The following is a 72089-nucleotide window of genomic DNA, read 5'->3' as shown; positions in this document are numbered from 1 at the left end:
TTAGTTTAAATATAGAAAATAATTATAAATTAGAAAAAATGTTAATTAAAACTAGGGTTATAATATAATTGATTCAATATTTAATAAATTATTAAAAATAAAATAAAATTATAAATCAGAAATTAATTCTAGATAAAAAAAAAAATGGAGACCTTGCAAGAGTAGGCTCAAAATTTAAAGAGTAGATCGATGAATGCAAAGAGAACTATGCCTTTTTAGGTTGAGAAGCTAAAAGCCATAAACCTTTACAAACAAATAAATTTTTTATAGAAGCATAGGAGGATGTAGGGATGCTCCAAGAACTAGTAGTAATTTATTGATTTATTGGTCCTATGGTTGATAGAAAATTCATTACCGCATGGATCGAGGAGAATTGGAAAATAGAGGAGATTATTAAATTTCTCCCAAATAGATTTTTTCGTTGTTGTTTTTATGTCGTTGGAAGATAGAGATCATATTATACATGGGGGTTTTTCTTGGTAATATGTGTTGTTGTTGATGTCAAATTGATGTTTGACAATATTTGTTGTCCTTCATGGCATGTTCTTGATGATGATCAGTTGTTATGTGGTTGTTGATGTCAATGGGGAGAGTGTTGATAGTATTGTCAACGTATAGTTTGTATTGAGATGTCAGAGATGTTTTGATAAAATATGAGGAGACAATTATTACTGATTGCAGTTGCTTTGGGTTGTGGACGCCCACCTTCTTGGTGTTTGATGTTTGCATTCAATATGAGGTGTTGGTTGTAATGATGGTAGTCTAATGTTGTAGATTTTATATCATGATGATGATGATGACGACTAGGATGTTCTTTCCTTGGCCCTAGCACTCTCGATTAGGTTAATATTGTTTCTAGAATGTTTGCACTATGAGCAGATGTGATACGCAAGAAAGAGTATTTAAAGTCTGGCTAGAATAATGCTTTGCATTCCTCTGCATTTGAGAATTTGGTCTTATGAATTTGGACATGATATTTATTCTCTATGGACATTTTACTGCTATATTTTTAGGTTCTTGGTGTTGTAGCTAATGTGGTTAGTGATTGTTGTTTGCTGACAGTCTAGTTGTCTATCAAAAGTGGATTTGATTGGTCTAAAAAATTCTCTGCACTGATGTTTTAGGTGTTGCGACTTGGAAGACATTCTTGTAATGCGTGTTGTATCAGTTCCTATTTCAAGTGCTGAGGTGTTATTCAAGAAGCTTTATTGATGTTCTATTAAAGATTGTGTTTCATGGTATTTTGGTAATATAGTGATTTGTATTTGTTTGTGTTGCGTCAACATGTATAAACATGAAAATGAGAAATAAGTATTAAAGGAATGTTGTTGGATGTTATAGGAATGTCTTTGTGTGCTTCACATGGTGTTAAATGTTCGGGTTGGTACTACATAGTGTTTGATGTTGTCTTTCTGGGTAATTGTTATGGTTTGACTAGAAGAGTTTTATTTTCTAGCTTGTGTTATGATCTTAATGGTATATGCTGACTTTGGAGAGTGCACATGTTAAGTTATATTTGGGTCCTACCTTTGGCATGTAGTGATCCTCATTGAGTTAATTCATTGGGATGCTATGGTTTTGGGTCGACTGGTTATGTGCTACATTATTCACCTACATGTTACCTAGTTGTCATCCTTGGACGATGTGTGCCAATGTGTGTATTTTTTGGATATACTTAGAGAAGTATAATATGATTTTGTATATCCTCTCTATCTCTTGGATTGGATTGCATTCACCTCAATTATTTTTTGTGATTGACTTAATAGGACCTATGCTTATCCTTTTTTTGGCTGACCTAATTGATGTTTACAATGAATAAGATGGTAAATATAGAAAATTAATTTGGAGTTATGATGTGTGGTTGTTGTGATGTAAGTGTTTAAATTATAATATGTGTGAGTGTACTTTCATGATCATATCATTTTCAATTTTTTGTAATATGAAGACAGTGACAGTATGGTGGTGATTATTGTTGGAGTTGACTACTTGTGACAGTGGTTCAAGTGCAACTCCATATTTGGATAAGAATTTATCTTGATGATTCAAACATTGTGATATTGTATCTTAACCAAGAGAAGTGATCTTTTGTCTGTAATTCTTTCGATCTTTCCTTGGAGCAATGAGCTTCAGCCTACAAGTCCTGATGTATCTTGCCCTAAACCATTGAGATTCGGCCTCAAGTCCTTGTGTATCTTGCCTTGGGATAATGCATCTCATCCTGCAAGTCTTTTAGGTGGTTGTGAGCCTAAAATAAATTTATAATCATTTCATATATTGCAAGTTGATTCTCACTATGGTTTTTTCATGTTTGGGTTTTCCACATAAGTCTAGTGTTCTCTTGTGCATTGTGTTTCATTGTTCTATTTTTTGTTGTTGTTAATAAGGTTAAAGATAAGTTAACAGTGTTTTGGAAAGATAAAGTTTAAGGTTAAATTTTTTAAGATCTGGACAAAATCATCCCCCATCTTTTTCATAAGGTGTGTTTAACAGTTTATGGAAGATGAGAAACCATCTATTGTACATGCAAAGGTGTTTCCCAAATTTCAACTCAGTCTCACTAGCTTCCTATAATCAACATGTTTAGATTTTCCTATATAATCTACCTATGGAGTATTAGTCTGAAGAGTGAATTAAAAAAAATTGATAGATCACTCGAGACTTTTATGGATATATATGCCACTATAGTTGAGGGAGACTCATACCTGTATGCTTAGATGCAGATCATCATAGTTAGAGAGTTTCTGAAACAAATAAGATTAAAGGGGGATCATTGGATTCAATTAGTTGAAGTTGAGGAGGAAAAATGGTTTTGCATTAGGTGCAGTAAAAGGGATCATCATGAGGAAAATTGCAAGATGAAATTGAAAATAATAGTGATTTGAAAACTTAGAAAATAGTTTGAAAAGAACACTACAAACACAAATTTCAAAGGATCTAAGGATTGGATGGAAGGGCAATCAGTTTTAAAGCCACCAAGGTTGAATACAATGGCATCAGATCCACACCATAACACACAAAGTGTGGATTACTCCCCCTCAAACCATCCAAATATTCATAAAAATCAAAATTATGATTCAAAGGTGAACAAAGTTAGGCTTTGAGTGATCCTATTAAATGAAATAAGGACAACCTTGAATACAATGATCTAGGTTTACAAAATAATAAAGAAATTAATGATGGCACAAGTGGCCAAAAGTTTGTAGGTATGAGTGGCCTCAAAAAATATTTGAAGGAAATCTTAAGGGATCAAATCATGGCTAGTGAGGATGGTGTATTCTCAAAGGATGACAATAACTTAGAAGACTATGGACAAGGTGACATATCAAAAGTTGAGGAGCTTGGGATAATCGAACAATGGTGTATAAGCCAATTTTCCACTATGATGCTTGGAACTTCAAAATAGAAGAAGAGGTAGGAAGTCTAGGAAAACAAAAGCGAGAGGAAGAAGCTATGGAGAGAGAATGGTCTTGTCAATATTAAGGAGTTTATGTCTAAATCCAAGTGAGAAAACCCCTCCCTTGGAGGGAAATGAAGATTATTACCTAGAATGTTAGAGGATTGAATGCCCTACACACGAGTCATGATCAAACATCATTTAAATATAGTGTCTATCGATATCATTTTTTTGCAAGAGACAAAAACTTTCTCTAGTGAGGTGAAAAACTTGTCAAATTTTGCAAGTCATGGTCTAGTTCTTTTCACGATGCTGTTGACACTACTAGTGGGATTAGAATATTATATAATTGGAATAAAGTTACCCTTCTAGTGAAAGATCTCCAACCTAATTGAACATAATAACAACCCAATGTTGTTAATTTGAATTTGGAATTTACTCTATTTAATGTATATGGCCCAACAAAAATAGATGAGAAAAGAGCTTCTTAGGCTTCGATAAGTAATAAAGTAAAATCATTAGGAGATGGGCATTTCATCACTGGTGATGATTTCAACACGATCCTTGAATTAAAGAAAAAAAGAGGTCTTAATAAAGCTAGTAGATCAATGATAGATTTCAAGGATTTCATTGATGGTATTGGTGTCATTTATTGTCCCACAAACAATGGTGTGTATACTTGGATCGATAGGTGACTAGGTATCACAAACATTTCATAACGGTTGGATAGGTTTGTTCTCTTCATGATTTGGCTAGATGAATTGATGCATACCAAGGCTAGGATTCTTCCTATCTTGGCCTTTGATCATTTCCTTTTTAATTTAAAAATCAAACTTGAGGTGAAACAAGTGAATTCCTCCTTAAAGTTCCAAACTATATGGTGGAGGGATGAGGGATTGCTAGTTATTCTCAAGATTTGAATAAGAACGAATGTTGAATCATAGGAACTCCCACATGGGCTTCACTAGCTAGGCAATATTATATCACATTCATTCATATTGGGGGATTTAATATCCTAAAAATTGAAAACAATATATTGCCTATCTGGTGAAAATAGGGGGTTTTTCAATTCAGACTATGAAAAATACAATATATGGTGAAAATAAGGGAGTTTTTAATTCGGGCTATGTATTGGAAGTGAATGACAAAAAAGGAGTTTAGGGCAATATTTTTTGAAAATAGGGGGATTCTTTAGTATGCCATGAACGCATGTGATATAACCCAAGTAAAGTAAGTGAGGCCCCCTTGGGAACTCCAATCTATGTTCCCTCCAAGAAACTACAGTTTCTAAAATCTAAGCTCAAAACCTGGCATAAAGAAACATTTAAAAATATTTCCATGCAAAGGAGAGATTGAGAATGAATTAGAAAGTTTGAATGAGAGAGTAATTCATTAGGGAATGTTTAAGGAGGACTATGAATTAGAATTATAATTAAAATATGAGCATATTGAATTGTTGACGTGGAAATAAATGTATTGGAAGGACAAAGCAATTGATTCTGAATAAGGTCAGATCCCTTGTGAAAGATAGTAGGGAAATAAAATGCATGATGGTTTCATTCTTCAAAATGCTTCTTAGTTTCAAATAGAGGCAATGAGCTAGTGACTTTGAGTCTTTCTTGGACTACATTTTGGAGTGCATAACTGATGCAAACAATAAAATTATTAATAAAAAAACATTATTTGAAGAGGTCAAGATTGAAGTGTTTCAACTACACCTTGATAAGTCACCCATGTTGAATGGCTTCCCTATGTTCTTTCATAAGTTTTAGAATTTCATTGGGATGGATGTTTCGAGGATGGTTGAAGATTTTATGCTAAAATGAAAATTTGTGAAAGATATCAATAACATAGTTATCACCTTGATTCCAAAGAAAGAGGTTTGCAATTTTATTAGCGACTATGGGCCTATTTCTCTTTGCAATTCAATTTTCAAAATACTCACTAAGGTATTGGAAAACTATAAAAAGGATTCTTAATGCTGTAATTTCATGAGAAGATAACGGTTTCAACCTAGGAAGGGAAATAATTGATAGTATTATTGCCTCCAATGATGTGATACATAGTATAGTCACTCAAAAATTAAATGGATGGTGATTATATTCTATGTGAGTAATGCTCATAATTTTTTGGATTGAGAGTTCTTAACAATTGTTATGAAGAAGTTTGGGTTTAGTAGAACATGGATAGAAATGATAGACCATTGCATATCTTCTACAAGATATTCAATTAACGTTAATAGTTCTCACATTGGATTCTTCAAGGCTACAAATAATCTCTTTCAAGGTGACCCAATTTTACCATTCTTGTTTGTAATAGTGGTAGAAGCAATTGGTAGATATTTTAAGCAATAGAATGAGCATAATTATTGGAAATACATTAAAGTGGCTAATAATTTGAAATCCATCACACATGCCCATTTGTGTATGACATAGTCTTGTTTGGTGAGCTCAATCTGAGAGAAGTTGGAGAAGTCAAAATGCCCTCAAAGAATACTCGTGATTGTCCGAGTAATTGATGAACAAAGACAAATCCTAAATTATATTTTTTAATACAAAGATCACTCAAAAGAAAATTGCTATTCTCCTTGGTTTCCTAATTGCTACTCTCCCCTCAAAGCACCTTGGGGCTGCTTTGATTTCAAGCACATGTAGATCAAGGCATTGATAAGGAATCATTAATAACTATAGGATCAAGGTTTTAGTATGGAAAACAAATTCTTAACATTGGCAGGAAGGATAATCATGATCAAATTAGTTATCTGCTATTCATATATATGTGATGTCATGCTTTCAAATCACAAATGAAATCGAGATTAATTTGGAAATTTTTCTCAAAAAATTCTTACGGGAAGGCATGAAAGAAGAAAAGTGAATTTCATTAATACAATGGGAAAAGGCTTGTCTACCAAATATAGTAGGGGGAGATGGTTTAAGGAGAATGAGATCTCAAAATTTGGTTCTCAGAGCAAATATTTCTTGGAAAATGTACAGAGATCCATATAGGTTATGGTAAGGATTTTTTGAAACAAATACCTCGATAACAATGATCCTGGTAGAATAATCACAATTGGGAACTTGATTGGTGGATCAACAATATGGAAAATTATTTGGGAAAGTAGGATATTGATTATAGATCATCTAAAAAAAGATAAATAATGGTAAGTTTGCATATTTCTGGGTAGATATATGGAATGGTGGTGCTCCTCTTATGTATATAGATGGTATCATGAGTTATATCAATATTATTAAAGAAAAAGAAGGCTCCAAGGTGATTGAGTACCTCAATAAATGTAAACATAAAGTTGGACAAAATTACAGGTGGATTGATTTTAATTCTTTTCCTATTCCGAACAAGATTAAGGAGAAAATTAACTTAGTACTTTGTTAGAGGAAGGATAGAATATCAAGATAGAATATTGAACCTATCTGTAAACATAATTAATCCAACCACGAGTCTAAGATCTATAAAAATCATTCAACAACACCAATGGAGTATTAAATCATGAAATGTAAATAAAATAAACCAAATTATACCTCACATCCATGAAATGCTTAACTCCATTGTTCTCCTTTCCTTTACGATCTTGTGAATTTGGTATATTTGCTCTTAGTATTAGCACTAGCACATGATGACAATAAAGAAACAAATTATGGTTGATTGATGATGTAAACTATGATGCAATGATAATAAAATCTCTAAAAAAAATATGGTATAATAGATGTAGACTCGAATTGTGGATGCATAAATGAGAGAGAAAAGCCTCTTTTATAGAAACCCTCAAGAGAATCAACAGTTGGGATGAAGAGGTCAATTGATGAATGAAGAGTTGTGATTAAGAGGTGGGAGAAATTTTTGATGCAAAGAAGAGTTAATTGAGAAGATTACAAAGTTAATTGATTGCATATTTGAGATAGATAGAATTGATTGATTAGTTGAAATTAGAGTGAGTGAGAGTTGAATAGATTGAAGTGAAGACTTAATTGACATTAAATAATAAAAAAATATTTATTTGAGTACATGAAAGGGTAAAATAAATAAAATAATTTATTTATTTATTTTTAGGAGAGATGTGTTTAGAAAAGTGAATAATTATATGAATTGAAGAATTCATTCAATTACAAAAGACTACAAGAGAAAGGGCTTGTTAATGGGCCTTCATGGGCTAATCCATATCCTAACTAGATAGAGAGAACATAATGGAACTGAAACCTTATTTCAGGTGGATTGCATTAATTTTGAAGGGGCCTCAGAAGGAAACCCTTGTCTCCCAGGAGTAGGTTGTATGGCCAGGGATGACAAGGGGAAAATTCAAGTGATTGTTGGCAATTGACACTCATCCGGCGGCTACTGATGCTTGATTAATGTCTTAGGGTTTTCATTGATGGAAACTCTTCATGAGAATCCTATCCAGTAATTACACACTTTGATATCTGAAAGTGGATGTGAATTGGTAACCAGTTAATCGATATTTCAAGTTGGGCAAAGCAATTTTGGTTTGGAAGCTTTCTAGTGATTGTGGTGTTATGAATCATGCATGGGTTGATGGGGCCAACATAGAGACATCATTTTATCATCAATTTGGTGATCCACATTTATCTTTGGTGATCTGGTCAAGCTGACTTAATTCTACATGTTACACTTTTGGTCGACTTGGTGAATGATCTATAATGTGATTGTGGATATATAAGGCCGATGGAGAACATATTTTTGGTGTGTGATATGATTGTATGCGAGCGAGTGGTGATCAAGAATCCATTTTGGCATAGTTTCACATGCACATTCTTGATCTGGTAGCTGACTAGGACAGAGAACAGGGTAGAGCAGTAGAGGTGATATAGTCAAAGTATTTGGTACTTAACTGGAACTCATTCGGGCATTGATAGATGTTCTTTTGGAGTTCATTCATTGTAATCCATCTCTGTAGATAATTTGTAAGGTAGCGAACCTTTTGGGGTTTGTAGTCCTTATTGTAATTGAGTTGTAAGCTCTAGGCAGTGTGCTTGAATGTAAGTGCATCCCCCATTTTGTAATATTGTTTTGATAGTGGCCATAGTGGAATAATATTGTGGGTTCAAATCCCACCATGGTTTTTCCCATTTGGGTTTCCACATCAAAATCCTAGTGCTATGATTTTGTGGTTGGTTATTTTGTGTTTCTATATTTCAGTTCCATGCTTATGCTTTCGATGGTTTAAAGTTAAGTTAGAAAATTTAATAACCGGTAGATCTCTAATTCACCCCTCCCTCTCAGTGATCCCTGATTTCAACAATTGGTATAAGTGGGTTTTAGATAGATTCAATGAAGTAAGAATGCAAACATTACAGAAAATGATAGAGAATGATAGAGTAAGATTGAATAAAGGTTTGCAGACTATTTTAGAGGCATTGATAAAAGGTGGTAAAATATACAAGTCTTGTCTTATTTTGCCAAAGTTCAAAGTAGATATAGACAAGAAGATTAATATTTGTCATGGTAAACTAGCTGGTATCTCACAATCTTTTGATTCTAATGTATCCCTAACCAGTAGTGTAGAAGGGTGGGTAATGGCTCTCAATGATCAAATCTCAAGCCTCAATGCAAATAAGGATAGAATTTTGAGGAGAGTTGGTGAACTCCGGAATTTGATTGCCCTCCAACTGGACACCATGTTGAGTAATAAGTTTGATTGTATGAAGGCTATGGGAAAACCTGCTCTATCTGAATTGAAGAGTGTAGAGATTCATGCATATGTTTTTAGTGCATTTATTATAGTTTTGGATAACTTGAAGAGTGGGTGGGACACTCACCTAGGATTTTTGAAGACTATTTTTTTTGATATCTTTAAGTATATGTAAAGTCTCTGTTAGATATCCTTGTATATAAGTTTTGGACAACATCCCATCTTTGGCATTGTTGTCAAAGGAAGAGAGTGAAGGTGAAAAATGTATAGTAGAAGAGTGCAATGTACAGAGCATGTTATAGGTTTCAAAATTCTTTGTCTAAGGGGGAGCCTTAGAAATTTTTTATAGAAATTTTGATCCGGTGTACAAGTTTCAACACTTAGCCATTTTTCATGAGTGTTGCCATCAATGCCAAAGGGGGAGATTGTTGGTAATTGGCACTCATCCGATGGCTAATGATGCTTGATTAATGGTCTAGGTTTTCATTGATGGCAACTCTTCATGAGAATCCTATCCAGTAATTACACACTTTGATATCCAGAAGTGGATGTGAATCGATAACCAGTTAACCAACATTTTAGGTTGGGCAGAGCAGTTTTGGTCCGTAAGCTTTTCAGTGATTGTGACATTATGAATTGTGCATGGGATGATAGGCTCAACATAGAGACATCATTTTATCATCGACGTGGTGATCCACATTTATCTTTGGTGATCTGGTCAAGCTGATTCAATTCTACATGTTACACTTCAGACCAACTTGGTGAATGATCTATTTTGTGATTATGGATATATAACGCCAATGGAGAAGATATTTTTGGTGTGTGGTATGATTGTATGCAAGTGAGTGGTGATCGATAATCCGTTCTGGCACAGTTTCACGTGCATATTCTTGATCCAGTAGTTGACTGAGACAAAGAAATGACAAAGAAGCAGAGGTGATACAATCAAAGTATTTGGTACTTAACCATAACTCATCCAGGCATGGATAGATTCTATTTTGGAGTTCATTCATTGTAATCCATCTCTGTAGATGATCTGTAAGGGAGTGAGCCTTTTGGGGTTGTAGCCCTTATTGTAATTGAGCTATAAACTCTTGGTAGTGTGCTTGAATGCAAGTGCATTCCCCATTTTGTAATATTGTTTTGCTATCGGCCATATTGGAATAATATTGTGGGTTCAAATCCTATCGTGGTTTTTCCCATTTGGCTTTCCACATAAAAATATCGGTATTGTGATTTTGTGGTTGGTTATTTTGTGTTTCTGTATTTCAATTTTATACTTATGCTTCCGGTGGCTTAAAGTTAAGTCAAAAAATTTAATAATTGGTAGATCACTGATTCACCCCCCCTCTCAGTGATCCCTGATTTTAACAATGATTGCTGCTAAAAAACTATCGTAGGGAACAAATAATGAAGCTAAAGCTAGTGCAGTGCTATTGGAAACCAATATGGCCTAAAAAATGGTGATCCCTCAAGTACACCTGAAAGAGGATTCACAAATAATTTCCAATGCTATAATAAAAGGGGAAGCCCAAAATTGAAAAAAATAATAAATTTATTAATATGATTAGGGATAAATTAAATCTTTTTGAAAACTTTAAAATATCTCATGTCAAAAGGGATAACAATAGGGTGGTAGACTTATTATCAAACTAGACGTGCACATTAAATGACAATAATCATTAATTTTGGTGGATCGACTTTTAGGAATCACAAATGGGAGGATTGGATGCATGGACAATGATTTGAAGTGAGGTGAATGCACTAAAGTTTAATTGTGCCAACCAATGCATGCTAGATGATACATGTTCAAACAACCTTAAAAAAAAGATGAACGAAGGAATGCCCATTTTGAGTGGTGGTGTTTGACGAGTTTGTAGGTAGTATTGCAAAGTTTGGTGATGGTTTTTTTTTAGTGTTTGGAAGGGATAACAGAGGCTAATTTTTCTTTGAGAACAGTGAAGCAACAACTTGCATTCATAGAGAAAATCACAAATGATAGTTTGAGACATTTTCTCATTCGATGACCCCATGTTTCAAATGATTTAGATGGTTTTGGGAGATGAATATATGGTTTCAAAATACTGTTATCGCACAAATGTTGACATTGCTTCTCTATTCATGGTGTGGTGTATGGAATTCAGGGACAAAGAGACCATGAGGTGGATCATGTTGGCTTTGGTGGAGAATGAATGGTGTCTGGGTCTAGAAGGAATGTTGGAAATGGTGGTCTTGGGAGATGGGTTTAAAACCCTGTTTGGAGAATGGTGACACTTTTTTGAATTCGTTCCTCTCAAGAGTCTGTTCATTATATGGAAGGAGGGTAGTGATAGAGAAGAAAGGAGAGAATAAGTGCACACTAGGTGGGAATTCATCAAGCAACACATTACTGATTAGGAGTAGGAAAGGGCTTTGGCAGGTGAAACGAGCTAGGTGTTAGTGAGGAAGTGACTTAGGTTCAAGGCAGAGAATTAGTGGGATGAACATGTGAGTAAGAGGTCACAAAGAGGTTAAAAAGCCAAATTTTGTGTAGATTTTGTTAATTTTGTCAAATTTTTTTTGGTTCCATAGTTCACTTTTTTGGTAGATGATATAAATTCGAATGTAGATACTTAATAAGGTTGGTGATATATATATGTATGTATGGCCACTCTGTTCATGGCTAGATATGTAACTACTAGGGCAAATATTCCATAAATATGTGGGGTTGTTGTTTGGTAGGGTAGTGTTTTAGGCTAGGACATCTTTAGTATTTAACTAATATATGATATTTAGATTGTAAGTTTTTTCCTATATCAATAAAATATCTTTAATCGATAAAAAAAAAGAAGACTACAAAAAAAAGTAAATTAAATAATTAAAAAACATTTAATTAATGTACATGATAAAATAATTAGAAAAAAAATTAAAAAAATAAATTATTTAATTCATGTGCATGAGAAAAATAAATAAATAAAATTATTTTCAAAGAATTTAATTTCAAAAAGTGAGTAATCAAATAAATAAAATAATTTATTTAATTGTAGAAGACTTAGTCAACTAATTAAATAATTAAAATTATTTAACTGATATTAGAAGAAAAATAATTAAATAATGAAAAATTATTTAATCATGTGCATAAGGAAATAACTAGAAAAAAGAATTAAATAGATAAATTAGAAAAAAGAATTAAATAGATAAATTATTTAATTCTCATGTGCAAGTGGGAAAAATAATTAAATAAATAAATTATTTAATTCATGTGCAAGTGAAAAGAATTAGAAACACAATAGGTATCCCCGTGACCCAAGCCCAGGAGATTCCCTTTATGGGGCGAGCTTGAGGCGAGACTAATCCCTGCGGCCATGGGGTAACCAACACAACCCCTAAGTGTCTGTAGTAGAATTAAATAATTAAATAATTAAATTCATGTGCAAGTGGAAAATAAACAAAATATCAATTTTATTTATTATTTGAAGAATTATATTTAGGAAAAGAATAATTAAAATTTATTAAAATAATTTATTTAATTATAAAAGAGAATGTTAGCTAATTAAATAATTAAAATGATTATTTAATTATAAGAAAAGTAGAAGAAAATGATTTAATTAAATAATTAAAATTATTTAATTAATTTGCATGGTGGAAGAAAATTAGAATAATTAAATAATAAAGATTATTTATTTCTATTGCAATAAAAAACTAATTAAATAATAAAAAATATTTAATTATCACACAAGAAATAATTAATTAAATAATAAAAAATACTTTATTAATATTGGTAGGAATTGAGAAAATCAAATAACTGAAATTTATTTAATTTATGATGAAGGGAGGGAAATTTGAAATGTGAAATCGAAATGGAAGAATATTCTTATCTTAATTAAATGATAAAATTATTTAATTAATTAGAGGAATAATTAATGATGAAAGTTTTAGGTGTCTACAATTTGGTTTTGACCCATGGCTTAGTTGTTGGATCACATGTGTTTTGCCTCTCCTTTGTTTGATTGGTGGTTGCGACTACTTTTTCCCTTATAGAGATACCAAAGCGAAAAAATATCTTCATCTTACTTAACCTTGGTCAGTTGCAAGCACTTTGGGCTTAAGCACAACTATGAGGATGACGATGTGGAGCACTAGTTAAGAAGGATTTTCAAACTCAAGGATGGTGAGATCAAAGGCATTGTCAAACAATTTATTGGAAATGCTCATTTATAGGGAGATCACAAGCATGATGGAGTGTTGATGAAATTTTTTTGCAGCAATGTCACTGAAGCCACTGGGTTTATGCATTAGAATTCAATTTTTGCTCATTTTGTGGTTAATAAAGGTATTGTTCATGAAGTATTAAAGGCCATCATGTCCATAAAAATCAATCCAAAAAGAGGTTTCATTGCTAGTGTATTCGATACTTGGAACCTATTAAAAAGAAACAAATTCTAGCTAAAGCCCTTGAGATATTTAGGGAAATTTTAGAAAATTATGATATGACTCCCTTTGCTAATTATGTTAGAATTTTTGAAGATCTTTTCTCTACTCAACAAATTGAGTGAATCAACGAATTGACAATGAGATAAATACCATCATCCATATTATGTAGTCGCATTTTGATATTAATGAAGAGAGCTACCCCTTTGGTGGTACCCCCCCAAAAAAATAAAATTAAAAAATGATTAAAATATTTATTATATTATTATTATTTAAATGCTAAAATAATAACTAATAAGTTAAAAAATATTTTATATTTGTTATAACCCAAAATAATTATAAACCTTAATCATAATTACAATATTTCTAGGATTTAAATAATTACTAATAATTAGAATTAGAATGATCTTTTAATTCTTATATAAGATTAGGATTAACATTAAGTATTTTGATTATAATATCCTTACATAATAATTATTTACTTAAAATTTAAAATAATTATAAATTAGAAAAGACATATTAATTAAGACTAGAGTTATGATATAATTGATTAACCCTAACATTAACTTTCACACTAATCCTAATTCTATCTTAAATACTATTTTATTCCAAATACTTGATGTTGTTTAATAATTATTTTAACTTTTAAAATAATAATATGTTAGAATAGATTTTATATATCTTGTAACTCTAAAATTATATAATTATAAAATTAGTATAATCTATATAGTTCTACATCTAATTCTAGCCTGCAATTATTTTGTATCCTATCTTAACATTAACTCTAAGTGTAAAAATATCTTACTCAAATGCATTAAATATATATTGATTAAAATATAAAATGTAAAACATAATATTATTAACATTATTAGTACTATGGAGGAGACCCTCAGGGCCGTTGACACTATTTCTGCCCTCCATATTGCTAAATATGAACAGATAACCCCTGGTAAAGTTACTCCTTCTCCTGGTCCTCACCCCGAGGCCTTGAAGGGTTTTATGAAAACCATTGAATGGCTTATTGATGGGAATAAGAATACTATGGATGAATACAAAAAACTCTGCAACAGAGTCATGATCTTGGAGACTGGATTAACATTGGAGAGGGGAACACTATGGCCAATTATATTGAAGATTTGAAGAACATAATTGCCAAAGCGGAAGACATCAGAGATGCCTTTAATCCCCGATTTGAGAAAATTGAAAAGGAGATACAGGATAGAAAAACCCTGGAGGAAACTAACGAAAAAACGCTCTCGGATACAATTGCCAAAGTGGACAAGATAGAGGAGTGCCTCAAGAACATTGCGGAGCAGAGTCTCAGCATTCTGAAAATCTCAGCCAACAACACCCATACCCTCATTAGCAAGCTCGATGATGAAAAGGAAACCTAGGAAATTGACCTAGATGCAAAAGGAATCAGGGAAGCCCAAGGTCCCAGAACTCGCACCCGTGGAAAGAGGAAGGAAAAGAAAGTGAATAAGGACCCGAAGGAGCTAAAAACAGTTGGGGCGACCTATGATGAGCTGGTGACTAAGGCAGAGGATCTGCTAAAGAAATTACTATGTAGTGTCTCCTTGGGTTCTTTGCTGTTTTTTGTTGTTTAGGTGTTTTTTCTGTTCGCTGGTTTTTTGGACCAGTCGCTTTGTATGAGGACTCTATTTTCTCAGCTTTTTATTTTAACTATGTTGTAATGGTTTCGGGTCCTTAAAACCTGTTTTTCATTCAATCAGAACATTATTAGTATTATCATATAATAATTATATATAATGATGTAAAAATTGTAATAAAATGTTACAATACATTCTAATAATTAAAATATAAACATTATAGATCCAAAAAAATGTCTAAATAATTGATTGATGGTAGTGGATATGTGAAATTTGTGTATTAGAGCTAAATTGTTTTGACCAATTTTAATATACAATTTGAGTGTTTCAAACTTTTTCACTGTAATTAAATGATTTCAATAATTAATTAATGAATTCTTCCTTTTCTCTATAATTAATTAAATTTTATTCCAATTATTCTTCATTAAAGACAAATGCCACTTTTCATTTGACTTTATGTGGGGCCACTTTCCTCTTCCCAATAACATCCAATATTAAAAATTCCCACCATCAACAAAAAGTCAAACCTTGTCTCTTTTGGAAAGCCTACCATAAGCCGCCTTTATTCGAAGATTATCCTTATCATTATGACAACAATTTAAGTAAATATTTTTCCTACCAATTGTACTTTTCCTCTTGCTTGAAATAATACCTATAATATTTATACCTCATGGGACACTTGTCATATGGGTACATCTTTAAATCCGAGCCCTAATCCTCATTTAATCCTAACCATCCATTTAACCTCTTCATGTTAGCCCTTGTTTTTGCCTCTTTAAACTCCTATCTATAGAAAAATTCATTCGAGTAATTGCTATTGAGTTCATACTATTATTTTGTTTCCAAAGCTTCCATTGCAATTAGATTATGTTGAAATTTCACTAGAGCATTCCACATTCCAAATAGTCTAGAACACATTAATAGATTTAGGGTGCATTCTATTTAGGTCAATCTAGGAGGATGAAGATGCATTGAGGCAATTATTTATGTTTTGTTGCATTTATTTAGTCATTTGTTCTTCGATATATTTTTCTTGATTTCATTATGTTTTAAGTCCATCTTGACTACAATGTTTTTAATGTAATGACTAGTTTACATGTGGTATATTCTTGTGTTCTTATGACTAATGAAAGCACTATATTGCAATTTCTTTATTACTCATTCCTAAACGTTGACCTTAATCCTTGGATCTCTTTCATCACCCTTGACTAGATATGTTGTAGATTTGACTAGGACATTTTCGTAGTCATGAATTTGAATCCAATACTTTTAAAATTTAAATTAAATTCCATAGATTCCATTATACTTGTTAATTGACCCCATTCATGCTTGCGTTAATTTGCAAGCTACACAATTGTATTTAAAACTAATATACCCATCTTTAGAGAAATATAGGTAAAGTAGGTCGAAATATATCATATCTGTTCATTATTCCATTTAAAAAATAATTTCATTATTATTATTATTATTATCATATCTTTATATTATTATTATAATATTAGATTGACATACTTACAAGTTAACTATTTGTATGATGGAGATAGATAGAATTGATTAATAGTTAAACTTAAAGTGAGTGATAGTTGAGAAGAGAAAATAAATAAAAATATTTTTTAGCTTTTTATGCATTTAAGTGTCACAAACATGTCAAATTTAATACTTCTAATTTTTATTAACACATACTTATGCATCCATTATGTGAGTGTACAACTATTAGTATGATAGAGATATATAAAATTGATTTAGAGTGAGTGGTAGTTGAGAGGATAAAATAAATAATTTTTTTTGTTTTTCATGCATTTAAGTGTCACAAACATGCCAAATTTAATGCTTCTAATTTTTATTAATACATATTTATGCATCCATTATGTGAGTGTACAACTATTAGTATGATGAAGATAGATATAATTGATTAATGGTTAAACTTAGTGAGTGATAGTTGAGAGGATAAAATAATTTTTTTTTTTGCTTTTCATGCATTTAAGTGTCACAAGCATGTCATATTTAATGCTTCTAGTTTTTATTAACACGTATTTGTGCATCCATTATGTGAGTGCAGTGTGCCTTTGACATAAATATTCATCCACCTATTTGAAATCACCTTAAAAAGATTATCAAAGCACTTTCATTTGAAAATCACAATAATATTATTAGAATGTATTTAATTACTATGAATCATCATAGATTCGTTATCCACTTATTTGTTGTCCTCAATCCTTGTTTTGAAGCTATTAAATTAATCTAACAAAAGATGACTCACAATTAGTAGATTCCCCAAAGACAATTGTAAACATCACTAGTCTTTTTTTTATAAAAAAAATCGACAAACAAACTTCAAATTATAAGATAATTTTACCAATTAATGAACACAATCACAAATTTAATTTTATAAATACAAATTCAAACCAAAACAAAAACCAATTCATCTAACATCATGAGTTTACAAAATCCAAGACAATAACTTTACTCCACTTTAAATATTTCTTTTAAAAAAACAAAAGGAATCATACCATAAATATATGATGGTCTAATCATAAGCTGGAGTTAATTGTGACTTTTGAAAGCTTTGCTTAAAAAGTAAGCTAAAATAGGGGATCAGATTTTATTTGCCGATAAGCATGTTATAGTAAAAAAAACAAGTAAATGGTCTCCTCCAAACAAGCAGCTAAAACTAGCGGGAATATCAGTAGAAGACTTGTTCCCAACTCCAAACTAGGAGGATTCCTATTTAAAAGAAAGATAGAATAGTTGATTTGGGATTTAAAAATTGACAAGCTTTCTTTTATACAAAAACATAAGCCAAATGTATACTCCACACCATCTAGCCGTAGCGACGATTTCTTGGGTTTGTTTATGTTGATTAATGCACGGATGCATTGTCAGGGCTATGGAGAAAACTCTTCACGCCTTCCAAATCAGATTCTCTCTTTACAACACAATAACCTGCGCCTTCCAGTTGGGATTTCCAACGGATTATGGCACAAAATTATTCAGAACATAAAAGGGAAGGAAAAGGAAAGGAGAAAAGTGAAAGCAGAGTACACCAGCGTGCTAAGTGGAGGACAGCCGCCAAACGAAACTCCAAAGAAATCAAAGGTACTATATTGAATCCTGTCTGTAAAATCTCCTTTCGGAAGTGCGTTGTCAACCTGGTCTTTGAAAGCTGCAGCTGGTGGCCTTTTGTATGGAAAACTTGGTCACCAAGTAATAGTATTTTGAATGGGGTTTTGGACGTCTAAGTGCATTAGAGACAAGGTATGGCGATTTGTTTAGGGTTCCAGAGCTTAGAAGTTGAGCTTTTAATGATTTTTGATTGTTGGTTTAATATGAGAGTGAGTGCCCTGGATACCCAATTGTGTTTATGGCAATACCCACTTGGGTTTTAGCTGAATTGGAGTTCTTCAAGTTTGAAATGTTGAGTTTTAGTACCCTGGATGCCCAATTGTGCTTATGGCAATACTCACTTGGGTTTTAGCTGAATTGGAGTGCTTCAAGTTTGAAATGCTGAGTTTTGATGCAGATCTATTTATTCCATGAGTAGAATTTAAAGGGCTTGAAGTAGAATCGACAAGGTCTGGGTGCATTGGTGGTGTTGTGCATTCGGTAGCAACGGTGTTTTTATTTTAAAAGCCATTTGCTTATAAGCTGAATTGAAGGAATTTAAGTTCAAAGATATTTTTTCCTGGTTTTTTTTTTTTTTTCCTATGGCAGAGGTGTTTTCTTCATAAGTTGATTGGCTTGAAGAAGAATTAGCGTGGTTTAGGTGCGTTTTTTTATTGTGCTTGAACTAGGAATAAAAAAGTTGAACTAGGTGCATTATTGTGCTAGTATATGCGTGATTAAGCTTGAAGAAGGATCGGATTGACAAAGTTGAATTGGGTGCATTGATGTGCCAGTATTTTGATGTTTGATTGTTTGTGAAGTAGGATTAACCATGTTGAATTGGGTGCATTGTCTGGATGCTGATTTGATGTGTTCTTGCGCTTAAGTAGAATTGGCAAGGTTAAATCGGTTGCATTGTCCTCCTTATGATTTCATATGTGATTTGGCTTTAAGTAGAATTGACATTATTGAACTATGTGCATTGTTGTCCAACTGATTTGATAGGTGCTTCCACTTGAAGTATGATTGGCACAGTTACACTGGGTGCATTGTTGTTCTACTGTTTTTGTTTGTGATTGGGACTAACGTAGGATTTGCAAAGCTGGATGAGTTCATTGTTTTTCAGGTGATTTCATTCTTGAAGAAGGATTTACAAGGTTGAATTTGGGTTCCTTGATGTGCATAATTTGATATGTACTTCTGTGCTTATGTTGTTTTAGGTTTTTGTCGTATGCTAAAGTATGGTAGCAGCCATGCAGATGGACATAAAATCCAAAGTCGATCAGATTGTTCGATATCTCTTTGTGATGAGCATACAAATTATTCTGCAATCCAGGATACCTGTGAGAGGACAATCAGCAGCAGAGTCTACAGCGTCACCCTCCTCTTCTTCTCCCAAGGAGATAGAAGAATTCCCTTTTAATCTAGCATTGAAGAAATTTCCTACAGATGTGGCTGCTCTAGAGGCTTGCAAGAAAAATGGGTTTAGATCAGTTGTTTTGGATGTTCTCCCTATACAGTCTCCGCAACAACAAACTGAAGTAAGCTTTAGGCATGGTAAGCTACAAAAATTCTTGAAGACGGTTATGTCACAACAACCAGACCGTAGGAGTGTTCTTGAAAGATGGGTTTTGCAGTATGTGAAACATGAAGATGGGCAAAATGCAGAAAAGCAAACATATAGCATGGAGAGGATGATTGCTAGAGTGTACAAAAGTACAATGGTATTGATGCGTTCTTTAATTTCCATGACAAGGCTTTTGCCAGCATATCGAGCCTTTCAACTTGCTAATACCTCATCCTATGGCAAGTTCTTTGGTCTCTGGTATCAGTTTTTGCAATTACCCCAACCCCTATTGCATGGGGAGGGAACCCATATGAATTCCTATAAATTTCCATCAATCAATGTTCCCTTTGGAAAAATATGCTTATCAGTAGACTACCGTTCCCTTGTGGCTTCTGATTTCAATTTTCCATCAGCACCGAGGCTACCAAAAATTGTGCCAGATTATTATAGGGGTGGCTCAACCACTGATCCAGTGAAAATATTATCAGATGATTGTTACAGTAAAAATATGATGCTGAATTTTGGTGGTTCTCTTCCTTTAACTGGAAGTGCGTTGTCTGCCCCTCCTTCTGACAGCTACAGGAATGAAGATTCAAACTACTGCAAATTTGCAACTACAAGTCTGAGGCATTCATACATACAAAGAGCTTTACAAACAATCCCTCTGTCTCGCAGCAGGTCATGTAGGTGCATGGCGTTCTCACCGCTGAAACAGCTTCACTGTGATGTACTGGTAATTAGACTTTTGTTCCAGCTTCTTGTAATATTTTAGTGCAAGAATGATACACGAGACAGGAATATTAATAGATTCATAAGATATTTATTTTACTTTACTTCATCTGTGTTTGGCATCTTTCTTAGGCTGCTGGGTTCCTTTTGTAGTAATGCTCCTCTCTACCTCGTCAGTTTTTCATTTGTCTAGTTTTTTAAAAGCCGATACTTAACAGTGGGAATTTAAAAAGGTAATTAATGACTGAAATGTGTATTTGTGTGGACTTTATGAAACATATTATTTTCTTCTCATGCAAAAGTTGGAAATGTTTCCTCCAAAAGCATAAATTTCTAGGTGCAGAAACCATATAAATTGCATTTAAAATTGTTTGGAAATAATTACGACCTGTACTTCCTAACATAAAAAAAGAAAACTTTTTAATCAGTGAACTTCAGAATTAGTTGGTTAAAGCCAATCCAATTAATAACTAAAACTTATTCCATACTAGTTTTAGACTTTTAGTAAAAGCAAACTTATTAGAACTCTTATAAAATGCAAAATTGAGGTTCCTTAGGTTAAAAATGGGAACATCTGCTAGCTTCCTGGAACAAGTTTATGTGCAACAAGGACTTGATATGCTATAAATAGGAAATACAGGCAATGATGGTAGTCACAAACTGTTCAAACCTCAAGGTAATATTTCCAGTGGCCTATGTATTAATATGTTTGTGGATTTCACACTTTCTTACCACAAGGACATTGAACTCATGGGTAGAAGTTAGTGTTTGTTGGAAGCAAGATTATTGTGATGAGATGTTCGATACTCAGATTGCTTGCAGATTTAATTTCACAAATTTCAGAGTTCTTTTTTGTGACTTGTTTCTTGTTTATTGACACAAATGAGATCAACCTTCGTGTTTCTAGTATCTGCCAGTGTTAGGACATCTAGGAGTAAAAAGAAACATGGATATTTTTTATGTTTTAGCTGCAAGTGTTACCTTACAAGACCAAAAGATCTAGGATTCAAAAGAAACATGAATATTTTAACGTTTAAAGATGCAACTGTTACCTTAAAAGACCAACAGATCTGTTTGGCTAATCATTACCTCACAAGGGGGGTTCTGTTTGGATGAAAGTCAAATTTGTCTGTTTATAACTTTATAGTAATGGCAATTCATATGTATCTGAAAATATCCAAATATGGCAGAGAGATTTGTTGATAGTCAATTCATTTTGGCAAATTCAACAAAATCTTTTTCTCACCTGGCTATTCTTTAAGTGGCAACATTTAGCTCATTTCCTTAGAAATATTCTTGTCCTTGGTGCATACTTAACGAATTCCCTTGTTGTCTCAGTGTCATTTTAGTGCCTCAATATTGGTTTGGACTTTTTCTCAACATTGCTTCAATGCATTTCAAGTGAATGGAAGGGAATAATTGGCTGTCGCCCCAAGGAATTATGTGATCGGTCTGTAGCCAAGGGATTTAGGCAAGATATTTGTTCAGACATATCTTTTTATCTAACAGGGTGAAGGAGTTCCTTTGAGGGCTTATCAGTTACCTTATATAGCTGAGGTCTCTCAATACTTTGTGATTCATTTTCATCTCTTGATGCACAAACTGTACTTGAGTATGATTTCGGTCTCAATTTATTCATCAAAGGGTAAGTTTCACAGTTCCTTACCAATCTTATACGATCAATAATCTTTTGGTTTGTATATTTGTTAGCTCCTTGATCTAACGATCTAGTTGCCAGTCTTTTAAAAAAGAAAACATGGCAATTGCTGCGTTCTACTGTTTTCCCACCCCTAGCTGTCTTTTTTCTATGAGGTCGAGTGAATCAATTTATTAAATGGAAAATCAGTACCATAAATTTTTTCATCTATATGTGAGAGCTAGAAGTACTTACCCTGCAAATAAACTTTGTACTAGCTGTAGGGAGTTGAGCTGGCTGTTTTTTCCCAAAAGATGCACCTGTTTAGGAAATCACTGCCATCGCAAATAAGGATCTCACAGGAAGCCGTTATACCATGACATGAATCTTGAGGGGAGATGCTGAACACGTTCCAATAAGCTCCTCTCAGCATTATCTGAGGGGATTTGAACCTGTGACCCCACTCTGATACCACTTGTAGAGAGTTGAGCTAGCCGTTTTTCCCAAAAGATGCACCTGTTCAGGATACCGCTACCATCCTAGTTAAGGATCTCATAGAAGGCTGTTATACCATGTCACGAATCCTGTGGGGAGACACTGGACATGTTCCAACACTAGCTACTCAAATTTCCTGCAATTTTAATGACCAATAATTGGCATATTTACTATTATCGTGGAAGTATTCAGTCAAATTTTGCATCTAAATGAGATAAGGGTGTCCTACCTGTGGTAATATTTTGTGCTGTCCTAAACTGGTCATCTCTCTTTAGCACTTCACCTGATACAGATACTACCACAGTTATCTCAAAGGCCTCGTTGATGTTGAAATTCCCATCCATAGTACAGGAAACAGAAGACAGATTCTATCATGTCCACCATCTTAATAGGTCCTGTTTTAGTATATTATCAATCATACAGATGTTTATAATCATCAAGGAGCTACTTTAATACTATAATAGGTTCGAAACTCTATAACAAAAGAATAATTTGGGTACTCGTGACTATATTTTGTGCAAGTGTACAATGCCACCTAAATTTTTTGAAGAAAATACTAAAATCTTTGAACAAGTGATATCTAGGTGAAGCAATTGCAAAACTACTTTATCATATATTTTGATACTCCATGTTTGCTTCAAATTCCATATTTTTGATGTTATTGTGAACAGACAGAAATGTTCTATTTTTGCCTCAATTTTTTTTTTAATTGATGCCTTTTGGACAAGGGTGCTTGAAATTTCTACCATTCTGGTTAACATATATAATCAATGGCGACTTTGATTTTGATACACTCTCCTTCATCAATGCCAAAGAAGACGTGTGCCTAATTCTGGTTTGTATGTCAACTTGGACTTGCAAAACACATTTTTTGTTGGCATTAGGAATTTTGAACTTCTGCTATGCTGTTTCTTCTTCTAAAAGGATGGTGAAAGATTGTTCTTTTTGTGATTGCAAAGCTAGGAACATAACCCTATTATCTTGGAGTTTGCTTGGCTCAGGGGTTTCATTTAATCTTGTTTCCAAGGCATTTTGAGAACATTTACTTTGCCACGATGGTCTTTTATTAATTCTTTTTTTTTTTGAATTAATGGTTTGGGAGCTTTTCATCCTTTAATTATTTCTTTCTTTTTTGCATACACTAAAACATAATTATAGCATGATCTGATTTTTTGTTACCTTACGAAGATCCTAAGTGTTTATTTGGGAACTATTTTGAGTTTTGATTCCTATGGCAGACATTTGACAATGTCGTTGGACATTTCTATAAACATCAAATAATCATATCATAGAGAAGTATCCAACTTGTGTAGCATGTGCATAATATGCACAGTACGGCACTTGGAGGTCTTGAAGCTTTAGCTACAGCTTATCTAAAGGAAACTGTGTTTTTGACAATTGAACTGTAGTTAAAGTGGCTACCATGGTTACTGTATATGTACAGCATAGTTTGTGTTGAAGTTTAAACTTGGAAACTGAAAGAAGAGTTCATGAACCCATATTTATGAAGAAGATATGGTATTTACTACACGTGAGTGGGGAATGCCATCCCACAAATACTTGTTTCCAACCTTATTCTTAGAACTTGATTAGATTTGTTTTATCATTGCTATTGTATTTATTTATTTATTTTGGTCGGTAATATAGTTATTTTATTAATATTCAGTAAAAAGATTTCATACATCAAAATACCTCCATCCATTCCATCCAAAAAACATACCACCCACCAGATCTAAGTTTGAAATAAACACCAAACCCCCCACAAAATTTGCTTCAAAAAACCAGAGGACGAAAACACACCATAACGAGCATGTATTCTGCCCGACAGTCATCAAATAACACCATACATTAAAAACTATTTTGCAGTCTTAAGCCATCAAAACTAGCATAAGTGATATGAAACTATGCATTTATCTGTTATCAGCAGTATCATCTTTGAACCTGGACAGGGCCATCACCGCCTCCATTGTTCGCGTCCTCGGTCTCAGCTCACAACCCAGCTCCGTCCTTGCCACTTCATGCGCCGCTCTGAGTACCTCTTCAACTCTCATCAATTCTGTGAATGTCTTCAAGGCCTCCCAACCGCATCTTGCCAAAGCCCTGCACCTTGCCTTCAACTCATCCTCTTGCCAACAAACAAAGGGTATGTAATTCATCAGCTAAACCACCCCTTCAGAAACATCAATTCCCACTCTAAGGATAGCCCATTCAAATATGGAGTCCATGCCCATCACGTATTCTTCAGCTATTAAATCATGCAGAACCCTCTTCACCTTGTCTACCGAATCCTCAAACTCCAACCCGAAGCTGCACAATTAAGGAATAAATCTCCATATCAGTCTTGTACCTGTTACTTACATACGCAATCTCCTCCCCCAAAATTAACTTTACTGCCTGCACTGATCTCTCATCCTTGAAAAGAAATAGGCCCCATAGTCGCCTATCCGTCACCTTGCCCACGAAAGGCACTAACATCTTCTCAGTTTTGAAGGTAAAACTCGCCTCCATGTTCCCTAATGCTACAGTGGCACCACCTCTGAGATCTTGCCCTTCACTCACTTCAACTCACTCTCGGAGAAATCAATAAAATAACAGATATGTAATGCAGAGCCAACAAAAATAAATACAACAATCAATCCCACCGTCGCCAAACCCAACACTATCGTCTTACTCCTCCGGCTTAAACCAATTTCATCAATGCACTTTCATAAATGCATTGTCCGAGCTTTATCCTCCATTTTGTCCGCACAATACAACATTAATTCCACCTCTAAATCGTGCCAATAGGCTTGGCTAACTCCCATCACTTCGTACTTCCATGATTCTAGGAGTTGCCATAGAGACATTAACATCCACCACATCATCAATCGGCAGACTGCGAAAATCTTCCAGTTGATATTCCTGTACCTCTGCAAAAGATGTGGCCCAATTGGACAATAGATCTGCCACATTGTTCCCTGCTCTTCGCACATGAGAGACTTTGAAGTCTCTAAAAAAATTGAAATCACTCTTAATTTTCTGAACATACTTATTAATAACCATGCCTGTATTTCCCCTTTAGTGATTGCATTTACAATAATTAATGAATCACCTTCCAAATGAAAGTTTTTGAAGGCAAATTTTAATCCCCATTCAATCGCTAGAGGTGCTGCTTGTGCCTCTGCTTCATTATTTGTGCCTTTCTCCAGTCGCTTGGCACCCCATGCTATAATGTTGCCATGCCAATCCCGAAACACCACCCCTGCACTAGAATCTCCTGGATTACCTTTTTGATGCACTGTCAAAAATTGCCTTGATCCACCTTTCTTCCGGTGGTTCCCATTGACATTTAAAATGTGATTTTGTAGTACCCAAAGATGGATCATCCCGTCTAGGCCCATGAACAGGCTGCTATTGTATTTATTGACTGTCCTCCGTGTTACAGTATTATGCAAACTCAACAAAGATAAGTTTTTTTGTGCAACGTTTTTATTTGTTCTGTTTGATGTTAAATGCTCATCCATCCTTTTTGATGACTCTTTATTAGATATTTTTTTTCGTGTACTCGATTCTAATTAGTACCATTCATTCTTTAAAAATGCAGTGTACCAAGCAAACAGAAAGGGTACCAAGAACATTCCCAGTAGATAAGTCTGCACTCATGTTTTCTGGAGCTTATGATTATTGCAGGGAAGTGGAAGTTGCTGCATCTCTTCCTTTTGCAGTTGACAATGACAGCAGTGTGAATTCATTGAGCAGGTAATATGTTAATATTTCATATCTTTATTGTCATTAATCTAACTGACTTTTACTAAATAATTATTACCACCAGTAGCTATATCAATAGCTTCACCCACTGCACCTGTATTTGGCTGCCCAATGCCCATAAGTTTGCCAAAGAAACTTGCAATATGTTTGCACCTCTAGTTTATGAGTTCATTACTTTTATGCATTGTAGTGAGGGACACACTTAGGATATCAATTAAACTATAATTTGAGTACCCATTGTTATTCCTTTCGAGACTCACATCTTTGTTCAATGATTGTTTAAGATTTGTTATAATCATTAAGCCATCTTCAGTTATTGTTAGCTAATTTCATTATTTTCATTATAAATGTGAAACTCAAAGCCCAGCTTTCTTATCAACATTACTGAAATAAGGCTTTTTTGAAAATGGAGTCAAATATTTTATTAACTTCATCTTACTAAGTCATCTTGATATGGAAACGCTTCTTCATCTCTTCATTCTTCTTGGATTCTTTGATTCCATTGCACTACTTTTTGTATAGTAGTACACTCCATCTTCCCACCAATATTGGAATTACAACCGAATGCTATTCCATCAACCATGGCTGTTATGGTATTCTTAGGATGCTTTTAGTTGTGGCTCTTGGGGTGTAATTCTGCATGTAATCTCCATCAACTCCCTCCATGGTGTCTTCATCATATTGCAATCTTCATGGTGGTTGCAGGGTCTTTGTATTTATGGATGGTAGTGGGTAGTCCTCATCTTCCCCCTAATATTGGAATTACAATTGAATGCTATTCCTAACCATGGCTGTCGTAGTATTCTTAGGATGCTCTTTGTTGTGTCTCTTGGGGTACAATTCTAGATGTAATTCCCATCACCTCTCTCCATGGTGTCTTCATCCATATTGCAATCTTCATGGTGGTTACACGGTCTTTGTATTTGTGGATGGTAGTGGCATTCCACATCTCAATACTTCAGTTTTCTTTTCTTTTTTCTTGATGGAAGTGTCTTTGTGGCATTGCTGATTGGAATTGGTAAAAATCCTTTGTTGTGTCTTCTATTCCATCTCACTATTTTAATTGCATGCAAGCTTCATCTATATTTATTCTTTGGATTGAAGAATAGATCTTGCCTACTTATGTGAATATGAAGGTCATCAAGATACTTGATCTGCACATCTCCATTTATTGGAGAAATCTGAGAATTGATGTCTTCTTGTTGAAATTCAATTTACTCTTGTTGACTTTAACTTTACTTTTGATGAAAGTAGGTCCATCTGATTTTTGTTCCTTGCTGCTAACTGGATAGAATTGGAACCTAAAAAATTCCCTGAAAACCTAACTTTCTATAAGTAGTTCTTTGCTCAATTTGAATGCATCCTCTTAGTTTTCTCACCATTTCTGTGCATGGTTGACCAATTTCAAACAGGAAAATGCTATTTTCTGCCTCAGACTTGGTGCACGCTGTAGCAGACCTCAACTTGTTGAGACTGACGGTTTGTGTCATGATCCTGCCACAAAGAACCCTTAAATAGATCAGAAAATCATCTTATGAAATAAGACTTAATCTGTGGTTTAGATTAAAGGATTGATTTATCAAGCAGCACTTTGTATAATTAATATATATACTAATAGTCCATGTCAGCACCTTAATATTTATCAAGCATCAGTTATCTTCATAAAATTAAAATAACAGAGATCGAAGCATAAACTTGTGTACATACAGTGATCCCTATACAAGACAACAATACAGCTATAAGCTAAGGCACACATTAGAGATTTGTGTGATTAAAGGAGCATTGAATTGTGCTTATATTAAACATGTGTTATTAATCATTGATGTGGAGTGATTACACCTAGACAACGATCTCAATAAGATTAACAACAGTGATTTATTAGTGAAGGGACAAAAGACAGTAATTAAAAGATGCCACTCTTGGGAGGGTCATGGACCATGGAAAGGACATAACCCTCCATTACTGATTTGAGGGATATACATATATCAGATCAGGACTCAACAGGAGGGTATTGAAGGAACAGAATATATTAATATACTGGCAGATCATAAAATATATTACTGGCAATTACTGTGGTGCATCTATCCCAAGAACTATATGCTTATTACATAAATATTATGTTTGAATACTAATAGGAATAAGGGTAGTGTTGATGTGTTTTTATGCACAATTGAACAGATAATAAAATACCGAGGTATCTTATCCTCTCTTGAACAAAGTCTCTAGAATGCTATGCTTTGTGATCAAATGAGACAACTCCTAAGTTACAAAATGTTAGGTCTTGATTCGTAGATAAGCTCAATGGTTGATGTGTAATGCTGGAATCACAAGGGGACTTACGTTGTACATGTATGCTTGAGTACTTAGATGTTGTTGGAACGTGGGACACACTCATCTAACAAACAAAGATCAAAAGGAAAGGGTTTAGAGAGTCTAATCTGATCCTAAGAATGTAGCATGTAGTGGATGACTTGGTGAGACTCAACTAGACTTTGCTTTGACATCATTGAACAACTCCACAAAGCTAGTGCAATCTTCTAAGGTAAATATATGATATTCAAATTACTATCATCAACATCAATACCATCAAGGCAATGCATACCAATGGACGAGCAATAATTGAAGTTAAGTTCACATAAAATTCTAGTTGACCATGCAAAAGCGAACTTACAATCAACAAGAAGCTAGTTGTATGGAATAAACGAATTTCACCATTAATCACCCACAAAATCTTTCATTCACCTAATTAACATAAAAGCAAATGAGAATTGGAAACCATGCAATTTGTTGAAACAACACATTTCACCATATCTTCAATGAAAAGAGTATATTCATTTACAATTATTAGCAATAATTTTTTCTTCTCCTACCATACTCCTACTCTAACTTCTAATTCCTAATTGCCTTAGGAACTACTCTTCTACTCTTCTATTGCTAGCTATTCTATTAACCTTTACAAATGAGAGCACCGAGCCTTATATAGATAGCTCATTACAATGAACGGCTCAAATTGATTCACAATCAATGGCCAAGATCGAAAGATAGAAACCCTAATTAGGGTTTGCCACAACCACCATTACATTGACCAATGAGAGATGAGGGTAAGTAAGATAAATGATATTTGTTGTAGTGCCACGCGCCACTTATTCCCTCCTTGAATGAACGTTGACTTGGTACCCCTTGATTAAACGAATGGTGATTGGAATGCCACCTCAACTTGCCTTATAGATTTGATCAACTTGTCCTTTTACCTCGAACAATTTCATCCTCATGTTTGGAATTTTTTTTCAATCTCGGAATCTTGAAATATTTCCTTCCTTGGCACTCTTTGATATTGAAATTCCTTGATGTAGTTCCTGATTTTTTGAAGTGAAATCCTTTGTGCTCATGTCTTGAACTTGCTTTCTTTCATTTGTTTGCCATCAAGGTGAAGTCTTCATCATGTTTGATATAGTCCACATCTTTGCCTTTGGAAATCCTTGTCTTGAAATCCTCTTCCCATCTTTGAAATGTTGATCTTCCTCATTCGAATTTGTGATGTTGTCCTTGCAATATGCTTGTCATCTTGAAGCTGATCCTTCATCATTTGTTGCTTTGAAGTGTTGAGCCCAAGCTGCATCCTCCTTCACTTGAAGCCTTGATCATCATGCTTCCTTTCCTCATAGCAGGCCTGCAAAACAAACAAAAATTGAATCAAACACCCATGTAATAAACTTTATTTCAACCTTGGTGGGAAATCCATCCTCATACGAACGGATCAGTTCTCAAAACATCTGCATTATCTTTGTCCATTCCCTCATTTGGTGGAGATCTGATGCCTATAGGGACTACTTTGTCATTGATCTTCATTTGAATTGATTTGTCCCTTCCTTTGTAATTTTGTCGTCAAGTGGAAATTCGACCCACATCGGAACTCATTATCCTTGAAATTTTGTTTGATGTGATCAACATTTGATGGAGTGGAAATTCGAACCCCATCAAGACACTTCAATGTTCCTCATTTTGTCGTCACAAATAATTTTCCAAAATTAATTAAGGTTCTGATTTCAAATAGTTTTCAGACCTGAAGTTCATGAAACTCTGAAATTCGACATTAGGTAACACAAATTCTGGAAAAGACAAGAGATTTGATCAAAATTTGTCCTTAGAAAACCTGATTTTTAGACTTAGGATAAGTCTGATTGCAATAAATAATTTTGAAGACACCCTTGTAAACTCAAAAAATGGCATGTTTGATGCAATCTCAGGTTTGATTTTTGAATATAAAGTTTGAGGACACCCCTGGAAATGGTTGATTTAGGTGCTAGAAAGTTGTCTCAGATTTGATTTTCTGAGTACCATGTCTAAAGACAACCTGGTATACTTAGAAAATGACTGATTTGAAGCTTTAAAAGTATACCCAGGTCTGAATACACTCTGAAAATGGTGTATTAAAGTCTGATTTTCTGATATTGAAGTCTGAATTCACCTTAAAAATGGATTATCTTGGCTTCCCCAACATGTATCAGGTGATGTGTGCAAACTGCGAAAAGACCTAACAAACCAAAGCCAGAAGACCGAAAGGGCCTAAAAAGTAGGGGGTTCCCTTTTGGAATGGGGTGATGTGTGCAAACGTTACAACAGGTCGACCCTTATATTTAATCGCCTAGGGTTTTCTATTTAAAGCTGTGATCTATCTTTCTGAAAGCCACGACCTTAGGTTGGGGCATGACAGTCAGCCTTTCCCGAGATTGCTTGTCCTCAAGCAATGTAGATTTCTATGAAGGTCCTCAAATCAATCCTTGGAGATTTGTATTCCTTATTTAATTTGGTTGGCCCAATGTTTGCACAATATTTTGGATATCTCTCTATGCTAAAGCAAGGACTATTTTAACAAATATTAAGATGAGCATTAGATGCATGACACACATATATGACCTCAAATGTAATTCATATCTTTTTGGTTTATTCTAGTTATTCTCATATCTAAAACATATCAGGTATGAACCAAACATGGAGCATACACATAAAAACATGAAGTATACATGTGAATATATGCAAACACAGAGCATACACATAAATACTTGAAGTATAGACATGAAAATATGTAGACATAGAGTATACACATAAATACCCATGTTGTTAGATCCCTTCTTTTTTTTATGAGCTAGAAAGTCAGCCTAACCCTAATCTTGCTGCTTATAATCCATTTTGAGCCAGAAAGTGGGCCTAACCGCATTCTTATGCCCCTAATCCATTTTGAGCCAAAAACTGGACCTAACCCCATCCTTTTGCTCGTAATCCATTTTGAGCTAGAAAGTGGGGCTAACCCCATCCTTATGCCCATAATCCATTTTGAGCCAGAAAGTGGGTCTAACCCCATGCTTCTGCTCATAATCCATTTTGACCCAGAAAGTGGGCCTAACTCCATCCTTCTGCTCATAATCCATTTCAAGCCAGAAAGTGGACCTAACCCCATTCTTTTACACATAATCCTTTTTGAGCTAGAAAATGGACCTAATGCTCATAATCCATTTTAAGCCAAAAAGTGGGCCTAACCCCATCCTTCTGCCCATAATCCATTTTGAGCTAGAAAGTGGGCCTAACCCCATCTTGCTGCTCGTAAGGCATTTAGAGCTAGAAAGTGGGCCTAACCCCATATTGCCACTTGTAAGCCATTTAGAGCCAGAAGTGGGCCTAATCCATCTTGCTGCTCGTAATTTCTATTCCTATTTATTCTTCAATTGATTTCTGAATTCTTCCAATAGCTATCTTGGGTATCCCATTCGCCAATAAATTGGTTTCCTTTTTATATCCTCCATTGTGGGATGAAAAGTCACAACCTTTATAAAGGTTACACCCCCTTAACGAACTTATTGCTTTTGGTAACAGCTTAGCTTTTGATTAAGGAATCACTGCCTAAAAGATCCCCATCGACCCCCTTAGGAAAATCACCCCTTTTTGTATTCTGATTTTATCAAGGTATTAAGGCAGCAATCCTATTTCATAATGCTGCGATCACGCTTATTATGGCGGGGGCATGGCAATCTGCTGTTTACAGATGTTATAATTTGTTTGTAGATTATATACTACTAGAATCTCTTTAAAAATTATGCTTTTGGTTATAATTTGGTGTCCAAGTTCTTGTAGATATAAGAAGAAATTTCTCTCGATTATGCATATCAGCATGCCAAATAAGATGTCAGTTTGAGAATAAATATGTATAATATATTATTGGGATAGAACTGAAGCATTTTTACAGCATCATCACCTTTACTGTCAGACTACCATATTTCTCTTGAAGTTTTCACATTTGCTTGTTTAATATGTTGTCATTAATTTGGACACTTTATACACCTCTTCATAGCAATTTATTAATTTAATGCTCATGTACAGACTCTGTAACTATAAACAAAAAATCTGTCTGAATTTTGCATGTGAGAACTGTTTATTTCAGTGCATTGATTTTCCTCTACTTTCTTCTTCGATAAGATCACATTGTAATGCTCCTCAGGCTGGCAGGAACGGTGCTCTGATACCATTTGTAATGTCTCCTTTTGGGATTTCCCTAAATTTGCCCTAGAATCACAACTAGGGTTAGGGTAATTACTTTACCAAATCTCCTTTAAATCTGATGAGTCTTGATTACATCCACAACAACAGCTATTATGCTATTAGTTATTTTGACATGAAGAGTTTGGATCTGATCTATTACAGGTCTGCTTCTTTGCCGGTGTTTGCTGTTCTTAATAACGTCCGTCTGATTTGATGCTTGCTGGAGATGTCGATTCTATGGATGCTCTTCCAAATGACTGCTTGATCTTCCTTTATTCCAATTGCTTGATTCACTTTCCTTTTATTTTTATTGATTCAGATTTCTGCTCTGCTTTTAGTTGATCTGCTCTAAAATCTGCTTTTATTCTCTTCTAGATTGATTGATTTCTCCGTGTATTTTCTCCGTTTTTACTAACATCTCATCTTCTACATATGCCTTTTCCATACCTTTTTACCCAAGAGAAGCATCTCTTCCAAGGAAGGCGATTGCATTAAGGGATTGGCCTTTGCTGTCTAAGTCTTAGTTGGCTCTCTTAAAGGAAACACCATTTATTAAGGATTGATTATAATCTAATCTAGTTGTCCCTCTTCTAAATAACCATGACCAATTTAAATGCTTTTATTTTGGGTTGGCCCTTATATTTAATCGCTTAGGGTTTGCTATTTAAAGCTGCAATATGTCTTTCTGAAAGTCATGACCTTAGGCTGGGGCATGACAGGGTGAGATAGGGTTTGGAGGGACAAGGTCTATTTCCTTTCCTTTGGCAAGCTAGGGAAGGAGTCGTTGGTTTTGTCACTATTAAGTTAGGGACGGGTCTTTTTAGCTCAGCAGCTTCGCAAGGTATTTGATCAACTTGGGTATTGTGTTATCATCTTTTGACTTGAATACATTTATATAGATTACAATTCTTGATAAAACCACTATATCTTGAGTGAATTCTATTATTTTAAAGAATATTCCTAAAAGGGGGACATTACAGATGAAGTCAGAATCTCTGTCCGAAATGGGAAAAAAAACATTGTAACATTTGCTCCTATCTTGTGAAGTTTGGGTACCAACAGTTAGTGTTTGATGGATTGGTTGGCTAGTGAATTCATTTGGCTAATCCCCCCCCTCCCCCCAAGTATCTTTGCTACAAACAAACTTGCCATCTCATATTATTATAGTTTATACTGATAAATTAGCCAGCTGGAAAATCTGTCTTGCTGCATGTGTTTCCAACTTTGGGAGTCAACAAACCCTCCTGGGAATTTGATTGCCTTGATGTATTTTGGATTTATCTCTCAAGCATGCTAATGCAGGTTTAGTTTTGTTTGTTTGTCTCCCATGTGTTATGAAATATCGTGGTATTGTTTGTCATGGTATGTCCTCTTTTCTGAATTTAGATAATTAATAATATTATTTAAGTTGGGCCCAATAATCTCTAATTTTAAGGGCATCCTAATAATATTAATATAATTAAATTAAAAAAGTGTTTTTAAATACTAGTATTAAAATAAAAGTATTTTTAATACTTAAAATAAAAAAGTAAATAAATAGATAAAATGAAAAAGTAAAAGTTTTTTTAAATATTTGGACCCAAGGGCCTAATTCATAAAGGAGGATGATTTCAAGATATTATTTGCATACTACTTTCCAATTTGAGCAATCATTCAATTTGGGGCATCAAAGGATGGAAACCCTTGGCAAGTTCAAATTCTAAAGGAGGAAAACTCTCTTGGAATTCATCATATTGGATCAAGGATGAAAACCCTTGTTTCCCATTTTTGGTAATTCCATTTGGGGATTACAATTGTGCCAACTTGTTGAGGATTTGAAGACATTTTGCATGTTGCTACAGTGCTGCTATATGTTTGTTGCTGATTTTTGCAGATTTCATGCAAGATTTCAATGATAGGGCAATTGGGTTTGCAAGCAAATTTCATTAGTCCTGCCTACAAGTCGAATAGAATAAACTATACACAAAATGGTATCTACAGCTGACAATTAAAGTCTCGCTAACCTCTTAAGTTTACATCAGTGGCAACATTCATGCCTGGCATTTCTGGACAGCAATGACCTGACTTAATAACGCTTCATATTAATCACTTTGATCAGCAATGTTTCTTATAATGTTGACAGCAGCATTGCTGCTCATATTAATTGATCACAGTAGTAATAAGGATGCTACTTGATGATCAATAATGTATAGGTCACAATAATGACACTATGACAGAATGCTAATGATCAGTAATCATAAGACTATAATGATGACAACAATCTCAATGGGTATTGCATTACTAATCACAAAAGGGGCTACACCAAAAGACTATAATGGTGATAACAATCTCAATGGGTATGGCATTATTAACAGCTGATTTGTAACAATGAAAATCACCTAACAATTAACTCAATCATATAACTATTTTACAAATGAAATAATGACAGTATCCATTGATAAGTAGACACTACAACAAGTCAACAACATCGCTAACTTTTGTGATGCAACAATAATGAAAAGTCAAAGGATAGTGTTGGTGTAATTATTTATTCATCTTGGATATACTTACACTTTACACTCAAGTTTACATAGGTACATGCACAACATTGTAGTTTGCATATGAGACACTTAGGGAGATGTGCTACATTGGGAGTATGTAGGAGAATTTCCACCTTTTATGGTGTGATCTTGTTATTACTTTATCATATCCACTTATTGTGGGGTGATAATTCCACCTTCGGTGGGTGATCCACCTCATGTGGAATATTTTACTATTTCTCCTACCTACTCTTACGTACCCGTGCATCTCATTGAGCCACATGTCATCATTGTGTGGTCTCTTGTCTCTTAGCCTTGCCTTCATAAGAAGGCTCATCTACATTGTATGTAACAATTCTTGATGATCCAGTTGATCTCTTTTGCATCTTAATGAGAATACAGTTTATTCTTGTCACATATTTTATGTCTCTTGTCATTTTGCTATCTATTGGTCTCTTTGATCTTGGTTGCTTCAAGCATAATCTCACATGGTATCAGAGCGGTTGGAGCACCTTTGCATAACCTTTGGAGAGATTTCATTGCGTTTGAAGGAGGTCAAGAGGCAAATCTGAGGAGCAACATCTTATAGAGGCGTTCTAGACTAGATCCGACCTCACCAGTGTCCAGGTGGCCGTTTCCATGAATTTTGACTATAAATTTGCCTATACTGAGTGAAAAGTGATTTCGGGGCTTTGGAGGAAACTTAGCCAATTTGGCTATATGGTACGATTTTTGTAAAAAAAATAAATATTTTTTTTTAATTTTCTGCAAATTTATTTTATAAATCTTTTCATTATTATTCACAGAATTTTTAAAGAAAAAGTGGGGGGGCATTGTAAAAGTTTTATATAAAAATAAAAAAATAAGTTTTTATATTTTACGGGGGGTTTGACCCTCCCGATCCGTACCCTGCCCACATTTAAACTCTGCAGGGGTATGTGATTTGTACCTTCCGGCCGACGCCCACTATGTCGGGCTTCCATCCAGCCTCCGTTGCCCGTGGTCCTTGCTGGCCCCGCACATCCGCCGCCGCCGGTTGCCACGCCCCTACTCCCGCCGGCCACCTTGCTCACTGCTGCCTCTTGACTGTCGACGGCTACTACTCCCCGACTCCTCCCACTGAAACCTTTTGCCGGCGTTGCCGCTAGCCTCTGTCTTGTGCCACTACCTGCCGTCGAGAAGCCAATGCTCCGACTCCCATTGCCACCACTGATCGTGTCCTCCCGGCAAGCAGTCCGGAGCCTTCCGACAGAGTGTGCATGGATTATGAGGTAGATTTGAGGCATGCATGGGCAGGAATCTCTTGATGAAGTGCAGAGAAGACCTATCCAACAGTTTGCAGTGTTTGTCCAAGAGGTTTAAGATTACCTTTAACGTCTTAATGTAGGAAACACTTTTATCAATGCAGTGTTAGTTAAATTGGTTAGAGACACTTGATCAATTGTTTACCCTTTTATATGCATGCTCATGCAAAAAGGTAATAAGGTGGATTTTCTAACAAAAGATTACTTCTCTGGTTGTGCCATTTGAGGTGCTTGACATTATTGGAATTCAAATTGTTCAAAACGAATTTTCATGTGGGGCATTCTTACTAATTAATTTAGAGAGGCTAGAAATGATTAATAAATCTAAAAATGTTAGGGGCAGCTTATGTGAAATGGTGGTAGATGTATAGAAGACATAGAACTCAATCTTTGTAAAGTTAAACAAGTTGCAAACTTGTATGTGCACATTTTGATGGAGTTTTGGTGGATATGTGCATAGCTTACGACTATCTGATTGAACCAAATACATTCTCATTAGAGTGTATTGGATGCAACATAGAAGACGAAGAATTGTTTGAAAAATTACTTGGTAAACTTTTCAAATCCATAGAATTAACTATGGTATCATGCGGGAGGGCTAGGGTTTTGGTGTTGAGTACGAGCTTCTTTGGTGATGGCATTGAAGAAGGCGATGATGATATAGACGACGAAGAAGATGATAGCGATGTTGAAGACTGGCTTTGTGGTGGGAGCTCAAAGGTTGGTGATTTTTGCTTGCATGATCTTTGTTTGAAAGGTGCAAAGACTTGTGTAGAAGCGTTAGGAGGTTTTTGTTTCTTTTGTTGGTAGTTTAGATGTTGTGTTGCATAGAGGTTCTCTCTCCCCTGCAACCTATTATCCTTCCTCACTCCAATTTCTTGGCGTCCATCATGGGGACTGCATGGGTGTTTCAAATGAGGAGGTTGTTGATGGGGATGAGGTTGAGGTTGCTGATTTGGGTGCTTGGGAGAATGTTCAGCTTGAAGAGGAGGATGAAATGCTTTTAGAAATACTTCCTCTTGTTCTTTTCCAAGCTCCCTATAGAGTATTGTGTGGTTGTTCCCCTTGATTCTCCTATGTTGGTGTTGGGGGTAATGTGGCTGGTTGGAATGGTTACATGGTGGAGCATCTTGTCGGATGTTAGCCTTGTTGACTTAGTGGTCAACACCTCTTTGGGGACTCGTGACATGGCTTAACCGCCTCCTGTGGATCGGGTTAAAACTGACATTTGTATCAGGCATTGATAGTTCGAGCGTTTGGTGCAACGACAAATGATTCCAACAATTGGTATCAGAGCCTTGGGTCATCAGTTTGTGACATGGCCTCCTGTGGAATCACTTAAATCTGGCATTTGTAATGGGCAATGACAGTTCGAGCTTTTGGTGCAATGGCAAACGATTCCAACAAGCCTATGCCTCCTATTGCAATGAAAACCCTCCCTTTCTCTTTGGATGTGGAGTCTCCTATTGTTGGGGCTTTTGTTGTTTTTGTTTTACCTTTGACCTTGTTGATGTGTTTTTTAGGACACCTTGAACATAGATTAAAATACTAAGTATTCTATCCTCTCTTGAACAAAGAAACTTCATATTCTAAATGATGTGATCAAATGAGACAACTCCAAGGTTTACAATGTGAACAATCGACTTCAAGTTCTAGATAGGCTTTGTGTTTGATGTGATAAGCTGGTAATCACAAAGGGACTTACACTTTGAATCTCGATTGGAACATGGAACACTTTATTGCTTTACTTGGAAAATAAAGGACAAAAGCATAAAGGGATAAGAGATCTAATATAACACTTATGAATGTAAAAAATGATTGCCGACTTGATGAAACTAAACCAAGCTTTGCTTCACCATGAGGAAACAACTACACAAAGATGGTGCAATCTCCTAAGGATAAGCGAATGATTTCATATCACCTATTAACAACAACGTTATGAACAATGAGCATAAAGCAATTGAAGTTAAGCTATTAGATAAGTTGTGTCTAACCATGCATTGCAACTTGCAATCAACAAATTCCAAGTTGCATTAGGCTTCACCATTCATCAACAATAAAATCTTCCATTCATCTAATTAACATCTAAAACTCAAGAAGTAGAGACCATACAACATGTAGAAATAACACACGAAATCCACCATATCTTCAATGAAAGTATTATGTTTATTCCATCAAGCCTTGGCAGCAATCTCCTTTCCTCCTACTCTACTCTAGCTATAATCGCTACTAATGTATCTATCTATTGTCCTATACAAATGAGAGAATTGAGCCTTATATAGAGGTCTCATTTACAATTCAAAGGCTCAAATTGATTCATGATCAATGGTCGAGATTTAACAATAAAACCCTAATTAGGGTTAGTTACAACTAACTCCCTTCAATCAATGATAAAATTACAATACATTAAACACATGTCCTTTAGATTTGAACCAATGAGAAAATAGGTTAGGCACATAGAACTTTGTGCCTCCACACGTGGTCGTTATCCTCTTTGTTGGATAAGTCAAGTACATTGAACTTGGATGTGCTGACTTGGAATCTCCTAATTGGTTCATGATGAATAGGTGCCAACTCAACATATACATCCTATAGATCATCACAAAGATGTGTTTGTGTTTGCAAATATCTCTTGATACTCAACATTATCCAATTGTTTGAAGTGATGTTGATGGGACATATTCCCAAATTGTATCATCGTAGTGGTCAAGTGTCTAACTTTGATTAACTCTTCTAAAACTATCTCTCCTTGATCACGTTTGCATTTTCATCTTCTAACTTGGGAAACTTTTCTTTGTGTGATCAATTTCCACCTTGATCCTTGCATCGATGTAGGGTGTCTCCATGTTGTATTGGCTTTGGATGTTGGATATCCGAAGGAAATTCAAGATATTGCAAAATTTCCTTATTTCATTGCCATGCCTTGAACCTTTAGACATTGTAAGGCAGCCTCCATGTGGTGATTGTAACCTTGAAGCTATGATGCTTTTATCCATGTTGATTTGCCTTGAATCTTGATACCTCCTCCACTTGTGATGTAATGAAAGTCTTGAATGTGTTGAGCCTCTTAATGTTGTAGAACAATCTTCATGTAGTTGTTGTAATGCCTTAAATCCTCCATCTTGCATGTGTGTTTGTAATAACCTTCTCATGCCTTAAAGTCCCGACTTTCTCATGTTGCCATCTTGAATCTTGATAATAGTGATGATGTTTCCCTTTGACTTCATTATTGAAGTGTGATCCGTGTGTTCACCTTGGAGTGTAGACCTTGTCTTTGCATTTGATTTGTGGATGTTGTCTTCAATATCCTTATCTTGTCACGTGGTGAAGATACCCCTCTTGATGTTGAAAAATCCTTGTAGCTGTGTTCCTCATTTTCCTTGTATTGGATGTTTAACTTGAACTCCTCCATAATACCATATAATTGAGTCGTCATGTTGTAATATTCATTGCTCTTGATTCACCTTCATTGCACCCACCTCCTTGTATTGAAACCTGAAAATAAGTGATGTGTATAAATCTAAAAGTTTGAACATTGAAAGATTAGTGTCTAATGCTCACCACTAGCATAAATGTGAGCAATTTGAAGGCACAAAAATTGTTTAGCGAAATGCATCATCCAAATGAAGAGAACAAATAGATAGAACTTTTAATTCCAACTTGTAAGGGAGACTCACACCTCAGCACTTTTTTTCCCTAGCAAAAGAAACAAGACATTTATATTGTGGTAGAGCAAACGTATACAATATTTATCTTTACAAAACAAGAACTTAGTGATGATGCCCTCTATTGGCCTTGATACACATTTTTGGAGGAGTGCTGATGGAGGACACCAACAATCAACATCAAGCAGCTAGCAAGAAATGAAATATAGATAAGAGCAGAGGATAAAGTGCTATAGTTGGAGCGCCGAGACATGGGATGAGCATTAAGGGATATAGCCTCAAAGGGATTGAGCCTTCGGTGACTGACTAGTGACTACAGACGATGACCATGCTGCAAAGAATGGAGACAAGGACATCTGGCATTTTATGGGAGTGATGAGCTACACGAACTGTGTGGAATCTTTTCAGTCTAACTCACAGGTTCTCAACAATGTTTCGACTTTATTTAGATTTATTGGCTTTGTTAGAAGTCATCACTAGTGGGTGGAGAAATGTTGTTAGTTTCAGTGCAGAGTTATTTGTTTTGATTGTAAGCCATTGATCCATTTATTTAACCTCATTCACTACAGATATATGGAATTATTTTCCATTTATGTTTGTTTTATTATGTTCACTATGAATTACTAATGATGTGTTCATGCTTGCTTTTTCTGCATAGAACTCATCGTAGAAGAAGAATTGATCTGCTAGCAAATCCATTTTGTTTATCCACCTAAATAGCAAGAGTGGCTTGGTTCCAGATGCACTTTGGGTGAGCCTCCTGGTAGGGATGATATGTCAATGCAAATGAGTGAGACAGATACTTGAGTCATTGTTCCAATACCATAAAACAACTAACATATTTAGGGGAAGCACACTATAATAGTTTGATGGATACAACAAAATCAAGAGGAATCGACTCTGCTATATAGTCATAGTGAACATCCCTTCACAAATTGTGCAGTCCCACAACACTTGCTTCAACATCTTGTCTATTATTGTCTAAACAATGAGCTCTTTGTAGAATTCCCAAATTAAATTGTACGAGTAGTTGGATGTGTACACTGCTCAGAGTGGATAACACCCTAGTTTCTAGCAGAGTGGAAATAAAATGCTGAAAAGGTAGTGATTGTAGGTGAAGATTGGATGCAAACAATAGACATGTTTTAGCAGGTATCCTTCAATCACTGCTTGCTATTGTTTGCAGCGGAAGCCTATTTTTGTCTGTAGAAAGTAGAAACTAGGTTCTTAAGTGAGAAACTAGGTTTGTGTATATAGAAAATTTTATTCTTGATGAAGTTACTGTTGGTAAACATCAGACTTAAGTAGCCTCCAATGGTTGGCGGAACTTCAATTTATCGGGGTGATGTGATGGCAAACGAATTTTTTAATTTTTTTTTAAGAATTCGCCAAACTTCTAACTTCATACATAAAGTTCAGCAAACCCTGTGACTAAGGGTAGGGGCACTACAAAAAGAGCTTAGAGGGGATGCCAGATAAGCTCAATATTGAGGATCTATCAAGAGATAATAGTATGAATAAGAGCAGAAAAAATGTTACCAAAGTTGGGGCCCTGAGGTAAAGAGGGACGAGTGTTGAAGAATATAGTGCCAAAAGTATTGAATTCGAGGAAATGGATGATGGACCTTAACTATGCCGCAAAGCATGAAGAGAAGGGTGCTTTGCATTTTGTACAAGGTATGTGTTGAGCTGCATGAGATACATGATGTCTTTTTAGTCAAATTTTTAGAGGCTCTTGTAGATCTGTCAACTATGTATAGATGTTGGTCTCATTGGATTGAATGATTAGAGAGATTGTGGGGAAATGCTATGAATTTGAGTACAGGGTTATTTTCTCTCATTGGCCATGAATTGTTTGATTTTGTACAATCACCATTGTTTATATGCTAAGTTACTGGTCCTGGTATGGGTTTGGGGTTTTGGTTTGTGGGTCGGTAAAAAATATTTTGGGGTTGAGTTAGTTATGGGTTTGTCCATAGAAAAACATATAAAAATGAGAAATACATATGTAGTTGCAGCCTAAAATTAGATATATTAGAGGTATCTAATATATTCAATGTACAAGAATATTTGTAAGCTTTATACAATATTAAAAAAGTTAATATATAATAGTATAATGATAAGTTAATATTAATAATTATTATTAAATTTATTACTATTAATAATAATAAAATTTGCAAAATGAGATGTTTGGATTTACATCTGCGATTGCATTTGCTTAAATATTTCCAAGGCCTTTTCAACTTTTTGTGCATAACTTGCATTTATGGAATTCCAGGAGACCACATGTTATTGAGGCATTTTGTTAGGGCATCGGCAAGCTGTAATATCAGATACAAATTCACTATCAATTTTGCTTTGATGGATAGATATACCATAGTTCCCATACCATGCTTGTCTCAAACTTGAGAGCTTAAAAAATATTTTCTATGCAAAATACAAGTACAAAATCTATCAAATGAGCGTGGTGGGATTCTAGGGGGAGTGCCTCATTTGGGGTCCAAGGGTAGCACTCTTGGCGCATTCCTTGTCATGATACATAGCATTTTTTAGAGGCAGAGCCCTTGTCACCAAGCCAAACGAAAGCTTTCAAAACTACACCATGGCACATGCCATTTTCATAATTTTTTAATAAAGCAAAAACCATGTTTTTTGAGTGATTGCATCTCTACATTTTTTAAAAGTCTCAAAGATTCATCAAGAAATCCATTTTATGCATATCTTGCAATCATTGCATTACATGATGCCACATATTTTTGAGGTATTTTGTCAAACAGTTCATGTGCATTGTGTATGTTTTCACATTTTGCATATATATCTACCAAGGTATTTCCAACTACAATATCTGATTTAATAAACCCTTTCCATTATGGTTTGATAGATGAACCATGATCCAAGGCTCTTATTTTGGCACAGGCCGAAGCATGTGGGAAAAGTGAATTCTCTGTTTTAGACACTTGTTTGTTGCACTTAATAAAACACTGTCAATCCTCATGACAATACCTATGAGAAGGTTTCTCATTTTGTTAGCTGCAAATAAGCCTAAAGTTGCAAGAAAGAATGATGAATTAAATGTCAAATTAGAAAAATAGAAAAAATCACAAAGAAGTGATGGACTTGTTGCAGCAGGAGTGGAAGGAGGCGAAATTCAGGATGGGTTTGCTTAGTTTAGTTTGGATGAACCCATAGAGTTTTTGTAGCACCCTGGCTGGAGCCCCTGTCAAATTGAATCCGGATCTGTATTCAGGCCAGATTGAACCTGAACCTGCAAGTCTAGGGGGCCAAATCGGTAACATATTTTAGATGGATTTTTTGCCATTTCTGTAAGTTTTAACATTTCACTATAGAATGTTAGGCTCCTTATGTATAAAAGTTCATGGTCAAAGTAAGATTTTGGTGTTAGCAATAACCATTTTATTTTTCCAAATCGATAGTGAGACAAGCTAGATTCTTGATGTGCTTTAGGTGAGCATCTTGAAAAGTATGATATGCTAGTGCATGTGAGTGGAATACTCAATCATTAGAGCACTATATGGAGTTGATAAGTGGTGATTTAATTCAGTTTTGTATATCTGAAAATAGTAGATAAACCTTGAGATACCTTCCTCTGCTATCCTTGTGAAATGGAAGAATTCATTAGTGATGATGATGAAAAATGTAAAAACCAATGCATTTTTGTTCCTGCAATATGCAATTGAATAATGTAAAGGTAATTGAGAGAATGATAAGCATATTTTGATGATATTTTAAAGGGAGTTGGTTATTTCACTGATACAACCATTACTTGATCTAGGCCATTGACAAATTGGCAATTGCTTTAAAAATTGCATTTTCAGCCTTGCATGAGTTTATTGTTAGTGTCTAGTAATGTTTGTTCAACTATTGGATGATGAGGCCTATAGGAGACTTCATTACATTGACACAAGTGAATATGTGTGTGTAGAGAAAACATCAGGTTGGATATTACATATACAAAAATGTGCAATTTTGGAGATGATTGCTGCCTGTGGCCACTATTTTATAAGGAATGTGTTGGTAGAAAGGAGGACTGTGCTCTTTGTGATGACCTTGTGTTTGACAGTGCATAAATCAAGCTGGTTTGGCTTTTGATATCCTCATGGTTACTATGGTGCTGCTATCATGAAGGGGTGCTATTTTTGTTAGCAAGAGAGGTTATATAGAGATCTTGTGGCACCCCCACAAAAATAAACCATGTTTGAATCTGATGAGAACCCATGCCCTTTGAAAGCAATGCCCGCCATTCTTGTCTTATCTTGTTGCACACACAAGCTTTACAATCTACCAGTTTCTTTTAAATGAAAGTTGATGAATTGTCGCTTAATTACCCAGGATGCACATCAATACTGTTAAAAATACGTATCTCCTATTATGGGTCATTGATAATGGAATTTTTTATCCTTCCCAGCATACACAAATTGTACATTGAAGATTGTGACTGAGTGAACAAGGTGATCATAAGCAAACAAAAGATAACTATCTAGTTGTGAACAGTTGATGAAATTGTATTATAACACAAAGCCTCATGCTTACTGATGTTGGGATGATTGATTATTTTGATACCCGGAGGATAACAGCATATAATAACTTTGGCTTAATAAATTCTGAAAGTTCTAACTTCACGTTGTGTTGGTGGACTCCATCTCAACTTGAGCTCATCAAGAGCAATTACATGAAGTCAATTTAAATACCTTGTGTTAGGGTTTTTTTAATGTTAGGGGTTAGTTAATAATAACTTGGTAGCTATATGTTAGGTATAAGGTAGTTTCTCACACATAACTGCCTACTCTTTAATGAATAGAGCAATTTACTCTCATTGTTAACATCTTTTAACCATCAAATGCTAGAGTAATGGTATGAAGCTTATTTTTTGTAATCAAGGCTATTTTGCAGATGAATGAAAATGAAGATGATTGCCACAAAGATTTCTATGCCATTTAGTGTACATAATTTGTGATTCCATTTCACAATTTTTTTACATCGTTTCTGGAAAGTTGTGTTGGTTGTTGCATTGTCGTGGTCAGTTAGTAAGATTCTATTCAGTTAGCTATCCATATTATTCTGGTTTCACTATTTTGGGTAAATATCTTTCTCGAGTCTCACAAAATCTGCCTTGGGGAAGGAGCTCCATCTCCTTGGAGGGTGCCTTTTCATTTAATATTCCATGTTCTTCAAATGTTTTATGTGGAATTGTTCCTCATAAATCTTTTGGATTTGGCTGTAGATATGTGCACAAATTTATAAACATCATCCTTGCATTTTTCACAGGCAGGTAGAATGGAATCCTTCCCTACACATACATGTGTGCCTACAGTCCAGAACACTACCCCTAACAACTTTGCCCATAACAAAAATTTGGGATAACGTTAATTGCATTTCTTTTTCCATTAAACGAAGGCAGTCTGAACGATGGAAAGTTGAGGTATTACAGATTTACTTTGTTTCATTGGCAATTTAAATTTTGTTCTTTCAAACTTCCTCAAAATAGCAACATGTATTAGAACATGATATTTCTCTCATCCCAAGTCAAGAAGCAATTTGAGGGTATTGAAACTTTTACTGAACTGAAATTAAGTAATTAATATAAATGAACAAATATTAACACATGATATTTGAGGCCCAAGTAATTAATATAAATGAACAAATATTAACACATGATATTTGAGGCCCGTGTTTTGCAAATCTGTATAAAAAGAACATTTGCAGAAATTTGCCCCCAACAAAATTTTGGGATAACATTAATTGCATTTCTTTTGCCATTAAATGAAGGCAGTGTAAACGATGGAAAGTTGAGGTAGTAAAGATTTACTTTGTTTCATTGGCAATCTAAGTTTGTTTTTTCAAACTTTCTCAAAATAATGACATATATTAGAACATGATATTTCTGTCATCCCAAGTCACGAAGCAATTTGAGGGTATTGCATCTTTTACTGGACCGAAATTAAGCAAACATGATAATTGAGGCCTGTGTTTTCTAAATCTGTTTAAAAAGAACATTTGTAGGTTATCTTTTATTTCAAGCACAAAACATCTAATTTCTGCATTCACTGTATAACTTGATTTCCAGGTCGTGTAATCTTATGAATCACATTCATTTATGAGATGATTTGAAATTTCTCATCGCTTTGAAAAATATAAGATATGACAATATTGGATGCCTGTCATATTCTCTGAAATATAGATTTTTTCTGCTTTTCAATGTATCTTTCTGGAATTCTGTCATTGAACAAAAGGTTCATCAAAATCGGTTTGTTATAAAAAGTTGAACTCCTGCAATTGACACTGTTCTGTTGAAGCTAAAATAAAACTTTATTTTGTGTGATGGTAAACTATAATATATATTCAATTTGTTTGATAATAGCGAAATCGATCCAAGAAGTGATTAATCATAGTTAACACTAATAGTGATAGCATTTCCATTTTTCATTGTCCTGTTAAGATCAGTTCTTGATCAAAGGCATATCTGATGATTACTCATAATAACTGTTACTTGAAGTTCTGATTTTCTTTCTTAGAAAATTCCAGGTTGTTTATTATATTCAGCGTTTATTCTATCTATTAAGAGAATGGGGAATGGTTATTATTGATAGAAAATATGTTCTGATGTTTTTCCTGAGATGCTTGACAGCTTAGCTTCAAGACAAAGTGCTCAGATCAATGAAACGATGGCAAAGGAAGCAGACACAATTCAAATTCCAAGGGATGCTGCAATTGGAGCACTTGTGGAACTCCTCAATTCTGCACCTCCTCTTAGACAATTCACAGCATCGGAAAGCTCAGGAGACTTGAAGTTGTCTAGACCATCATTTGAGAAGGATGGAGATATACACACACGTTCTTGCAAAGCTCACACCTCTGGATTCCCAGTGGAAAATTCATGCCTTAAGCTGTCAAATTCTCTAAAACAGGGAATGACAAGTTCAAGTTCTAAAACTACGGTAGGCCAGGCTCTAAAGGAACTAGATGTCTTAAAGGGTATCAAGAACCAGATATTAAAAGAAAAGGACAATAATAGAAATCAAATCTGATCATCTTCTGACCATATGTAACTTGCTTGTTTTGAACTATCTAATAATCTGAGTTGAAATCTGTCAAAATTCAAACTGATGAGTTACAACCAGGTATTTTCTGACCGGAGCCCGCCTATTTCAATATGGAAGTGGCTCATTTCAATGGTTGCACATTGCAACTGTTCTAATGTTTCACATACAAACTTTATGACTTCCGTGCTATTATATGTACATAAAATGTCCAAATTGTGTATATTTATAACGAGTTTACTGCAACTTCTCTTTGGAACTCTTTTGTGCTCTCAACTTCAATACATTGGTTCTGGACCAAATGTTCATTTTTATAGACATACGTTTACATAATTTCTTTAATTGATTTGAGAGATTGATTGCTTTGGATTTGAAAACAATTTTTTTGGTTGGTATGGCATATATTGAAACTATTTTCTATCTTTGCTGCACTCTATTTATGATCCTCCGATATCCATGCCCACAAAACTCGTGTTATTAAATCAGTTTTGGGTTCTATCTATCAAATTAATGCCATGTACAATGTGAAAGTGTGAGCTACTTCCATTACAGCTCCATCAAAACCAAAAATTTATATTCGTTAGAGGATAAACGTTTGCATTCATCAAGGACTTCTCAATCTATGCTTTCTGTGTTGTGAGAATTTTATTATTCTTACAACATTATGTCTATAGTGATTTTCACAGAACATATTTTTGCAGTTTCTATGTGAATTCATGTGAATCCACGATCTCAAGTAATTTTTAGTTAATAACCAAGTCCCTAGTAAATAAGCTTTGGCACATTTACTATTCATTTTAGTTATGCTGCCCCATAATGTAACTCACCTTGGGAGAACAAAATTGACAAGTCAGCTTATCCAGAGTTGAGACTGCAAAGCTGATGATATCTTAGGAAAAAGGCATAAGTTACAAATTCAATTTAACCATGGTTAGAGTCCTTGTGTTCAGTAGTCAACAGAGAAAGAGCTTACATCAGGTTATGGAAGAGACCATGGTAATGATGAAAACAACCTTATTATGCTAATAGGCATGCATATACCTGCACCTGGCTAGGGCTAGAGGGTAGCTGTGGACATAATGAGTGGGAAGGAGGAAAGAGGGGGGTTGTTTGAGACAAGGAGAGAGATTCGGGGTTTAGGGAAAGGGCATCGTGAAACACATTCTTTGTTGTCGATACGTCCAATTTAAATTCGGGGTGTGTTTTTTGGTGGGTATGAATGCGTGATGTCATCTTCCCAATGTAAAGTTCGTTAGCATTATGACTCTCATAATAGGTTAGGAAAATCAACGTCTATCATGAAACAAATTCTTTGTTGGCTATAAGTCCTATTTAAAATCGGAGTGTTTCTTGGTGGGTATTAACGTGTGATGTGATGATCTTCCCAATGTAAAGTTTATCATTATGACTGTCATAATAGGTTAGGAAAACCAATGTCTATCATGAAACACGTTCTTCGTTGGCTATAAGTGATTTAAAATCGGAGTGTTTCTTGGGGCTGCAGCTATTCTGGCTCCAAAATGGTCAAAATGTACATCATGATATTGACAACTAAAAAATCACAGCCATAAATTGCGAAATCAATGGTCGATAACATGCATATAACCTGTGTTATTGATAAAATGTGTTTTTTATGTGTGTTTTTGGAGCCAGAATAGCTGCGTCTGTTTCTTGGTGGGTATGAACGTGTAATGTCACCTTCCCAATGTAAAGTTCGTTATCATTATGACTGTCATAATAGGTTAGGAAAATCAACATCTATCAGCTTAAATCCTATGCTTGTATGAAACATTTGCTAATTAATGTAAACTTGAGTTACCTCTATGTTATACCTAGCACTCGAAAGCATGGTTATCGAGAAGACGAGGACACCAGTTTGGTACTGTTGATGTGTTTTTTATGCACATGCAAACATAAAATAAAATACCCAAAAGTATCTTATCCTCTCCTGATCAAAGTCACTCAAATGCTAAAGATACGCATAAGGATCACTCGAGATTACTCTAAGGTTCTTGTAAGTTTTCTCACGACGTGTGGATAAGCTCAATGGTTTGATGTGATTATGTTGGAATCATAAGGGGACTTGTGTTGTACATGAATGCTTGAATTGCTGGAACTTAGATCCTAATTACTTGGAAAATAAAGAAAGAGCAAAAGGCATGGGGTTTAGGGAGTCTATTCTAATTCTAAGAATGCAAGAGAAGAGTGAATGGTTCAATGGAATCCTACTTTGCGAGGTCTCACCATCAGACTGAACAATTTGACACAAGCTCAGTGCAATCTTCTAAGGGATAGTTCAAAGATATTCAAATCATTTACCATCAAACATTGATTGCCATTCAAGTTAATGCATAAACAATGGATATATAACAATTTGAAGTTAAGCTCATATCATTCCAGTTGACCATGCAAGGCACTCTTACAATCAACAAGAGGCTAGTGGTATGGAGTAAACGGATTCCTCACAAATGCATTCAACAATTTCCTCCATTCAATATAATCAACATGAAAGTAAATGAATTGAGAAGTAGAGACCATGCAACTTGTTGAAATAACACATTAATTCACCATAACTTCAATGAAATCATATGCTCTTTACAACAATATTTTGGCAACAATCTTTGCCTTCTTCGAATCTAATTTCTACTCTAATTACTATCTGCTATTGAACTATTCTTGAACTACTAACTATTTTCTTATTCTATTCACTATTAACCTTTACAAATGAAGAGCTTGAGCTTTATATAGAGAGCTCATTACAATGAGTGGCTAGGATTGAATCTCCATCAATGGCCAAGATTTTACAATAAAACCCTAAATAGGGTTTGTTACAACAAACTTTATTCTGGCCAATGAAATAATTACCACACTTTGACACATGTCATCTCTGGAATATTCGACCAATAGAAAATGAGGGTAGGTGTCTCGAAGTTTGTGCCTCCATATGATGAACTTGGTTCAGTGAATTTGGACGTGCTGATGTGGAGCTCCTTGATTTGGTGAGTGGTGACTAGGATGCCACCTCAACTTGCTTTTGTATACTTGATTCACCATCATGAATGAGTATTGAACAATATCTCTTGATACTCAACATTATCTAACTTCAGCAGCGATGATGATGATTTTCTAACTTTGATTAACTTTTTTGAAATTATCTTCTTGAATGTCTCAATCATGGAGGTGCAAAGTGTAGATGTTGACTTCCTCTTAGTTTTGAAACTCTTTCTTTGCAATTTCCTTCATATTGTTGATTCTTTCATCCACATCCTTGGGTGTATGGATCATGTTCTTGTATAAATGAATCCTCCTTATGTAGTCACCTTCCTTGATGTCTTTGCATTTGCTGATGAAGTTTTCCTCTTGAGGACATCTTCCTTGTATCTTGACCTTGATGTTGAAATTTTCTCCTTAGGAGACTTGTTCTGATATTCCTTCAACTTGGTTCTTTTGATTTCTTTCTTCACCTCCTACAAAACAAACAAATGAGCATTTAACACATGATATATACCTTCTATACAATCTCTTAATTTGACATAGTTTTTGATTTTCTCTGTGTTGTAGGTTTGATGAGAGCATTTAGAGAGGAGGTCACTCCTAAGGATAGGCAATGGAAGTCAGAGCAATGGAAATCAAATTCAATCCTAATGAGGAGCAAAGGAAGTTCAACATCATTCCATCACTTCTTCATCAATTAATTTCTTGTACCTTATTCATTCCTTAAGTTTTTTAGTCTCTATGTGCAAAAACAATCAAATTGCCCTCAATGAGTACCCTAGAAGTGAATTTGCTCTCATGAAGGAGAAAAGGCAGTTGATTTCACTCTTGTCAGGGAGCAAAGGAAGTGGTTTTTGCTGCAAAATGGGAGCAATGGAAATTTTCCAACACTTAGCAAAATTTGGCATATTCATCTCCTTTGATGAGCAAAAGGGAAATTTGCTCCTCCAAAGTGGCAAAGGAAGTGATTTTCTCTTCAGCATCAAGGCAATGGAAGTTCATCAAACACCATCTCTTACATGTGAAATGCTTGAAGATTTTTCGTTCTCAAAGAGGGGCAAAGGAAGGTAATTTCGCTCCCACTTAGGGAGCAATGGAATTTTTTTGACACTTAGCCAAAATTTCAACCTCTCTCTTCATTCCATCAATTCAAAACTTAAGTTCTCTATCCTTCATGTGTGAAAATGTGTCAAAATAACCTCAAGAAGAGCCTGGGAATCAACTTCGCTCCTATCTAAAGCCAAAGGAAGAGCTTCTCTCTCAAAGGGAGGCAATGGAACGAGAATTCGCTCCTAGAGAGGAGTAAAGGAATTTTTTTGATACTTAGCCAAATTCTTGCTCTCCCTTCATCAATTCATTTCTTCATATGCAAGCTTTGTCAAATTTCTTCCACCAAATGTTTTAAAGGTGATTTCACTCTAAGATTGGAACAATAGAATTGAAATTTGCTCCTAATGAGGAGCAATCACTAGTACATTTGTAGCTGATTTCTGACGGCCGTTTGTTGGATTTGCGACGAATTTTTGTCGGAGTGCTGACAAAATCAACCGTTGAAAACTCGGCGTCGGATTGGTCGACGATGCCATGCCCGTCAGAAATACGACAATCCAATGGACTCTGTCGACGATCAAAGAAGTCGTCTGAATCAGTAGATTTTGTCGCAAAGCCGACGACGATTTGGAACTTCACACCGACGGTGATGTTGTTTATCCGACACTTGTGTCGTTGGTCCATTCGGAGACATCGACGACCGTCCGACTACAAAGCGTTGTCGCACGTACAACATCCTCGTTGGATGTTTGTGTGGTTTGAGTCGGAAGTGCGACGACTCCAGAACATTTCACCGACGAGAACGTTGTATGTCCGCCGATTACATCGTCAGTCGAAGCTTGGTATTCGTCGTAATTCCGACAATGATAATTATTATCAAAAAAAAAAAATTACTATCCAATCATTGATATGTACAACGAATGATATTCTATCCCCACCACCTACCAGTAGGGGGCATAGGTTTGAGGTTAATATGAGGCGTATGGTTTCAAGCTAATATGATCAGGCACACCATGGTTGAGATGGTCCAACTCCCTAGTCTCACTCTACGACTAAGCTCATGCCATATCTAAATCAAAGACATCTCAAATACATCGTCGGTGGAAAGCTGCAAAATGCCATTTTCATACATAAGCAAGACATACACAATTGGGCACAATCACCAAGAGAACGGTAAAAAGTGTGTTTGAGATCATTGTCCTAATTGTGGTGTGGTCACGAAGAGATAACCGTAAATTTGTCAACCTCTTCGTGACCACACCACAATTAGGACAATGATCTCAAACACACTTTGTTCTCTTGGTGATTGTGCCCAATTGTGTATGTCTTGCTTATGTATGAAAATGGCATTTTGCAGCTTTCCACCGATGATGTATTTGAGATGTCTTTGATTTAGATATGGCATGAGCTTAGTCATAGAGTGAGACTAGGGAGTTGGACCATCTCAACCATGGTGCGCCTGCATATGTATATAGTTTTGTGTATTCATTAAAGATTTTCATTTAATTTTGAGCATTTTGGTTAGCAAATCAGGGGTGCACTTTACATTCTTTTTGTTATCCAATTCACTTACTTTAGCTCTGTTTCTTTCTTCAGATTTGGGGTCTAGAGTGAACCTATTTGGTTACTAACCCTCTCACTTTAGGCTCTGCAGGACCTAGGCGGGTATACCTACTCACTAGTTGTTCCTTCAACTAATGCTTTTTATAGTAGATTTAGTGTCTTGATCTGACTTCCCCCTATCTCAGAATGGCATCATTTCCTAGAATGGAGATATAGCAAATAAGTTCAAGATTGTTGTTGTAGATGCTATTCGATCTTGGTGCTTGAAATTTATATATACACTATTGCTAATTTACCCTAGAATTCCTAATCAACTACTCCTATTATTCTTTATGTGAAAGTATGAATTGATGGGTTGTGTTTTATAGATGACCAGTGCCTTTCTTTGTTGTTTGGGCTACAGAGTCTTTATATTTCTTTAGGACTTATTGTGTAAACTTATGAGACAATTTTTAAACCCACCCCCTCTCGATGAGTCTATCAATTACTGTTTCTTATGAGCTCCACTTCAATGTCTTTATTGTAAATTGCTTGAATGAATTTAACTCTAACCTTAAGACACCATCCAAGGAAGAAATATGAGGAACAATTACAATTCGCAAGTAAATCTTTTATTCAAATCTACAATATGAAACACAGAGTTTTACTGGAAGAACACAAGTAACCTTATCTCCTTTAGATAATATCACAAGCAAGTGCCTGCAGAAAAATGCAGTAATCCGCAATGGTTCGAATCCACTTCTAGGATTCACTAAAATGCTTCATTTCAGTTTTCTACCTTATTTTTTATAGGTGGAAAGCCTGAGGTTCAATGCTGAACTTGGTTGCTTTGATACCATATGTAATATTCCATTAATTCTATACTTAAAGAAAATAAATTGTGATCTATATTAAGATAAAAAATTGAGCATTTCAAAATAAAACATAACTACTTCAGTTGAAGGAGAAAACTAACTAAATGTTCTTCAACATAATAAGAAACTAACTAATTTATCTAAAAGGAAGGTAATCTTTTAATGATAAAAAACATTGAACAAATATTATTAAGCTAATCAATATGAGAAAGAAATTCAAATGGCAAGTTTCATTTTTGCGGGAAGAGATAAAGGTTTAGAGGTTACAATTCATTTAACTTTCCAACTAAAACTTTTTATATCAAGCCTCAACATAGTTTGGAATAGGGAGAGCATCATCAAGGGCTTCTCCATTCAATTGTAGACTTGCCAGTCTCCCATGCCCCTTCCAATTGGAAGAGACCCAACCCTACATGAGGGTGCATTCTAAGGATTGGATCTCTTTTACATCTGGCCATTTGATCTTGGTTTTCAAAACCTACACGCAACTAGTCAGTCACACACTATAGGTAACCCCTAGCTACTATGACCATCTGACTAGTAGGTGTATCTAGTTCATGTGATCTAACAATCACTTAGATAAAGCATCACCATCTTGGCCAAGGTTTTAACATTGCAAGCACCAATGCGTTGTTAGTGTTCACCTCCCTTGCTCGACTTGTACATCCAATTCTTGAGCTCAACAAACTCACTAGTTACCAACCATCTAAACAAGCCATCTGCTTAATGTGTACTAACAATAATGGTTATTAACGACCATCATATGATAAATAGCATACACTTGAGCCAACTAACTCACTGGTTTACTAACCAACTATCTAGCGAACTGCTTAATGTCTACTAAGAATAACGGTCATAAATGACCATCATAAGATAATTAACATACACTTGAGTTAGTTGATTCATTGGTTACAAAACTTCGAGGTTTAGCTGATCCAATTCGTTACATAACAGTCTCATGTCTACTGACATTAACAGTTTACAAGGACCCTCATGGGATTGTGACATAACCTAAGCAACCAACTACTACAAATCCCCCATCTCTAACAAGCTTCAACTGTCATCATGGAATTAAACCTAGTACAACATTGGTTCCCTTATTTAGCTAAATTAACACATCATATTATGACTCAACAAAAAATATGGTTCTAATATATATTTTTGTCTTTGTATATTCCCAAAAGTATGCATCTAATTGATGATAAGAATCCTTCTTCAGGTCTTGCAACCATGGAGACTGGTTATAATCTGATTATAACAGATGTGCATTGATTCCAAGATGAACCATATTCGGTTGAACTATGAGTTAAGAGTGGAAAACAAATAAACATAGAATAGCTGCAATACTCGGCTATTATGCCCTCGTGGGCTAGCAATCATATTCTATAGTGAATGCTATGAGGTTGCTACTCAACCATACTATGCACAAGATATGAATGCAGTATTCAATTTTCTTATGAATAAGGTAAGACAGTGTATTCGATGAACATCATGATTTATATCTGTGAATAAATTTATCTTCCTTAAGTTCAAGACTTGATAATGAATGAGTAAATCATTTAGGCTCTACAATTTATCTTAACAAGAAAGATCATGAACATGCAATAGCTATACATCGGCTACTCAAGGCAGAATTTACACGGCTATGCAAGACAAAATAATCACAGTTAGGAATGATAGTATGTTCACAGCTATCAGAGCAAGATTCTTTTCAATTCATTTTACTTTTTCTTTTAAAGAGTAATATCTCCACATTCAATTAGTGATACACGATCAACCTCTGCATTTCAGTCGGATATGAAATAGATACATACTTGATGTGAGAGGAAACGAGGAAGAAAATACCCCTCGAATGCAACATTTGCACGACTATGATAGAAGAGAATCTGGAACAATCTTTGTTTCCTCCTCCTTTCCCCACTACTAAAAGTTCACATATGCAAAGGAAAAACAACTGATTATATTACATATATTCGCCAAAATAGTACAGTGGTAAGCCTTAGGCTATAATCTACTCCTTTCTCTAAATTTCCTCCATATTAAAAAGCTCCATCCTTTATATGAGAGTATACATTATCACCAAGCGTCGTGGCTTTTCAACATATAACCGTCAACTAACACTTTTGTTTCGAACATTACTTTGACTAGGTATTTTCTCCCTTCATCGAAATGCTATATTCGGTCACTGTGGCTGTCTCCTCACTGATACCTATCTGATATCCATCGGGTTTTTATGTCGAAGAAACCTTGGGCTTCAGTGACCTTTATTTTTCCACCGAAATACCTCTTCCATCGATATCACTATGCCCCATCGACGAATGGATCTATTGTCTCACCGAAGCCTTTCTTTATCCTCTCTTGTCATCTTCCACCAATAAAGTTATATCAGCAAAACAACGCATATCAGAGACATGCCTTTTAGCCTCCTCGAAACCTATTTCCTCATCGATATATATCTGATGTCCATCGGGTTTCATGTTGAAGAAACCTTGGGCTTCGGTAACTTCCTTTACCCTTCCATCGAAACACTTTTTCTATCGACATCACTACACTCCTTCGATGAATGGGTCTATTGTTTCATCGAGGCCATCTTTCTTTTGATGATTTGCTTCCACTATCATCTTTCATCGATGAGCTCATTAGTAATCTTCTTCAATAAAGTTGCATTGGTAAAACCACACATATCGGTAACATGCCTTTTAGCCTCCTCGAAACTCATATCCTTATCAATATCTTTTATCGATGTAGCTTCCTTCTGTTTGATCGATATCATTCTTTCGATAAGAATGCTTCTTTCAGTAAGTTTCCTTCATGTTGCACCGATGGTATTATTTCCTCGAAAGCCTTTTCTCGTCGATGAAAACCATCTCTTCTTTCTTCGATATCCTCTTTCAGTGGAATCATTGCTTTCAAGGAGTCCCTTTTAGAGTTCATCAGTGTTACCTTTCCTTCGATACCCTTTTTATATCGATGAAAATCGTCTCTTCTTTCTTCGATACCCTCTTTTGGTGGAATCATTGCTTTCGTTGAGTCCCTTTTAGAGTTCATCGGTGTTACCTTTCCTTCGATACCCTTTTTATATTGATGAGACATCGCTAGGTCTCGTCGATACTATTTGAATTTTGGATATTTCGATAGAATGCTATTAGACTTGTTCGATAACTTATGGGTTATTACGGTATCAATGAAAATGATGATTTCTTCCAAAGATAGATGGCTTCTATGATTTAATCTCTCAAATCAAGATATTTTACTTAATTCAGATTTGATGCTCAACAGGTTCCACAAGCTACACCTTCAGTTTATGTCCTAGCATGTCATCGCAAGGAGGAAGGTTTATAAGAAAAGGACTGCATGCAACAGTCAAAGGGTTACTTCAAAGTTTGAATGAGAGGTTTGCCTCTTCGATGAAGGAGTTGCATAAAAATATGAAGAGAATCCATAAGGACATTTACAAAGCACCTCATGCCAACACCATGCAAACCACATGCAGAGTTTAGGCGTGATAGAAGTTAGCATCAAAGCTTCTGGACAGAAATTGTCATAGTCATAACAGTAGATATCCACATTTGGAGGTAGGGTTTTCAAAACCCTATTTTAGAATTTTTAGTATCTTATTGTTTAAATCATGCATTGGATACGTCTACAGTAATGATTCAAGCAAAAGTCGGGTTAAAGGAGAAATCTGATTATCTATAAAAAATAATATAGTTTCAGCTTTGTGTTATGACAACATCTATAAGTTTGTCAATGCTTTCTTTCTCACCATAAGGGTTCCACATATTATTTAAAAGGGTTGATTGTCTTGCTAGATTTTCTTTTTCCTTGAAGTGAGCAAATCCCTAGGTCTCTTTTGTTCCCTAGGATAGCTTAGAAAGTACAGTCATGCAAAAGTCATTTAGTGAAATCATCAAGAGTTTTTAATCCCAAAACAAATCTCAATCATAAATAGAAAATGTGCAATAGTAGGATTGACACAAACCAGATAAAGATCAAGTACAGGAAGTAGTGAGCAAGGTCTTTTACATATAGGGTAATAAAAGTAATGAATAATGGCCCAAAATTATTCAAAAGGTCAAGAAATAGAGCAAGGTCGAGACTCAAATTCAAAAGACAAAGACATCATATGATCATTGAGCAGTGATCTGAAATGCAAATTATAGCAAGGTATTGTGACTATAAGATAGAAACCATCCTAGGAGCCTCCAATATATCAAAAGTTGAGAAAGTAGAAAGCTTACTGTACAAAGACAGTGATCACTATAAAGTTGCAGTTAAGTTCAAAGCATTGATTTGTGGGAACAAAGGGTTTCATATGGGGATAGAGCAGTCTCATGAAATATCATGACAATCATAATCATAATCTAAAGAGTAGTCAAATATTCAAGATAGATTGGTGATAGTGCAGTCATTCATTAATTGTTTTGGACATTTCAAGCTATGTTTTCCTAATAGATGGTCAAGTATAGAACAACAACACTCAGAAAATACAATCTAGAGAGATTGCAGTCTACAATAAAGCCAGTAGGCAGTCATACCTAGTACCAAATAAAATGACAGTAATCAAGTCTACTGAGTGAAAAAGAGCAGGGTATAAGTTTCTAAAAGGTCTTTTCAAACCTTAACAACAAATAACACGTTATTGTTGCAACATTATCAAAACTTGACAAGAACAACACCTTATAACCTCAAGAGGCATAGTAGTCATAGGGCAACTCATGTCAAATGTGCAACTCAATACAATAAATAATCTTAGTTTGTAGCCCTATAGCATCATAATGCAGTCCTTGACCAAGTATGCATACAAGAAACATCTAGTTCTATTAAGGCACAAGCATCAAAGTCAGAGGTTATGACAACTAGTCAAAAACATCAAGTACAAAAAGGTTAGTCTCAGTCACTAGATCACAATTTGCAACATGCATTAGGAGTTGTCCTCCTTACAAATAGTGCAACATTAAAAAGGTATTATCAAAGCTACAACCACAATTCAAAGAGGAAGCTTACAAAGATAGGACAAAGCTAGGTATAGTCATAAGTCAAGGCAAATACATAGTTGAAACTCAATCCAAAATAGTGAAGAAGTGCAACAAATGACATGAGAAGTCTAAATAAGTATTATAGCAATCATGAGTCAAGGATTAATGAAGAGATTTTTTGCATCCATGATACAATCCTTAAAAGCATCCATGATACAATCTCAAACACACTTTTTACTGTTCTCTTGGTGATTGTGCCCAATTGTGTATGTTTTGCTTATGTATGAAAATGGCATTTTGCAGCTTTCCACCAACGATGTATTTGAGATGTCTTTGATTTAGATATGGTGTAAGCTTAGTCGTAGAGTGAGACAAGGGAGTCGGACCATCTCAACCATGGTGCGCTTGCATATGTATATAGTTTTGTGTATTCATTAAAGATTTTCATTTAATTTTAATCAACTAAAGAGCAATATTCATGACTTACAAGTAATAAAAAAACTTACAAGGATGAGGCGTATTCATTACTTACAAGTAATAAAAAAAACTTACAAGGATGAGGCATATTCATTACTTACAAGTAATAAAAAAACTTACAAGGATGAGGCATATTCATAACTTTTGCAGTCCTACCTTGGATATCAACACTAGAAGCAACTCATATTGTTCGTGTACAGACAAGACAATATGGGAGTTCATTATACCCAACAACTTGTGGTGTTGTTGTTCGTGTTGGCTCTGTTGGACCCTACAATTAAGATTCAATATACATTATTCAATAAGATTAACTGTGCAACATAATGAAATATTGAAAAGTGTTGTTATCTTGTTGAGCTTCGCTTGATTTCGAGAATAGTTTAATATTCTCTACTTAAAAGGGCCAACCACATGAAGGTGGAAGCTCATTTGGCCCGTCCCCCCCCCTAACATCACTCTAAATTCCCCGTTAACATCTTATAACATTCATTCATTCATTCTTTCTACCATTAATAAAATATAGCATTCATTCATTAATATCACATAACGTTCATTAACACATAACATTGATTAACATTAATTAACATGCAACATTCATCAATATTAATTAACACATATCATCCATAACCATTAATTAGCACATAATTACATTCACTAACACATAAAAATCAGTCATTATCAATTAAGTTAGATTACAATCATTTCTTTCTTTGTTTTTTCTTTGAAGCTATGAAAAGACTAAGTGGAACATCGATTTCTTCATCATTTCCCCCCTCTGCAGATGTTCCGCTAACTGCTCATGATCTCGATGTATGCCTAGTCCTATACTGAGGACGAGGACACTGAAGCGAAGGGGGGTCCTCTGCAATAACAAAGAAACGGGTTAAATTAAAATAAAAATAAAAATTATTGTTACAAGTATTTCATTAATTTAGAGAACATAATTGTTGTGCTCTTTACCTGATGGGGCCACATCATTTTGTGTAGCCTCAACCTCAACATGTTGAACACCCTCTAGATCATCTGGAGTTGAAATACTAAACGTTACATTAATGTTGAACACCAATTGCAATTATATTTGTTTAAAGCAATAACAATGGTCCTCTTTACCTGAGTGGGGAACTTCACGTTCTTGATGTTGTGTACCTAGATCATGCTCCACTTGCTCACCATCGACTACATGCTCTAAAATATTAACAAAAAAGGTTACATTAATTACTACTCTAATTACAAATTAAGATGTTTAATTGTATTAATAGCTAAATAAATAAATTTGATGAGCAAATGAATACCTCCACTACTGGGATGCACATCCGGACCTTCATGTGCAGGTGATGTTTCACAATTAGCAAGCTGCATTCCAATGACATGCACATTGTTATCATTGCTTGCTTATTTAAAACAAATATAGTCACTTTATGTTGGAACTCAACATCAATTAGATTATTGGTAAAGTATTCAATTTGAAACAACTTCCATTTAGCATATTTACCTGTGTTACGGATGCACTCGAATGTTGTGTATGCCCACTCAATTCTTGTAGCCAATCAGCCTCGACTGAATAGCCTTGCTGGTAGGCAATTCTCTTGTCATCTTCTGTGGGCGCTCTATTGAATTTAGAGCCCTGCATTTTTGCTTGGTACCGTGAATTTTGCTTGCATTGTTTTACTAAAAAAAAATGTTTGCATTTTATTAATATTTTGATGCAATATTTCGTTTACATGAGATACTTACAATTTGTGCAGCAAGTTTCATGTAACCACCAGATCTGAGTTTGTGTTGCCCGTGCTTTTCTTGCCTTGCCTTGGTTGCCTTTAACGTGTCACTCAGTCTATAAAAAGTTTGAAATATGTTAGATTATATAAATATAAAGAGTAATTAATTAGTACATAATTACATTCTTAATAGTATCTCGTACCTTCTTCTGGCGTCTAGTGGTGTATTTCCTTTTTTCCTTTCAATTTTCTCCTTGGCATCCAAAATTAGGTCCTTCCACTCCCTCTCTGGAATCATGGGGGGACGCTCTTACTTTAGGTTCCTCTCCAAATGGGTCCCGTATTGGTCCCTCACATACTTTAGATATGTGCCATCTTTTTCAAGGAGCTTGGTTTTGTCAAAGGTGTCATTTCCAAACCACTCAACCATTTGGTTTTTCAATTCATCTTTTAACCTTTTTTCTTGGTCATTCCACCTTTTAAAGCAAAAACAAACCTGTTAGATTCAGAAATGAACTGAAGCTACATTTATTACACTTGAAGAAATGGATCAAAGGAAAACTATTCTAGCAATGATATGAAATCAAAAGTGGATTAGGGTTAGTTCACATATGATGTACCACCTTTTACATATGGTGGGCCCAAATATCTGCAATGCAATGTCACTAAGATGTTTATAGAAAATATCATTGCCTACAAAAAATTCATGGGATCATTAGTCCAAAACGAGTGATCATAAAGTAAATAACAATTAGAGTATATATAATAATAATTTTAAAGTACCTGGAACCTTTTGTATCTTTAAGGGAATCATTTCTTCGTCGCTCACCACCAATGTGGCCTGCAACATTCTTGTACTAGCAATATGAGAATATCCAGGAAATGATGGTATGTTATCAACAGTAGTCGCCTATGGCACATCCTCATGTGCATCTCCTCCTGCAAAAAATGAATCCACTATGAAATGGCATTAGAATTCAAGAAAGAACGCTTGAAGGGAAATAAACACATGACTAAAGATAGAGCAAAAGAGGGTTCTACCAACAGTGGGCGGGCCAATATGACGTGCACTAGAGGATGTCTGCATGCTACGTGTTGCCGACATTGCAGTCGACAATACAGGTGAGGGTAACCTTTGATGAGGCAGCGACGACATTTGCACAGTAACATTGACAACACCTAAAGAATAATACATTAAATATATCAAACATTAAATATATGAAAAGTGCAAGAATTGTAAACAAGGATGAACCTTTATTTTGAAAATTGACAATATCAAGTATGATGTGTTTTGGGTACTTAGAGTGATAAGCCAAGAAAGTGATAATACAAGAAAATCGTCATCACTTGAAGATCCTGCAACACCTTGATCATGGGAACGACTTTGATGAGGGCAGATAAATTGCTGTAAAAACAATACGTACATATTTTAGTTAATGGCATAAAAGAGAATAAAATATAAACCAGTATTGAACTTTTGTTATAATTAAAGCTTTCATTACTGCTTACTTGCAAGTTTTCTGCTGTCCGAAGCAATAATTCCACCCTCTCTCGTATCTCATTAGTGATAGGATGCATGACTACCAAATCAACAATCTCTTTTCTAATTTTTATAAGAGGCATTTTAAAGAATTTCATAAGGTCTGTGGGATCTTCAGGGTCATCATCACTTAATCCTAATGATTCCACATCCCTAGAAAGGTGCTCAGGTACTGTAACTCCCTATCACTTTCCCCGAACATCTGTTTGTGTCAAGAATATCATTAACAATTACAAAATTAGTATAAATCACTAAAAAAAAGAACATAATAAAAAAAATAACATAATAATGTAACAGTTTGCTTCTATCTAATTTGTACAATTACAATAAGGTTTACCTGCTCGGTAGAAGTGTCGCAAGCTACATCTCTGTCTACGATATGTGATGGATCCATGTCGGCCTATGACAAAGAAAAAATATAAAAAACGTTAGCGAAATTAAACCAATAGACTTAGCAAAAAAACTTCATAATAAAATGGTATATTGGATTCATTAATTGGAGGTTGATTAATTTAAATGGTATATAGTACGTACCCCCATGATATTATCTTTGTTTGTATCTATACGATTCAAACTGTAATTGATTAGAAGCTCTTCGCCTGCACTTATTGATTTTATGGCACATACAAATACACGATTTCCCTCGCGCGCCTCAAATATGCAATTGGGTTGTTTATTAGTTGACCCAAGTCGCGTACTATTTATAAAATCTACAATATTCCATGTTGCTTTTGGCCGACCATCAATGTATATAGCCACTCGTTTACTTTGATCATTATCTTTTTGTTGTATATAATTTGCTGACAGTGCATACCTACGCATACTTTTTTTATATTTAACAATCTGCATCCAATGTTTGTAATTGTAACAAGGTCCAACAAACTCCATCAATTCTGCAACTCTATTGTAACAGACCTTTATGTCGTCCATGGAAAAAAGCCTAAACCATCTAATGACGAAGGTGCTATGCGATATATCCTATCGTTAACACAAAAATCGGTGTTTATTGGAGGAATTTCCTTGGGCACCCATTGTTTCTGTAGATGTCTGTACCCCAGTGGCACCTCAATGTCGCCTTTGGTCTCATCATCATAAGAACATGACCCCCCTTGAGCAAGGAAAAATTTCATTCGTTTATTGAATTTTCTTCTAATCTTTTGACCTCTTGTTGATCTCCCTATTCTAGACCTACTACATGTGTCACTTTCATTTTCTATTACTGCATTTTCCTCACTCGACGAAGATAGATCTGACAAATACCTATTTGGGGGTACCTGCACTCCATGAAATGAGAGAGTTAATTGGTAATGAGAGAGAAATTTTGCAAACGAGGGTAATGTTGATGAAGAAGTCAGCCCTAAAGTTGATTTTGGGATGAAAATTGGAATAAGTCCAATCAGGGCCTCAAGTGTTGATAACTGTATTAGATTTGCCGCTAATGTCAAGGTTTGAAAAATTGAGGAAGTTTGTTTTCCAAGTAATTTTTTAAAAATAAACTGTTTCTATAGGGTGTATTGACTAGTTATACCTATCCATCCATGAGACTGTGCAAGATCCTCGTCAAAGGGGTTCAGGGTCCTGTACAATGTAATTCAATTATCTTATGTTAGCTAAAAATTACATAGTACACAACATGAACAACATGAAATTTGTACACAAAAAGAGTATTAAATAATAAAAAGATGTTGTCATCAAAATCATTGTAAATTTTTTAATTCCTTACCTTTACTTTATGTAGACTATGCAGGATCCTCAACTAAATGGTTGACGATGTCTGTAGTCAACGACCTATTCCAACCAAGGGTGACATCATCACACAGGGACTATACCTGAAATCAACACCATCAATTGAGCATAATAAGCATTACTACATTTGTAAGTTGATAAACAAAAAATACATACGTATCATAAGCATCAAAAGCATCACATGATGTGTCATCATATATGTAATTGAGCATCACAATTGGCATCACATATCATGTGTCATCATAAACATGTAATCCATCACATATGTATCATAAATCACCATCCATCACATAGGTAATAAACAATCCACGTTCTATAAATAAACACAAAGTTCAATAAATGTCACATGCATCATCATAAACATGTGATCCATCACATATGTATTTTAAATCAACATCCATCACATAGCTAATAAACAATCCAATTTCCATAAATAAACACAGTTTAAAAATTGTCACATAAATAGTCAGTCTCCCTATCTCCATCTCCATATTAAAAGGTGCATCATGAATTAATTATGTAATGGCATTAGAATTCAAAACATAATGAATTAATTATGTAAAAAAAATTCTATCAAGAAGTCAATATTAAATAGATAATATACTAATCGCATACCTCATACATTTCATTCTTCATCATCATAACATCAAGGTCATCATCGCCATCGCCATCATCATCATCATCGTCATCGTCATCATCATCGTCATCGTCATCATCATCATCATCATCATCATCATCATCATCATCATCATCATCATCGTTGTCGTCGTCGTCGTCGTCATCGTCATCGTCATCGTCGTCGTCGTCGTCATCGTCATCGTCGTCATCATCATCATCAACGTCTTCGCCATCATCATCACCATCATCACCATCACCATCACCACCATCACCATCACCATCACCATCTCCATCACCATCACCATCACCATCACCATCACCATCACCGTCTTCTTCTTCTTCTTCTTCTTCTTCTTCTTCTTCTTCATCGTCATTGATAAATTGTCGATCGTGATCATCATCCACTTCATCTTCTACTTCTTCGGTATCTTCTTCTTCCATCACATTATACTTTATCGGCCTTCCTCTTGGATCATGTCTAACAACAAATGACCAACCCAGTTTATGTGGAACCTCTGAGTAAAATACTTGCTCACATTGGCTTGGAAGAACATAGGGCTCATCCTCAACTGGTTCAAATAACCTTGTATTTAGCATTATAAAACCATTATCATGTTCAATAACAGTTCTATCAGGATCATTTTTATTCACTCGTAGCTTGTACCATTTGACAACGAACAAAACTAATTTGAAGGAATTAAAGTCACACTCAAGTATATCATCCAAAATGCCATAGTATCGATTTTGAGACTGTTGAGGATGAATGTCATTTCTTGATGAAATATTTGTCACCTCAAAGACTATAGTGATGCCAGAATCACAAGTTTTCTTTGTGTCATCCAACTTTTTTATGTGAAATTTATGACCATTACAACACATAGCGTTGTGGTGTTTGACTTGCGATATGTCAAACATGTAAAATTTATTGCATTGTGAGTTGATAAACATATGGGTGATTAATAAATTTATACGTACCTATTTATCTCTTAAACCATATGCTAAATCAATTTCCCTTTGCGCAACATTGGAATCTCCATTACGATGTGCTTCTTTAACCAATGAAGCCACACTTTCTCATGTTAACGTGCATCTAGAATGTTGACAACGTTCAATCCATACCATCATCCAATCAAGATTGTTTGCAATATACAAATGTAGTGCATCCCACTCTCGACCAATTGTACAAAAAATAAATAGACGTCTTACAATCGATTTATTTTGAAGATTAAGAATTAATTAACTACATAACATCTTATAATTACCTCTCACTTTCCTCAATCTACCTTTCCCCGTCAAGTACTCCCCTTCGAATTTGTTAATGGTGTTGGGATCCCAAATGCGATCCACGTGGATCTTTGTTGCAAACTTAGGAAGATATTCAGAAATGTACACCATAGTCTGGTATACCATATATCCCTCCACCATAGAACCCTCAGGATGTTCTCTTTTTCGAACCAAAGCCTTAAAAAATTTCAAGTGCCTCTCAACCATCCACATTGACCTAGTGTGTATAGGTCCACACAATTCAATCTCCTCAACTTGGTGTATGACGTAGTGTTCTTGTGCATTGAAAAAAGTTGGAGGTAGACACTTTTGCATTTCACACATTAAATGAGGAATTTTTCTCTTCCAATATTTTATATCGTCTTTATGGATTTCTTTACATGACAACCACCTACAAGGTATTCAAGATGCAAAAAAATATATTACATAACAAGTAAAACAAATTGCAAATATAATATCTATACAACGAACTAAACAAATATCACTACTTACCTCATGTATTTTCCAAGATCATATATGACTTGCTTGACATTATTGTTGAAGTCGTCTGGGAGAGATAGAGGTAGAACGTACTGCAACAATTATAAAATTATCTTTTCATTTTTTTGTAACATAATGAAAAGTACGCGTATGCGCAGTACTTAAATACATACTAAAAATACAAGAACATGAATTACCTTAATGAAGGTATGCCAATCATGCATTTTCATCCCTGACCCAAATTCACTTTTCTTTGATATGAGATTTATTTATGTTCATAGGAAATCTTGTGGGAAATCGAATTTTTTGTATGACTTCTTTTATAGCATTGCTTTGCTGGTCCGTTAATAACCAAGGAAGCTCACTTATATTAATCTGGTCTCCATGGCTATTTGATTGAATGACATTTATCATTGCATGATTGGAATCCTGAATGTCACTACATATTTTGACAATTTTTCCTCTATCACGCCTTCCATCCAATATTTTCCATACTGTCTCTGTTATATTTTTTCCAATATGCATACTATCAAACAAATGAACAATTTGTAACTTCTCGTAGTAGGGCAACCTACTAAATTGTGGTGGATAACTTTTTAGTCCCTTAGGAAGGTGGTCATTTATGCCTTCACAACCTTCATGATCATCAATCACATCATCAGTAAACAAAACAAAATAGAAAAGATGTTTTATGACAAACCAATAGATGGAATGGCATTACCTTGACGATTAATTTTATTATATTCCAACTTCCACAGGTGAGGTGTCATTCTTCGTGGCTTTGATGTATTCTCTTCTTTCCCATTGAAAAGATGTTTTTCAATATTTCGATACTTATGATTTTTGTGGAGAAAGTACCTATACTCATCAAACAATTGCTTTCTTAAACTTTTTGAATGACGAGATTTCATCTTTGGACCACAAACAGGACATGCAAATTTTCCCTTTGTTTGAAGACCTACAAGATAATGTATAATTGGATTAAATATGATAATTTTTTGAATTATAATGTTCATGCACAACTTAAACACTATAACATACTGTATATGGTGAAAATGGAAACAACAATATTGAAAGACTAAATGAATTCAACCACAAAACCCTAGCCTAACAACAACAAAGATCCACCATAACATATGAAGATTACCTAAGACAATGCAAATCAAATGAAATCACAAAGATTATACCATCACATGTCCAATAGGGTTTGGATCTCCATTCTTCCTATCTCCATTGATCTTGCTTGATATATTTGCTCTCAGATTTTATGTGTACAAGAGCTCAACAAAGAACAGAAATATGGTTGCAAGTAGGATTGCATATGAAAGTTTGAAAGCGTAGTGTAGTCGAGTAATCATCGAGGGTTAATAATGAAGGAAACATCTCCTTATATAGAAGACACTATATGAAATGGAGGGATAAGATTAAGAGTTGTAAAAGATAAATGGTCGGCTATGATTAGAGGGTAGGTAAAGAAAATAATAAAATAATGAAAGGAGCAGGTAGTGTATGAATTAAGAGATGAATGACATGTGTCATGGGTAGAAAAGGATAATGAATTAATTAAATAAATAAAGATTTATTTAATTAATAGAGGAAGTGGGATCAATTAAATAAATAAAATATTTATTTAATTTAGGAAAAAAGATAATTTAAATAAATAAAAGTATTTATTCAAATGAGAAATAAGGCTAGAAGAGGATAAATGAATTAATTAAATAAATAAAGATTTATTCAATTAATAGAAGAATTAGGCTTAAAATAATTAAATAAATAAAATATTTATTTAATTAGACATGACAATTTTAGGTGTCTACACATACCACAAAAATGTGTTAGCCTTAGGGCATCGTGTATTGTCCATAGAAGCATCAAATGGAATTGAAATTGTCTTTGTCCTATTGGTCTAGAGACGTCATACATAGTGACACCATTCCTTAACTCCAACAACTCATCGATAAAAGGCTCGATATATACATTCATATCTTTAACTTGGTACTTACCTAATCGAATGAACAAAAACATTACATAATTATTATGACCATTTTACTGCAATATTTATAATTAAATTTAGACGACTATATTTAAATGATAAAATACCTGGAACAATCATTGCCAACATTATGTACTCCCTCTTTATTGACATCCATGGAGGAATGTTATTGTTGATAAGAAAAATAGGCTACACTGAGTAAACAGATCCCATCTCTCCAAATGGATTGACACTGTCCGCTGCCAATGAAAGCCCAAGATTACGAGGTTCTTCTTTAAAGTGTGGCCACTTTTCCTCTATGTTCATAAATGTTGAACCATATGCAGGCATTCGAATAATGTCATCTCGACTTCTATTGTGTTCATGGTAATCCATAAATTGTACCAAGCTAGTGCACTTGAATAATCTTTGCATACGTGGAATAATGGGAATATAGCGAAGAACCTTGCAAGGAACCCTTTTTGTTATTTGATTTGTTCGATATCTACTGATATGACATTCAGGGCATTTAGTTCAAAATTCATGTTGTTTGTGGTATATAATATGATCATTGGGACAAGCATCTATTGCTTGATACTCCATTCCAATATCTTTCATAATGACAGATAATTCTCGGTATGAGCGAGGTAGAATATTTGATGGTGGTAACAAAAACTCACCTATCAATCTACAATGAAAAAATATAATTTGTTATAATAAAGAATATTAATGGTACAACATGATTCACAGTTTATTATGACATATATGACATACCTTAACATACGTGACATTGTTATGTTGGATAAACCATTCATAACCTTCAAGTTCACCAACAATAATACAACAGAAAGAAGAGTTGTCTGCGAGCCTTCGTAAAGGGCCTCAGATGCCTTCTCAAGTAGAGGGACATCATGAACAACATCAAGGTCATCTTCATCATCATGATCAGTTGCACGAGTACTAAATGAGTCATGGATCAATGTATTTGTACCATCATCTTCAATTGTGTTTTCTGTCTCATGATCGTCATCTTCCATGGGATCATTATCTTCAGCTTCGTTATTCACACCTCCATGTCCATCCACTTCAAAAACCATATTCTCAGGGTTGTGTTGATCCATACCATGTGCTCCGGGGTGCTCGACCTATATAAAATTGATAAACATAAATAAACCGTGATCATGATCTCATCATCACGTGATTTATTATGTATATAAATTGTCAAAATGATATAATGAAAAACTTACCAATGGATGATAATCATGTCCACCTTCAATGTGACCATGCGACCTACAATGTTTCTTCGTTGTTTTGATTAGAAGTCTTCTAGTCTTTAACCCCTTACAAATTTTGCACGAACAATAACATTTTCCATCACCTTTTCTTTTCAAGTTAGACCACAATCTAGCAATTGTCTCCTTATTTTGTTGTTCGTTGATATTGTCTAACATGGTCTTTCTTCACAGGAAAGAAAATAGAAATTATCATCATTGAACAAAGCATCTTATTGAATTTAGATTTCTAGTTTTCTTATGGTACATCACACAACATGGAAAATAAGAAATACTCAATAAATAACAAGATTCATTGATCTAGTATTATCACAATCTGCACTTGGCCTTCAATATTTTCTCCTCCTAACACTGTTTATCCATTACCTGTCAAGTACAGAACTCTAAAACCCATGGCTATTAAAATACATAAGATAACATTTTAGCATCTTATAATCATCTGTTATAAAACCAAAGCACTTGGGAGTGATTCTTTTGTTTGTCACAGTCCTGGAAAACAATGTCTACTGGAGCCTTGAATAACTGACTAGAAATATTTTTAATTCCTTTTCTTTTTCTTTCTGATTTTTTCACTGTCACTTCCATCCTCCGAGTCAAATGCCCTCGCCCTTTTCTTTCTTCTTGTTTTTCATACTCATTGTCATGCTTTGAATTATTTTTCTTTCTTGGTGACTCCTTACTGCTCTCACTGTCAGTTTCACTCTTAGAATATGAGTCTGATGTATCGGAATCTAACTAACCTAATGAACTAGAAGAGTCGTCATTAGAGATAGATTCATCTGACTCAGGAATAGAATTTTTCTGCTGCATTACAAGCCTTGGCATATTCTTCAAATACTCATGTAAACTCTCAGTGATACCACCAAGACCAATAGAAGTAAAGAAATTGATAGCAAACCATGAATTGTCGGGATTGTCCTTTCGAGAAATTGAATCAAAAGACTCCTGCATTGTTGGATCGTTCAACCTTTCATTAAGCAACAATATACCAAGCTACTCTGCCAGCTCCTACAAGAGAATCTTTATAAAAATACGGGAAGAGGAAGTAGTATCTTCCTCTGTCAGATGTATATAAGCAAGAAAATGCCATGGAAGAGCATCTGTGCCAAGTAAGTGGGCAAAAATCTTTGTAACATTACGTAGTTTATTTGTTTCCAGTCTGTGTATCATAAAATATTGTTGTACAAAACACTTATCAAAAAATTCCTCATAAATTTTATTGATCATACAGAATATTTGCCCAAGAAGACCATAATAACGAAGGTATGTTCTCTCTTGACTGGGTTCAAGCTTGATCTTTAGTAGCTTATGACCAGCTTCCTCAAAATCAACACTTGACATGATTGTCAAATAAATTGTACGTCTTAAATTGACCAAGTTTGTCTCTGTCTCATCCTGTATTCTCAGTGCTTTCTCACCTTCCTCATCATCATCATCATCATCATCATCATCATCATCATCATCATCATCATCATCATCATCATCATCATCACCTGAATCATTCTCCCCTTCTGCTTCATCTAAAGAAGCATCTCCAAGGATATCTTTCTTCAGTTTTTCATAGGTTGCCTCATGCTCTAAGAAATCAGGATCTGGCTTGAAAACATCCAAACCAACTTCTTGATCAAGTTCATCTTCTACAAAAACTTCATGTGTTAACTGATCTGGACGCACAACTAGATGACCCTCGAACTTAGCTTTGCGAATTGCTAAAAGGCCTTCAATTAAATACTGTATTCGTTTGTCAATTTCCCCCTCATGGAGAATACCTCTAAATCTTTCAAAAATCCCATAGAGACCTTTGGGTGAGAGGTCTTGCAACAAAGACCCGCATTCTTTCATGAACCCAACAACAACCTCTACACTGTCATCTGTGAGGTTCTCTAGTAAAAGGGTGAGAAGTTCCAAGGCAATGATCTCATGTGCAACTTGTTGATTCACTAAATGAGCTATGAATTTGGCTACTGCTATCAACATGTGCTTGTCATTGCATTTGTATGCCCTCTTAAGCTGCAAAATAATTCTTCGCAAAAGCAGATTGCCAACTTCAAGAAATTTTGTATTTACCACAACAACCAACACAGCAAAAACAT

At 34.9% G+C, this 72089-nt stretch overlaps 1 protein-coding gene across 5 annotated transcripts; it reads left to right on the top strand.

The window, feature by feature from the left end:
- Window positions 1-17800: 17800 nt before the first annotated feature.
- Window positions 17801-47765, top strand: LOC131040307 (autophagy-related protein 13a). Of its 5 annotated transcripts, XM_057973197.2 has the most exons (5): window positions 17829-18172; window positions 19184-19304; window positions 19399-20478; window positions 26189-26343; window positions 47021-47765. In XM_057973197.2, exons 3-5 carry the CDS (start codon window positions 19420-19422, stop codon window positions 47418-47420), a joined length of 1614 nt encoding a protein of 537 aa, XP_057829180.1. In that variant the 5' UTR covers window positions 17829-18172; window positions 19184-19304; window positions 19399-19419; the 3' UTR covers window positions 47421-47765. The 5 variants fall into 5 exon arrangements, with proteins under 5 accessions (XP_057829182.1, XP_057829177.1, XP_057829180.1 ...); XM_057973199.2 differs by lacking the exons at window positions 19184-19304; window positions 47021-47765 and adding an exon at window positions 44318-47003 and having other exon boundaries at window positions 17801-18172; window positions 19438-20478; XM_057973194.2 differs by lacking the exon at window positions 19184-19304 and having other exon boundaries at window positions 17824-18172; window positions 19438-20478.
- The last annotated feature ends 24324 nt before the right edge of the window (window positions 47766-72089 follow it).

Source organism: Cryptomeria japonica, chromosome 4 (assembly GCF_030272615.1).
Source record: "Cryptomeria japonica chromosome 4, Sugi_1.0, whole genome shotgun sequence".
Taxonomy (NCBI): domain Eukaryota; kingdom Viridiplantae; phylum Streptophyta; class Pinopsida; order Cupressales; family Cupressaceae; genus Cryptomeria; species Cryptomeria japonica.
The sequence above is the reverse complement of the archived record's forward strand: the minus strand, read 5'-3'. Positions and strand labels throughout refer to the sequence as shown.

What these genes read in the sequence shown, in the direction of transcription:
- LOC131040307 (XM_057973194.2), top strand. Translation starts at nt 17,930, where the DNA reads ATGTTGATTAATGCACGGATGCATTGTCAGGGCTATGGAGAAAACTCT. An exon ending in AAACTCCAAAGAAATCAAAG is followed by an intron (nt 18,173 to 19,437) that starts GTACTATATTGA and finishes GCAGCCATGCAG; the next exon opens with ATGGACATAAAATCCAAAGT. An exon ending in AGTGTGAATTCATTGAGCAG is followed by an intron (nt 26,344 to 47,020) that starts GTAATATGTTAA and finishes GATGCTTGACAG; the next exon opens with CTTAGCTTCAAGACAAAGTG.